Source organism: Lottia gigantea (genome assembly GCF_000327385.1).
Source record: "Lottia gigantea unplaced genomic scaffold LOTGIsca_21, whole genome shotgun sequence".
Classification (NCBI taxonomy): domain Eukaryota; kingdom Metazoa; phylum Mollusca; class Gastropoda; family Lottiidae; genus Lottia; species Lottia gigantea.
Genome location: NW_008708458.1, coordinates 3,172,037 through 3,240,658, shown reverse-complemented (window position 1 = coordinate 3,240,658; position 68,622 = coordinate 3,172,037). Strand labels below are relative to the sequence as shown.

General features: G+C 32.1%; 4 protein-coding genes across 4 annotated transcripts in view; 1 reads left to right on the top strand and 3 right to left on the bottom strand.

The window, feature by feature from the left end:
• Window positions 1–674: 674 nt before the first annotated feature.
• Window positions 675–4,878, bottom strand: LOTGIDRAFT_115350 (hypothetical protein; the record flags this gene model as incomplete). The annotated part of the gene is made up of 6 exons (XM_009054256.1): window positions 675–827; window positions 1,259–1,381; window positions 1,913–2,001; window positions 2,385–2,554; window positions 4,310–4,486; window positions 4,775–4,878. 6 exons carry the CDS (start codon window positions 4,876–4,878, stop codon window positions 675–677), a joined length of 816 nt encoding a protein of 271 aa, XP_009052504.1.
• A 3,165-nt stretch (window positions 4,879–8,043) lies between these two features.
• LOTGIDRAFT_188052 (hypothetical protein) lies at window positions 8,044–12,892 on the top strand. Its single transcript, XM_009054255.1, has 8 exons — window positions 8,044–8,173; window positions 8,952–9,095; window positions 9,542–9,610; window positions 10,012–10,158; window positions 10,976–11,075; window positions 11,709–11,759; window positions 12,178–12,231; window positions 12,520–12,892. Exons 2-8 carry the CDS (start codon window positions 8,973–8,975, stop codon window positions 12,585–12,587), a joined length of 612 nt encoding a protein of 203 aa, XP_009052503.1. The 5' UTR covers window positions 8,044–8,173; window positions 8,952–8,972; the 3' UTR covers window positions 12,588–12,892.
• A 7,569-nt stretch (window positions 12,893–20,461) lies between these two features.
• Window positions 20,462–35,942, bottom strand: LOTGIDRAFT_115246 (hypothetical protein; the record flags this gene model as incomplete). Its single annotated transcript, XM_009054254.1, has 14 exons — window positions 20,462–20,587; window positions 20,898–20,995; window positions 26,958–27,246; window positions 27,860–27,952; window positions 28,345–28,455; window positions 28,712–28,835; window positions 29,358–29,494; window positions 29,766–29,936; window positions 30,275–30,373; window positions 30,664–30,807; window positions 31,269–31,499; window positions 31,783–31,928; window positions 33,020–33,268; window positions 35,885–35,942. The coding sequence occupies 14 exons, from the start codon at window positions 35,940–35,942 to the stop codon at window positions 20,462–20,464; spliced, it is 2,076 nt and encodes a 691-aa protein (XP_009052502.1).
• Window positions 35,943–57,334: 21,392 nt separating this feature from the next.
• LOTGIDRAFT_231761 (hypothetical protein) overlaps window positions 57,335–68,622 on the bottom strand; it is a 14,064-nt gene continuing 2,776 nt past the window's right edge. The window contains exons 2-11 of the mRNA XM_009054253.1: window positions 68,107–68,294; window positions 67,579–67,752; window positions 64,563–64,737; window positions 60,769–60,819; window positions 60,172–60,372; window positions 59,480–59,591; window positions 58,977–59,089; window positions 58,613–58,756; window positions 57,731–58,102; window positions 57,335–57,616 (exon numbers count right to left, since the gene is read on the bottom strand). Of these exons, the coding sequence (XP_009052501.1) occupies window positions 57,946–58,102; window positions 58,613–58,756; window positions 58,977–59,089; window positions 59,480–59,591; window positions 60,172–60,372; window positions 60,769–60,819; window positions 64,563–64,737; window positions 67,579–67,752; window positions 68,107–68,294 (1,315 nt within the window). The 3' untranslated portion in view covers window positions 57,335–57,616; window positions 57,731–57,945. The remainder of the gene's footprint in view (window positions 57,617–57,730; window positions 58,103–58,612; window positions 58,757–58,976; window positions 59,090–59,479; window positions 59,592–60,171; window positions 60,373–60,768; window positions 60,820–64,562; window positions 64,738–67,578; window positions 67,753–68,106; window positions 68,295–68,622) is intronic.

Below are 68,622 nucleotides of genomic sequence, written 5' to 3'. Positions count from 1 at the left end.
GGTTGATCAACGAGTAAGAAGTTTCCCTGCTGACTTCGGGCCTTGTATGATTTATGCATGTCAACAATCCTTCAACAGTTGCAGCCCCTAAAGAATAGACTTGTGCTGGTCTCTTGACAAAAATTTTCTTGTAATAATAATTAGCCCAACAAATCTGGTATGACGTGCTAAAGGGATGGGATATTTGCGTGACTAGGAATAGACATCAAATGTCATCTTTAATTGGAGTTGCTCAGACCAATTTTTGCGTTGCTCCTTTTTAAGCCTTTTCACCATGTTAAAAGCCTAATTTTGCATACATTTTGTTATCTTTACAAAACTAAACCATTAATAAGTCCATCAAGACATCACTGGATATTCTATGTTCTTTTTTGCCAATATATGCATCCATATATTAAGTCAGAGAAATAAATAGGGCTAAATTTGTCGGCTAAAATTCAAAAAAGCTCAAGCTTTTTATGTCAATATGTGGGAAATATTTCAAAAATTATGTTGTATCCTTACAAAAAGATCAATCATCATTGTATAAAATTCAAGCCCATCTGCCATATTACTCATTTATCATGACCGATTGCTTCAGATTTACTGAAGGGTAAGAAAGAGTGCTAATTATATTCACAATTACACTTTATATCACAAGTCCTTTAATGCTCACTTCATAATCAAGACTACAATCATGAAGACTTTTTAGGGTTTAATATCTCTGGATGTTCTCGCCAAAATTCTTCCCGTATAATATCACAGTGTAATGTCAGTATTCGTGACGATTGAAGATGGTGGTTATTGGAAAAAGCTGATTTACTTCTGGTCTGGTTCCCACTGGAAGTCTCACTGTCTGAGGAAGGCTGGAATTACATGAAACGTATCTCATCAGCATTATAACAAACATTAAGTACAATAATACAAACTGAAACATTTTATACTTTTCTGCATGGTTTGAACTCTTCAAAAAAACACATTATAGCTACCCAAAATTGTTTTTTTTATTTCAAAAGAGAATCCCAAATATAATGCTATTCTCTAAGGTGAAGGGTACATAGTTGTGCGAAAACTAGGATGAATCAAAACAAGAACATGAGCAATTTATTTCAATTTAAGGTTGAGAAAAATGGACACAGAAACAAAACAGTGTTGTATTATGTTGTGTTCATAACTACTTCCACTATCTCAAAATAAATCTATAAAATATGCTGATTACTACAAATAATAAAGTTGCCAGTCTAAGTAAGGTTTGGAATTGTACCCTATAGAAGTATACAAGTATTAAACCTACCTTATTGCGTATTAAAACAGAACCCTTTCTATATAAATCTGATAAATTATTATAATTGATATCAAACTCAGAAAATAAAATTTCATTTTTATCACTAGATAATGTTCCCTGGAATACAGAAATATAAGGTTTTTTGAGTTCTCAAATATCATCTTTCATTAACAGTATGAATGTACCCCTTAACATCAATTGGTTCACATCATTTCTACACCAGCTGTGCTGAAGATGAATTTAAAAAAAAAAAAAACATGCTTCAGCAGCATAGAATGAGCAGTCGAGACAATTCTCTCTGAAAAAAGAATAACCAAGGTATTGAGAATTAAGCTGTCATTCCTATGGAAATTTATACCCCTATCTTAATTGATTGTGAAGTTGCACCAAGTCTAATTCACATATAAACCCACGTCATGTTTTATGGATTCATAATCTTCACCAATAAAGCTAGTTTTTGAAAAAAAAACAAATTAGACTTAAGGTATATGAACAAAATAAGCAAACTTCACAAAATCCTTGTAACAGAATAAAATATTGCCTACTAACCATAAGTTTTGGTCCAAAACACAAATATTTCATTTTTACAAATTGACATTAGTAGTAATTAACAGCAGGTTCAACCAGAGTAGATGAGAGTGTCCTTACCTTTAATCTTTGTTGAGCCTGAGCAGGAGTTAAACCTTTACCCTGAACCAGTTTCCAGAACACTGTATTATACAGATTGTTTATATGACCTGTAAAATAGTGAATAAATACCAGTACATTCCTACAGTTCTTGCCATGTATTCTTGAAAACGATCTTAGCGCTAGGATGTCCTAGAATCAATGTTGGAAGATAAGACATCCTAGCGCTAAGATCCTTTCGAGAATATGTGGCCTTAATATTAAATAAAAAACATTACATCTTAACTGTTAATGAAATATCAAATATAATCAGATGTATCTGGAAATTTCAAATAAAATTCAACGATGAATCTACATAAATATCAACGCACATAAACAAGTTTTGTATTCATACGCCATATTATCACATGAGATACTACAGTATATCAAAATATAAGTTGGGGTTACTGGTTTGTAGTGATATTAGAAATGTAATCATTGTGAATATACTTACAATCAGCTTGTCTCCAGGACAAATAATCTCGTAATATCTGGTCATTAGGATATAGAACTATCCGACTGTCAAAAGATGGAGGGTATTGAAGGTCCTGGGTACTAAAAAATCTCGGCCAAAACATGACAAAAGCTGAGGTAAATAAACTGACAACATTGCTGACTATTTTACTGAAATATAGTTCCTATTTTTTACAATAATAAATATTTTCATTTTTAAGATAGTGCCAAATACATCAATTGTAGAGCGATATAGAAATACCACTGTTAAAATAGTGCTCAATACATCAATTATAGAGCAATATAGAAATATCACTGTTAAAATAGTGCTCAATACATCAATTATAGAGCAATATAGAAATATCACTGTTAAAATAGTGCTCAATACATCAATCATAGAGCAATATAGAAATACCACTGTTAAAATAGTGCTCAATACATCAATTATAGAGGGATATAGAAATACTATTGTTAAAATAGTGCTCAATACATCAATTATAGAGCGATATAGAAATACCACTGTTAAAATAGTGCTCAATACACCAATTGTAGAGGGATGTAGAAATACCACTGTTAAAATAGTCCTCAATACATCAATCATAGAGCAATATAGAAATACCACTGTTAAAATAGTGCTCAATACACCAATTGTAGAGGGATGTAGAAATACCACTGTTAAAATAGTGCTCAATACATCAATCATAGAGCAATATAGAAATACCACTGTTAAAATAGTGTTCAATACATCAATCATAGAGCAATATAGAAATATCACTGTTAAAATAGTGCTCAATACATCAATTGTAGAGAGATATAGAAATACCACTGTTAAAATAGTGCTCAATACATCAATTGTAGAGAGATATAGAAATACCACTGTTAAAACCGTGCTCAATACACCAATTGTAGAGGGATGTAGAAATACCACTGTTAAAATATTGCTCAATACATCAATTGTAGAGCGATATAGAAATACCACTGTTAAAATAGTGTTCAATACATCAATTATAGAGGGATATAGAAATACCACTGTTAAAAAAGTGCTCAATACATCAATTATAGAGCGATATAGAAATACCACTGTTAAAATATTGCTCAATACATCAATTGTAGAGCGATATAGAAATATCACTGTTAAAATAGTCCTCAATATATCAATTGTAGAGTGATATAGAAATATTACTGTTAAAGTAGTACTCAATACATCAATTATAGAGCAATATAGAAATACTACTGTTAAAATAGTGCTCAATATATCAATTATAGAGCAATATAGAAATACCACTGTTAAAATAGTGCTCAATACATCAATTATTGTAGAGCGTAACATTTTGTTATGCAGACAACTGACCTATTTCAGCCTACATCCTTTATGAAATATAAATATATAGACACAGCTTTATGGAACAACAATCACTAATTAAAGTTTTATGTAACATTTCGACGTGTTTTCCCCATTGTCCTCCACCTAGTTTGATATTTTTTGATAATTTAATGATCCAACATAGTTCTTGATTCATATTGACTCTGGGTTCTGGGCATTGATAAATATTTTCTCAAACCGACAACAATCTTGCCAAGGTTTACGCTAGGCCTATATCAATTTTAATTGAATCTGGGCCATCTATGACATCTTCAGCCAATCAGTGCCTTTGACAGAAATAGTTGAATATTTGGTAACAGAGGGCTGTGGATGGTTGTATTCGTGAGACAGTGAGAGTAAAATCCCATCAAATGGCTTTATTTACAAAATTCGTAAAACAAGAAAGGTGGCTATTGTGGTCAAGGTATTAGACACAGTTCGTAGTAGCTAGACATTAAGAAGATATCGGACATCATACCTTAAGTATTTGCACCTTGTTAAGGTAATATATCAGATGTATAATGTATATTTTTTATTTATAATGAATAATAATAATGTGGTACCTATTTCTTCTGTTATAAACTGAGGTATCTTTTTTAAAAACAAAACTAAATTCATCACTTTGTCCATAAGCTAGTACAATATCTTTAAAATCTTCTAAAACTGTCTGAGCAGCACGACACATCAAACCCAGAGCTCGCTCATCATTCGGTTTAACAAAATGGTGGACATCAGAAAACCTGGAATATTAACTTATTTTGTTGTAGCGTGAATTAGAGTTCAATCAAATTTGAATATAAGAATAACAGTTGGTAGAAGGAGAAACTTTCTGGCTTGATCTTCATGTTTGGTCACATGTCTACATAGTAAGTATTGTGAAAATTGGTTAAAAACATGAAGCAAATTTCCTTATTCTTAAACTTGGGGACTTGTCTTTGATCCAGAGCACAAGGCCTTTATAAAGACAATTCTAAATTTAATATAAGTTGAAACTAAATCAAAAGGTCTGATGTAATGATTGTCCTCACCTGTGAAATGATTTCCCATCAATTCGAACGACAATCCAACATCCTGGTAGACATTTATCTTCTAGTTCAAAACTCTTAACGTATTCAAATTTACTCTTCGCCATTCTAGTCTGTATATAAACTGTTTTACACTGAGTTAGTCGATGAAGTCTGCTATATAGAGATTTTATAATCATTTCATTCTTCTATCTCTTCTGCTGAATTGTCCTGAAATAAAAATCATCTCGATTAATCAAATTTGGAAAATTTGAATCTGTCATCAATCACTTAGTTTTAGTGGAGTTGCAGGAACCACAGACATCTGAATGAAATTAAAAAGGTACAAAATGATGATATCAGTGTCCCCAATTATCTTTTTAAAAAAGCTTGAAAATCTCTTTTTATTTAAATGCATTGAATCAACATTTTAAATAAAATGGTACAAAAAAATTAGGAAAAAACCATGCGACAAATGCCAATTATCTTAAAATTCAATGTATTATTTCAGCTTGACTGAATCAGCTAGTATTTTATTGAATACAAATAATAATACTACTACTAAATCACTCATTACAATAGATAGTAACCTAAATATTTCTACTATTATTAGTCTATGAATAAAAGGTAAAGTAGGTTATGTTCTTTATCATTAAATTTGACTTATTGATCTACCATTCAAACATAGACTTTTTCTTTTTCTTCTCTTTTATAATTTCTCACCCTTCATTATATTTATTGCAAAACCACAAAATATTTCAAACATGACTCAAAGATAAGGACAATGAATTATATTTGAAAATAAAGCCAATTTGAAAACTATTTAAAGACAAAGATATAAAATTTCAGAATGTCAGACTTGGGAATTTGTTGTTGTTGGGGTCCAAAATAAGGTCCAGAAAAGTATGACTTAAAACACCAGTTTCACTGCAGACATACAATTCAGAAATCACAAGAAAATTTCATTAGTTTAGATGGATCAGCAAAAAAAAAGCAAATCGTGCCAATATGTCGCTTTTGAATTTTCATTGAATTTATATTTCAAATGTCTTCATGGTATTTTCTTGTAGTATTATATTTCCAAAGTAATTAATAATTTTTCACTCAGAAATTCAAATTGCCATTGTCAAATCATTTCAAAAAAGGCATACCTGGTTTCAGCAAAACAAATTTTTAAAAGACAACAAAGCAATCAAAGAATTCAAAAATTTAAAAAATTGGTTTCCATTATCAAAGAGGGAAAAATACTAGACCTACCAAGACAATCCAATTTGTAAACTAAACCTAATATTCCACTATATCACACTTGACTTGTGATATTGAATTATACTTGACGTTCAAGACAAAATTGAATAACAAGATTAGACATGATTATCAAAGAAAGGGATTAAAGAGTAGATAATGTAATTTGAATATGTAAGGATAATCAAATAACAATGGGCCAATATTGAGTTTATTGCCCACTTGACTGACTCTTAGAAGTAATATATGATATATACTGTATATGTAATATATATTTTGATTCAGGCACTTGATAGAAACTTAATAAAGAATAGATATTGACCTATAGTAGAAAATAAAATTAAATAAAACAGATATAGAGTACAACATGGAAAAGGTTGAATTTCATCCCATCTACAGAATTCAGCATAAGTTATAACTTAATGGGACAGGTTTGCCTTTTTTGGGGGTTAATTTAGGTCTGAAATATATGTAAATGGTCTTTAGAAGTACTAGAAAAGTACGAAAATCACATTATACCTTCATGAAAATATATCAAACTAGTAATTTCACTTTGTATTTCTATGTCTTGACTATCTTTGATGGAGTCTCAAGAAAGATGTGTAATTTTTTTTAACATTTTTGGATTTGAAGGATTAAATATTTAAAGTGAGCTGTGAACACCCGCTGTCAGTGCCTTATATTGAATAGTAACTTGATTGGTCAAACGAACGGCGCACCTGTCTCTTCATAATGATAACCAATATGTAGGTCTGGTGTTATCCACATTCTGAAGGAAAATCCATACACAAGCATAGACTAAAAATACAGTTGCCACTATTCTAGCCTCTGAAAGCTATTTTGCATGTTGTCAGCTGGTGTAGAGACAGAAAATCTAGGCCCTGTCTCATGTGGATTTTCTGCATCTCTGAAGGTCCTGGAGTTTTAACCCTATTTAGATACCAGAGGGCAAGGCTGGAATAGAGATGCAGATGCAGCCTCGTCGTTAGAGTGGGGTCCGTGCGGGTTGGGACGGACCCAAGCAAGTGAGAATTAAGTTCCAGCAAAACATTCTTCAGTTCTGCAGATTCATTTACATACACAAAATCAAAAAGATATAGATTTTGATACGTTTTTGGCGCCTCAAAATTCTCAGAAATGAGTTCTCTGGGCGTTTAATTCATCAAATTTTCCGAGTTCAAAATCTGAGCCCCATCACCAATTCATTTCTGGCAACAGGGCTGCGCGGATGTTTCAAACAAACACAAGCAATGTGATATATGGTATATTACTCTCTGAAATCCAACACAGATTAAAGTGTTTAAACGCTAATATTCAAAACAATAACTATTGAAATATATTAAATATAGAGTTCGATAGGGTTATAGTCAATTTGGCACTTAACCAAAATGGCCCCTAAAATTAGTCGTAATGGCCCCTAAAAATTAGTCAAAATGAACCTAGAAAGGCTCTTGCACAGCATACCCTGTCCCTGTAAAAAAAAAATATCAAGTGTTGTTGGCATATTGTTTGGCTGTTCTTAGTCTCAGTTGACCTGTTTTTATATTGAATAAATCTCATCTATATAAAATATGACTCTAAGTCTAGTTATGATTTGGCAATATGGGTCAATTTGACTATTTATTCCATTATTTTAATCCACAGGATTGTCAAATTCTAAAACCTCCAACTTACTTTAGAATAAATGAAGACTGGTGGGATAATGCAGGCTATAATATATATGCTTATCCAAGGATAATGTAATTTGGATTCTAAATTTGAAATGATTGTGATGAAAAATTACAAACGATGTGAACACATGGGCTAACCTAAAAGTGTAAAGTTACGATAAACAGAAACGCAGTATGATTATGTTTGAATTTCAGGATATATTCATTAAATCAGGAGTCCTTTCATAATTAATTTGAAGCTTCTCCATTGGTTGAAAACATTTTTCAAAGCTTACACGAAATTCCAATCCGGTTAAAGTAGTTTTGAAAGTTGAAAAGTCTTCGTTTAGGGAAAAAAAACGAAGTTAACAATTTTAAGTAGAAATTCTGGAAATACCCTAAGGCCCGTAACTCGTCTGACATCATTCTATAAATAGAAACACCCAAAATTTAGTCTTTTTCTGTGGGAGTTTTGGAGACGTTTTAGAGTTAATGAGGTTTGGACATAAAGAGCAATGCCATTTTTGTAGTAGTAGGTATATCTCTTGAATTTCCAGTATGGTGCAGTCGAGGAACGATTCTCATTCTGTGAATACTTATGACTTAGGCTTTTGTTTTGAAATTGGATACAACTTGATTAGGATAGGTTATTTAGATTAAATGGGCCTCAAATAGAGTTCAGGGTTCACTTTTTAATGTTTTTCTTTAATATCTTATCACTTGATAGCCTGATGCACTGTAGTATAATGAAAATGATGGACTTCAACACAAGAAATTGTCCCATGTCTGATGTCATGTCACGCTAATGTCCGACACTTATTTAGAGTCATTGTAAAGGTGATTTAATATTATGTTAGAAAAAACGCATCTCTGGAAAATACCTATTTAACAGGGCCTTTTTCTTCTGACTCTACTCCAACCGACAACTGTCAAAATATCCATCAGAGGCTGGAATAGAGGCAGATGTTTCGGACTACATATCTTAATGGCTATTCATATTCCTATTCAAGATATCACTGTGTTTACCCTTGGAAAGACCAAGTATTGATGTGCAAAAGTATGAAAGGATGATCGTTCAGATCTAAACCAGCAACTCAATCTTTGAATATAATGGTGAAAAAACACATTTCTCATTATTGTTTATGGTTATTAGCCACAATTGAATGAATCTTGGACCAAAGCAAGTCTCGCAAATCTAAAAACATTCAGAACAGAAACTTTAAGTCTGTCCATGACGGATTTCTGAATGAACCAATGAAAGTTGATGTTTAACCGATGAAAGTTTATAATTTGAGTTGTTAATATTTTAGAAGAACCAATGAAAGTTGATAATGAGTGGTAGTAAAGTGGATGTGAAGGTTGTTTTATTGGGGAAATCGTACGCTGGTAAAACATGTTTAGTAGAGAGGTATATACATGAACGTTATACTGGAGATACAGTCCCTTATCATAATGTAAGTTTTTAACTATCAACATTGCTGGAGCTTGGAATGACTGTGTGATAGTGAACAGAATTGAATTACAATGTACAATTTAGTCTTCAATAAATGGAGAAAAATACTGTTGTAAATTATTGAATAAGATGTTGAAACAAGAAATAAAGGACTTTGGTGGGTTCATTACTGTTTTGAATAATCCACAGATGTACACAAAATATATATTTGTTTTGCTATTCCTTTACTGGACTATGTTCTGAAATGAAGTGAATGGAGTTTTCGACAACCCTTATTGCACCTTCTGGGCTAATGAAGACGGGCAATGGGCATGAAACCAGGTGAAAATTAACAGAAATCAGAAGGTATCATCTTGACCTATGCCGAGAAAGCACCTAACTTACTTAACCACAGCGTTGATTGCATTCTTTATTATCAATTGTGTTATTTTTGTTTATCTATTTCAGACAATAGGTGCAGCTTTTGGTGCTAAGAAAGTCACAGTAAATGGAAAGTCAGTAGTGCTTGGTATTTGGGTATGTAGAATAAGTCTGAATTGAACCTTAAATGAACTATATTTGTCATAACACTTCAGCTATTAGGAGAGACGTACAGTCTCCTTTGGTTTTACATACAGTTTATTTCAGCAAGCCCTATAACAAGTTCAGGAATCCATTTAAACTTCTAAATAAAGCAGTGTTCATTATACAAGGATATAAAATAGTGTTAGTGGTACTGTGGGCTTTATCTCTAGCTAGTGCCTACCATTGAATAGTAAATTGTTGCTCAATAGTAACTTTTTACTTTCAATCATGAATCTCTTGTCTAATTGACATTAATGTGTCTGATTTTCTGTATTTTCTGTTAAATTACCGGATACTCAAGAAATTATAAGTTTTTTTATCCCTGATTCCAGTAATTTTCTGTAATATTTTAGGATACAGCTGGTAGTGAGAGGTATGAATCAATGAGTAGAATTTATTATAGAAATGCCAAGGCTGCAGTGTTATGTTTTGATCTAACAGATAAATCTAGTTTTGACAGAGTTCGATTCTGGATTGGTGAACTACAGGATCATGAAGAGGTTTGTTAAAGGGATTTTCTAAATTTTTTATGTGTATCTAATGGCATTGTTTTGAATCCTTCCATTTTTCAGTCAGATTTTTGCGGGTCTTTCAATTCCACTAGAACGAAGTGTTTATGACATTGCAAAAGTTGATTATAATATCTAAGAACCTATGTTACAGTGACAACATAGCCTCTAAATACGTTACCTTTTATTGTACGCCCACAGATAGTTTGATGGATTCTTTTGATGTTCAATTTGTGGGTCAATGTCATTATGAACATAGGTCAATTTGACGGACCATTTGAACGCTTATTGAGCAATGGGTGTGGTACTTTATAGTTAGTACTCCAATCAAAACAGTAAACAAAATAGTATGCAATAAAAGTTGAACTGCACATGTGTCTGCACACTCGTGGTATCACTACGCCAAGCCCTGAGTGCAATATTGAAAACATAGACACTTAAGTGCGGTTCAACCATTTTATCTATATAGTACAACTGAAGGCAAAAATCTCACTCTGTATGCCCACACTAATTATGGAAGCATATTGTCATTCGTTTGTCGATAAAAACTGGCCACAATGCGATACAATAAAGTTCGCTTAAAATTCTCTATAATAGACTAAACACAAACCTAATGTGTATGGACAATAAACAATGATTTGTACTTCAATCAAAGCTGCTGGTGAGCGTATATCACCTTTCTTCGCGAGGCGATCTTACCTTTGAAAATGAAATGGACTGGTTGTGTTTTTGTTTTGATCGTACCATGATGAGCAAAAAAACCTTTGCTTGTCTAAAAAAAGCATTGTACTATTATATGTAATTGTAGAATTGTAAAATATATTTATGTGGTACAAAGAAAGACATCGTTGATGATGATTCTTCCCATCGTTCTGTAAATGAAAGAGAGGCTCAAGCATTAGCAACAGGTACATACCATTTTACTCTCATTTTAAAAACTAAATTCTTTTACTTAAATTACTTTTAGGGCAGAAAATTTTACTTCCAAATTTATTCTAAGCTTAAAGATGGGTTTCCTTATTTTTTAGTGTGAAATAAAGCAAACTATTTGATTAATTGGTGTTTCTACTGAATTATCATTTATTCTTAACCATATCATTATTATCTTATTGCATATAATTAATATTTTTAACTAATCATAAATGTCCATGTATGTACTGTCTGGTTAAACAAAAAAAACTTTTTGACCTTTCTTGATCACTCATTGGAATTCTGCTGGTAATTACTAATTTAGCTAATTATTTGACATATGAGACAAACTGATATTTTTCTAAGTCATAAGAACACTTCTACTTTCTATTCATATAAGTATAATCATTTTCATTTTCATAAATGGAAACAAGGGAACCCATCTTTAAGATCAACATGTAAATTTTTCAAACTTTCAAACCTTATTTTTAATAAATAGGGTTCCGTACATTATTATGCCATTGATGAAGGCCTTGATCATATTCTTGATTAATATTCTATTAATTTTTACACAATGTCAAATTATAAATTTTGTCCTCGATTTATTTAGGATATAACGTTGTTTATTGTAGATGTAATGGCAGAATTATACGAAACATCCAGTAAAACTGGGGAAAATATACGTAAGTTATTACCAAAGATTATGATATGATTGATATTAGCTCCACCAATAAATATTTTCAAACGCTAATATGTAACTTTATGCAATGCTGCAATTGAGTTTATCTGCTCAGGAAGATTTTTCATGAAAAAAACTGATTCAAATAGTAAAATTCATCCAATACATGAATCCTACACGTAAATCAAAAATCAAAGTTAGACATAGCTGGTAAAAGGCAAGAACAAGCACTGGGTAAGCATTTATTTCCCAATAAAGATATCAAGAATTTTGTTCATTCTTTACGTCAAAGTCAGACGTAACTGGAAAAATGAGAAAAATTGAACAGTGAATTGAATTAAAACTTGAATACATTGTTTTTACTTGTTTTCTACTAACTTATTATAAAATGTCATAACATTGTACTTGTATTGTTTTTGAAGGTGAATTATTTACAAAAGTAGCTCAAGATTATTTAGAGAATTTAAAACCAGAAGGTAGGAATATATTTTACATTTCTTTCTTGGATTTTAGGGGATGAAAGTCGACACTGGCTGGTGGAGGATTTGGACCCATTGCACCTAATCGCCTAACAGACTCCCTACTGACTGAGTTATTCCACTGATAGTTTGATAGCAACCAGGGCCCTATTCAACAAATTGTCAAGAAATAGTATAACAAATGGTCTCCCCCAATTTTTATACGCCCACACTTTACACTAACTCACTATTTTTACAGGACTCTGATAAAAGGCCCCACAACAGAATTTCTTGTCTTATTTTCAGAAAAAGCAGATTCATTTAATTTAGAAGAGAAGAAAGGGAAATTCCCATGTGCTTGTAAAGAATCTTAATGTACATGTAGGCCTATTGTTTTTTTTTTTTGCTTTTTTTGGATTACAACATGGCTTTTGATTATATTATTAATCTACAGATAATTGTCATTTCTTTCTTTAATGGTTACAAATGTTTGCTTGTTATGCTGGCCATTAAGGAATTCTTTCACAAAAATACGGCTTTGTATAATGTGTATTGATTAACGATAGCTTCTTGAATATGTCCAAGTATGTGTTTATATTTTAAGGAATTGTAACAATGGCTATTAGCAAATCTGCTGATCTACCAGTTTGAAATCATGTGATATCACAAATTCTTATATAATTTGTTCGTGTTATTATCAAATATCTTAAGTGAGCATCTATTAAGTTATATTTTTCCCTGGAAAGATATTCCTCAAGAGTTTTATTGTGAACAAATAAGAAGTTTATTTATTTGTATTTTGTCATTTTCATGTTATGGACATTCTCTTATGAATATGATTTTGTGAAGTGAAATTAAGAACTCACTCAACACTCCTTACATTCAAATGTTGTGATAAGAACTTGGCTCTCAGTCTCGAAAAAATCTTTCAATAGATTGTCACAAGTTTTCCTTTTATTATATAATATGCCACGCTTAGCATAAATTTAGATTGTCAGATGAAAGAATTGTTTTTCTCTGTATACATTTTCATACTTAAAAATTCAAATTTTTATCTGAAGTGTGTATAGTTATTTATCTGTCATGGTAAGAGAAGCTTCAATTATTAATGTACCTCTTTGTATAATTTGAAATGTTATTTGTTGAAAGTTATCTGTTATAAAAGTTAGTGTTCATGTTTTATATTCATTTGGTGCAATGTATCAGATCATTTTTTGAATCGATTTCATACTTTACATACATAGATGTCAGTCAATCTGTTCAGGTTTTTCTCTAGCAGACAACAGATGGGGCTTACGTAGGCGCACAAACCAAAAGTTATGATATGTGTCTTTCCAATTGATCAGAAATTTACGGTTAATGTTTCTATTCATTTTGCCAACAGACTTACAAAATCCACCAAAAATTGGGCAACAAATAATAATGAGTTGATAGTAAATGAAGCATGGCCATTTATTTTTCCCCTCCATTTTCAAATTAAATTGACTGATAGTTTTCTAATTGATATTATATACTAATGATCTAGTCAATAGTCCTCACAAAAATTATAACAAATTTGAAATTAGTTGTTAATTCCTTCAAAATAACGGGCCTTTTTCTCGACAACTTAAATAGTATAAAATCCAGATTTTAAGAAATTCAGTTATCTGATTGGATAATAAAACTGAATTTAAAATCAATTTTAGTGATTGACCAATCAGATGATTGCAACACTAAAATCATAAGATTAAGTTTTCCAGAATAAGGCAAGGTTAAAGCTACCATGTTCTCTACTGTACAATTATCTTGGTGATTTTTTAAATGATGTTAAGGAAAAGTTTCAAATATGATAAAGCTACTTATGTTCCACAAAACCAGTCACATGGGTCAGTTTATTAAACAGCTGGGACCCCGAAATATCAAATTGACCCATATGAAGGACTTTGTGGTGTTGTCTGTCACAAATTTGCTGGGTGTTCAGCACTGTTCGGCTTTGATTCACGATTTATTTTTTTGTATGGATACTTTGGAAAATCTAGAGCTTATCTGTATTTGTGGTAATTGTTCATATTTTGTATTTTAAAACAGTGCTTCTCAACAGGGGAGGAATTCCACCCCAAGGGAAGAATTAGAAAACTGGGAAGGAGTTATTGTCAAGGTGGGAAATGGGGAGGAATCGTCGGACCAGAAATTAAATGGGAGGCAAGGTGATCTACGATGTCATTTACTCCGGACATACAGAAAATCGTTAACGAATATTAGGCAAAAGTGTCACATTGAATTATATTGATGTGTTTAATCGTTGCATACATTTTTTAAAATGACTGATTTATTTTGGGGAGGCATAAATTTGGAAGAACTCTTCATGGGAGGAATTATCTCAGTGAGGTTGAGAAGCATTGCTTTAAATTCATTTCAAAGGTATTAAGTCATCTAAATATAACTTAATAGTAAGGATTTATATGGGAAAGGGGGGTAATGTATTTGATCAAGGATTCTGAAATGGGTACCGGTAATAGAAAGAAAAAGGTTTTAAACCCCCGAAGTCTGGTATATGTATTCATTTAGGAAGATCATACATGTTAGTGACTTTTAGTTTGAAAATAGGGATGAAAAGTTCAGTGAGGAAATTTAATATGGTGAGGAAAGAGGCAAGAAAAGGATTATGACGTCTTCTGTAGATACTAAATCCTGCTCATGTAACCCCTTATTGAGCTATCATATTCAATATGTAACTCGTCCCCCTCAACATAATAACCGACTTCAGTAGGCGTCAAGAAATTACTCCTATGTAATTACAATGAGTCATGGCGACCATGACTTTTCTTGTATCACTGAAGTTTGTGTAAGCAGCAGTCTGATTGGATTGTACACTCGGGAATACAGCCAATCAGAGCTCTGAACGAAAATTCAGTAAACAATGTCTTATTTTCTTACAATCTTTCTGTCAAGGGATCCTATTGGCTGTAATGGTGTAATCACTAGCATGCAATCCAATCAAAATGTTGCATTCACAAACATCTGATGCAAGAAAGGTGGCTATTGTATTCAAAGCATTAGACACAGTTGGTAATATTTGACAATATGAAGATAATGAAAGAAAGATGTCAAGTCTGGTATAATTATAGAGTATATTTTTTAAAGGAATTAATATGTATATATGATTGTTATATATTTTCATGCTTTATATGTCTTCTGTTTAAATCCAAATAAAACCAAATTTAATTTCATGTATTTCCATCTGCCAATATTGTTATTATTCAAATACCTATTAGCCTTAATTTGGAATCTTTTTAATGTAGCAGACATATTGAGAGACAAGTGAAGGCTAAATTGGAAAAAGATTAAAAAGCCCTATTAATTAAATGTGTCAGATTATCACATCCTGGTTATTGGCAGTACAAAAAAAGATAAATTGCATAGATCATACATACTGGGTACAGTTCAACACATTACAATTCTTCCCAAAAGACATAGAAAAGTTTTCTTCACACTGTTCGGTCGTTCCATATAGTACATTGGCAGAGTCAAAGGGGGGCAGCCACCCCCCTCGCAGCACTGAAAGCAAGTTTTTCGGGCAAAAATCTCATAACTAGGTTAAAAATTCAGGCAATCTCAGATATTTTGTCTCACCCTCGGACGTAAACCTGGCTCTGCCACTTATATAGTACACAGCTGATGTGGAGATTCTGCATCAATTTTTTATTGGGTAATGGTTATGGATTGAAAAGATGTCGTGTTGTGTTGTGCCTTGACCTGTTGGAATTGGTGTATAAAGGCCTGCAGATAGGGGCATATCTGCCTGAAGGGGAGGCCAAAAAGGATAGGTGTCACTCCCAGGCGAGGGCGACTAGGGGCCGCTAGAGACTCTAAGAAGCGAATGGATTTCAGATTGTCAGCAGCACTGCGTTATCATATCCTTCCTATAATAACAATATAAAATACTTCTGATATGTTTACAACGTTTTAATGACACTGCAGGAGAAAAAGATTTTTTTTTTACTACATTAACAAGCATTCTTAAAAGCAGTTGATAAAATATTTATATGTGATAATCGTGACTAGTATATTCATAGCCTTGATCAATAGGTCATATCTCATCTTTAATTTCATCAAATCATCTAATTTTTACATATTTTATAATTTTATCCAATTTCAAAACTGTTAGAATTCTATTCTTTATCACAACCAATCCTACACGATTTCACAATAAAATTGCACTTTTCATTACTGAATCATTGATCTGATGAAATGGCACAATTAGCTGATATTTTACAAAAAAATTTGATATTTTAGTCTTTAATCATACAGACATAAAATAATCCCTTTAAATTAGGGAGTTACGTTGAAAACAAGAATTGTCTCTTTGACGTTCTAGAATAAGCATAAAGCTACGTTCAATTCAGAGAAGGATCAAAAAGAAAAATTGAAATTCTTGACGCTACAAGCTATTTTACTGTTGGTGCTTTCCTACAAGCAGAATAAATGAATTGTGATTCACAGAATAAATGCTGTTTGAATTGAATATGAATTATCATATACATACATATAGAGTTGTTAGCATGCTTGAACTATGAATATTCTTACAAAAATATTCTCTTAAACATCAAATTTTGTACCAGTCCAAGACCAAATAGTTTCAACTTTAGCTGCATCTAAACTTTCAAGCATTTGTCCGTGTTGTTGGCTTTGAATTAGGAAAATGGTTTAGACTGATTCAATGGTCAGCTTTCATGAAGTCAAGTCTAATTTCAAAATTTAATATTAAAAGAGAATATTTTTGAATAAGAATTCTGTGAAACAACCTAAATAAAAACAATGACTGTACACTGGCGACACAACCTTTCAATATAACATTCTTATCATCACTTCTAGATTCTTATTGATATAAGCTTACAAATATATCTGATAGCCTTAAAGACTTATCTTTACCATTATGGCCTTACCAAATACTGAAGGTCAATACAATACACAGGCACAGAATCCAGAATCCTGTCAGCACCCATACCAAGTGTATTCCTTTATATTTTCTACTGTATCAATAATCCTGATTTAGACACACACTGTTCGCACCTTTTGACTTCAAAATTAGATGTAAATTTGGACAGAAAAATCCTGCATATACATGTTCAAGGTTTTTCTCCAGATATATATGGACAATTACTATAAATTACACTTTATTTATTCTATCATGCAGTCAAATATTTCTCTAAATTTAAAATCTTCACAAGATGAACGATAAACGAAACATCTTTTTCAAAATCCTTGTACAATAAAAATCCAGAAGTGAAGGTCTAATATGTCGGGATTGGTTTTGAAGCTAAATGGCCTAGAGTCCTAATTAATTACGTTTACAATCAATATATAACGGCACAAATCTATATACACATCCTTTTAAAAAAGCTTATAATACATAATAGTGTAACAAAACAAAGAAAAAACAAGAAACTATGATAATAACTTGAAGTGATTACAAAAAATTAAAAACACGAAAACAGCTACCTTGAGTAAAACATTGGGTTTTAGTTTACTATCATCCCATTACAAATTATAACAAAATTCTCACTGATTCCTTCATTCTAACTCTGATAGCATCTTCACAGGGGCAGTTAGGCATCTATATAATTAGTAAATTTTACCCAAGTGAAAATAAATTTGGAGTAAAGAATCGCAAGAAATTAGTAGAAATCAAAATGAATTTTTTTCTTATATGACTTTCACAAGGGAAATTCTGTATGATTTTTCTTTCAAAAATTCAATTGTAATGAAATTTGGAAAATGCCCACATGAAAATATATTAAGAGTTGAGAATCATCAGGAATTAAATAAGTTGAGTAACAAAATGAATACGAAGATCAACTTAAAAGAGATATAGTCTGAATTGAAATGATTTGACATTCAGCCAACATGGAATCAAGAATTTCTAAAGAATTTCCAAAGTTTGAACCCCTCCTTGAGTTTTCTGTGAATTATAAATATAAGATGTAAGCTAAAGGAAAGGTTGATTAAATGATGAAATAATACTAAGTTTCATTTTATCCAACATGATAGGACCCCACTTCTAATGGCAGTGAAAATACACAGATAGAAATTATTATGGTCAATACTTGCTACAGAGAAAAATACATCTGATATTACCTTCTCACATAAACAGTTTGATGAAATATTTTCTTCCAATGACATTAACTAGCTTCCCAACCATTAGTTTAGTAATGTATACTGTTTCTAAAACTCCTCATTTGATTTTGAAAATTATCTTCAAAATAACTTTTATTCCATTGAATTTTATTAAGAAAAATATTTTCCTGCAAATCAACTTTTTCTTGTTGTTACATATATTAACATACCATATCAGGAACACTACTTCAGAATAATTAACATTAATTAATATATTGGCTAAATAATCAATACTGCTAACGAACATCACCTGTTTCTAGTTTTAATTAATAAACATATACTCAATACAATATATATATGGTAATTTATGCGCATAATTAAACACATAGGTAATAACTGTTTATTAATTATTTCTAATTGAAGAATAAATCTGGTTTGACAACAAATTCGTCTAACATTGAATGCAAAAAAAACTGAATATTCATAAGGCACAGAAATAATTCAAAAATAATTCCAAGTAATTAAGATAAAAAAGCTGTATCATTAATCAAAATATATACTGGTGAAATTGGACAAGAGAAAAGCACAGATTTGCATGAAAATGAAAATAAAACTAAACAATAAGAATACTTCATTGAGAAGTGAAATCCCAAACCCGCCACCCGATTCCCACTGTAAATAGTGTTTCACTCAATGTTAATAAAAACTCAATAAATAAAATGGAATGAAGGTCAACTAAGATTTGTGTAAGAAAATGTCGAGGAGTTAGTGCCAGAAACTGGAATAATTATTCAAGTTTTAAAACTAAATGTAAATAGGTTTATCAAAGCGACTGGACAGTGTCAGAGTTTCACAAATAGATAGCCTCATTCATTCATCGTATTAAAATCAGACAAAAGCATGGAAGCGCTGCATTATACAATATAAAACTATTACAAGCTTAAAATAAATGTACTGCTGAAAGAAAAGTCGATCATTTTGAAAAAGATGGTTTGTTTAAAAAAAGATTCATAACAGTGCATTTTGCTTCAAATATTAGTCTTCACAATGTATATCTAGTTATTATTTTGATGTTTAATTTGGTACATAGAACCTTCTTAAAACCCTTCTGTGAAATTTTGAGTGAAAAAGATCACAAAAGGGGAGTAACTTCGAATTTTGAAAATAATTTCCAACAAAAGAAAACAGAAAACCATGTCCATTGTATTTCTAAACGAAAGCTTTGAAGACTCGGAATAAGACTGTTCTTGTACCTCAGAAATTTACCCAATGGAATGAAAATTGCATTATTTAAATCAAATTTTATAAGAATTTTAATAGCGAATCAAAATAACAACTAATACCCATTATCAAATCACTATGGATGTAATTTTGTGTGCAGTTATCATGAAAAATGGCACAGAAATAAAGTTTCAGCACAATATTTAAGTGTAAGTAGCTGTAGATTAAAGAAGCTGTTCGCTTAAAGGAGAATATGGTCCACTGTAAATGAGATGGATATAATGAGGTTTAACGATGGTTTGTAGCAGTATCACACGGACAAAATAAAACTTTAAAACAACAAAATTCAACTAAGACTGAGCTAAGAGATGTCTAAAAACTGAATAATAATAATAATAATAATAATAGTATGTTGATGTAGTAAGAGAAGATGGCTGTTAAAATATATTCAATAAATGAGAGTATAAGATGAAACTTTAGTATTTTTCTGCTCAATACAGAAGTTAATCTAAACATTTTTTCAAAATGATGATCAAAAAACAAATTTCATTGTCTCAAATTAGCCTATTTTCTTTGAAATTCAAATTCATAATTGTTACATGCCTGTATTTGTATAGGTTTCAAATTTACATTAATGATTATCTTCATAGTTTTACAAATAAAAATCTTTAATTTCATTTCAATTAGAAACATAATTCCATTTCTAAAATAATTCTGAAATTGGTTCAAACAGGTGCCCTTTTAAAGCAGACTGATAACCAATAAGCCATTAGAACAAGATCGGAATAATAAAATTTACAATCATTAAAAACATGACGAGTCCAATATGATAAAACACTGGCTAAAGCAGTTGAAAAATGAAAGCAACAATAAAAAAAGTGAGTTTTATTATATTATATTCCTAGCCCGTATCGGCCATTTTTCACCTTTCTCAAATCGCACTTTCTTTCGCCTCCTTGTTTTTCTTGGTTTTGTTAAAACTCGGCATTCGAAATTTCTTCTTCTTTTTCTTTTCCTTTTCTTTTGTTGGGGAAGCTTGTTCTTTAGTTGGTGAGCCCTACAAAAACAAACATCAGGAACATTTAATTTGCTACAAGATTCAGGCTAGATATTTGAATGTTATGCAGAGAGCAACAAGGGAAATTTAGTGAGGACAGCAGCATTTCGATCTTTAATGTACATAGCCTGTAGAACACGGTGCATAGGTTTATTGTCCTATCCGAATGACTAGATGCTTCAGCCCAGTCCAATCTGCATCACTGACAAGGGGAAATCAGGTTGAAATATCTAATTGTCTAACTCATGAGCCACTGCACCTCCCTTTCATAGTAAAGGTCCCACTTATTTTATGATAACTTTTAAGCTACCTCTTTACTGGATCTATCTTCCAGTGTTTCTCCACCGCTAGCACTATCAGTTGAACGTAATGTATCAGACTTGGCTGGTGAGCTTGGTTTCTCGTCACCTGTAAATAATAAATATTATTCATTGAGAATCTTTATATATCCTAGAATGCTCATTGTATACCGTTTGTAGAGAGTTGCTAAGCGACCAGGTTCAGCATGTTCAAATCCTCAAGATAAGAATAATTCAGATTCCATTGCCAGTGGTTCAAAGAGTTGGCAGAGTGTCAGCATTCATCCTATCACTAACGAAAATAACAAGATTATGATTTTGCGTCATGATTTGCAAATATCATGGTAAAAAAATCAAATACTGTCTGCAAAAGCGATACCGCTCGTTAGTTTAATCAAAACCATCACCAATGTCCAAATGAGGTAAATTGCTCAAACAAGCAGCGTCATAAGATACAAATGTTCTTAAAAGAATATGAACACAGAAAAACCATCACCAAAATCCAAAATTCAAATATTGTTAGATTTGTCATCACCATGTGATGTAATGTATAAAACAAGACTAGATATAGAGTGCTAGTTATCTTTTTGACACCCCTCTTCTTTCTAATGAACCTTCCCACACATGCATTTTTCTCTCAATAATAAACTGTACTTGTTTGATTGAAAGAGTTCATTTGTAAATTTCAGGGTGTTTTTTGTTGACTGTCAATTTATATTCACCCTTGCATCAATATATACTCTAATATTCTACTCTCTACAGCCTGCATTGTGTACACAAGCTGACTATACCCATGCCTGTTCCAAGAAACAAACCAAAACCCAGAATAAAATAATGAAATGTGCTTAGAAAATATAGTGCAGAATTCAATAACATTCAAATGATAGCATGCAAAAATTGCTATAACACTTTACATAATGAATACATGCCCTTCTCTCAAAGATACATATACCAGTACCAACAAACTTCCAAATAATTGCCATGAATTTTTTAGATTTTTTATGTGTATCAGGGACATTAAGCATCAATTCGCACCATTCTAATTTTCAGTGAGACCTCTGTAAAAGATGTTAGTAAAACTAAGTGATTGATTTTGTCACTTATGCTTTATCACAAAAGGCCCTTCATGATTAGTGACATCATCAAATCCTTAGTTTTTGTGGATTGCTGGAACCACAGACGTCTGGATGAAAATTGGAAAGGTGCAAATTGATGCCTTCAGTGTCCCCGATACACATAGAAAATAAAGAAAACCTTTTCACAATCCCTATAAATGCAGAACTATCAATATCCTTTTTCACGTCAAATGTTTCACCTTCAAATTACATGATCCCAACGTGACCTCAGTGAAATGGGGACTTACCCTGGCCGCGCCTATCTGATTGAGATCTTCCAATTCCTTTTTGTTCCAATTCCTTTAACACTGAACATGAAGAAAGCAAAAATAACATTCATAGCTTTACATAGAGACATGCAAATTGTTATTTTCAATCTTCAACATACTTATAATCATTCTGATAAGGGATCAAGGTAGTGAAATCCAGTTCAATCAATAGGATATTTAAGAAATTTGGTGCCAAACCATAAGAATTATTGTTTGAATAAAAACCTGATCATCTTTAAGAATTAAATGTTGGTCTCACTAGCATCATTGGTGTGTAAACGCAGTTGATCACGTGAAAAACTGAATAAATGATGAAGTCATAGATTGCTTTGACAACGTCATAGTATCATGTGACAAACTATCGAAAAATAACCGCCAGTTTGCATACCTGGTTCATTGACAGGAGTGATAGTAGAAATATAAATATATTGAAGAATGAAAGTAACAATATTAGTGAAGAATATAAAATATCTATTACACAATACAACATTCAAATATATATTAGTTATTTATGATGGATGATAAGGATATTAACAATGTTTTTTTCATGGATAACAACATGTGTTCATTAAGGATGATCCTTAGCCAAACATCTTACCCACTTAAAGTTGGGTTTACTAATATTTATAAGGAAAGGTCACCAGATGATTAGAAAAAATGACCATAATATGGTCATACGTAACCGAGCAAATGATGTCAAGTTAAGTTTCTAACGTTCCAACCGACTATGCTTTAAAAACATTTTTTTTTGCATCAGTATTCTTTTTTATTCTTTGAGAGCTTTCTCTCTAATTGACCAATCATAGAGCAGATATATTTTACAAATAAACATTAAGAATCCTCCCTTTAAATTCCTGTGTATTGCTAGTATGGTTCAGTTATAGACCAAGGACAGTGATTTTATTGAATCTTTGATGTCATACATAAAAATTTTCAAAAATAGACTCACTGGTCTGCAGTAAATGAAATGAGATGAGAATTAGTATTAACAGCCCTGGGATTCATGCACGATACTTATATATACATATATATGACCTTGACCTCTATAAACAGGAAGTGACAACTTACCGGCAGGATCGCGGTGTGGTTGCCGTTCGGATTCTGAGCGTTTGACATTATTACTGGAGTCTACAGAAAAACATGCAAAATAAAGAAAATAAAAACGTGCGGAGACAACAAAACTGATACACAATGTGAATTTGCGAAAAAAGATATCTGTGCAGATGTGGGGAAGAGTCCAACTATGAACAAGATCAGTCCATTTGAATTTGAGGTAGAATAGCTAAGTGCAATTATCCAAACAGATTTTTAATGTGATCAGTGCTATTTAAACTACCTACAAATAAATTGGACTGCTTGTTATGTTTTGAATCTGCACAAATGTCTTTGCTAAACTTTAATAACATATACTAGAAAGTTATAGAGTCAGAAGTCAGAAAAAGGAAGTCAGGAAATCTTAAAAAATTAAATTTTGAAAAGAAAAATTAGAAATGCATAAATACTAAAATTTATTATTAAAAATATTATTTTATTTTAAAAGAGTCATGTTTTTATATTATCACCTTCTCAATAAGGAAACAGAATTTCATCCCCTTTTCAGAATGGAATCGTACAGTGTTTACAATCAAATCAAATTTGGCAAAATTACATCAACTGTGTGTTCATTTGTAACTTTTGTTTTGTATATTTCACTTATAAAGTAGTGTCTTATGTAACTGGAGAAAAGAACAAATAATTTTGAAAACAGTTTCATGAAAAGCGACAGCAGATCACTATGTTGTTGAGTTTGAATTGCTCAAAAAAGACGATCATTCTGAAAAGTGACACAGATCTGGTACCTGATTAATAAATTAAATTCAAATGGAATGAAATCTGATATACCATCACATGTTATTATGATGTAGAAGTTATTTTGGGTGTGTTCTGTTATATTTCCTTTCTCTCATACCACACCTCTCAATATGACACTATTGTCAGGTTACATGTTTTATTGAGATCATAATGAAATTTAATATGAATGATAATTTAATACACTGGGCAGGGCTGCTCTCTCTTATTTCAAATGCCAGGAATTATCATGCTTACATTCAGATTGATAACACCTGACCCTCCACTATGATTTTTAATAGTTCTTTATCCACAACCATATTTTCCATCACCAAAAATTTAATGTTTTAAATCTGATAGCCTTCATGTTAAATGCATGGATGAAAATTTGAAAAAGTTTTTTAAAATTGTAAAGATTAAGCATTATTAGATGGGATTATATCATAAAGGCAATAAGCAACTCCATATCCCCATTGGATCATTGTTTTATCACCTGCTATAAGAGAGGAATGGTGATTGCGAGCGTTAGAACGCCCTTGTTTTGGTGGAATTGGCGGGGCACGAAGCTCATCTAATAAATTTTCTACCTCAGCAAACACACTATCCTCCAATGGTATATCTGATTTCGTACCTGATTGGGGTAAAAGGCTATGATATATTTCTATAAGCAAGTAAGGGACAATATATTTGGGATGAAATAAATATTAGAATCCAGTGTTGATCTGTTGATGTTGAAACAGGATTTGTGCTTTAAAGGGATGGTAAAAAGGTTTTCTATAGAGAAATTGTGTGAAGGGGATACTGATAGCATCAATTTGCACCATTTAAATTTTCAATCAGATGTCTGTGGTTCTTGCAATCCACTTAAACTAAATGTATGATGATGTCAATATCGCAAAGATCCTTATATTTCAATAGCAGCTTTCGCTATAGTAACGTCTTAGTTTTAGTGGATTGCAAGAGCCACAGATATCTGACTAAAAATTGGAATGGTGCAAATTGATGATATCAGTTTCTCCTATATACATAAAAAGTTTGAAAGACCTTTTTACAATTCCTTTAATTAGGGGGTTTTATATTTTACCTTTGAATTCATGCTTATTTCACAGAACAGAGAAAGGGTGCAGTAAAGAAGCCAGAGTAATTTCCACACACAAAAGTTTATATCTAATCTACTTTAAAGGGTTATGACAGTCTTAATATTGAGATACATTGTCTGGTAAAGAAATTAATTAGATGACAATATACCTTTAGAAGGTTTGAATGTTACTACAAAATAAAATACAAACCTCAAAAAAGAGAATTGGTAAAGTTTCAAATTCAAGCTAATGCCAAAAAGCTTAGTGGGGATCAATTTCACCATTGAGTTTCAACATATATCTGTACTAGTCAAAATGCCTTGACATTGGCAAGACCTTAAACTACTTAACAGACCTTGAAACATTAATTAAAGTACTAACTGGTAGAATTAGGAGAATTTTTTTTTATTTGGAGCACGAAATACTAGGTTAGTCACATAAACGACTTCATGTGACTTTGCCATCTATATAAATGATAAGTTATTTTTCAAAATGACAAACACAGAAGAAGCTAGCCTGTGTAAGTACACATTTATTTTTCACTATTTTTCTAGAATAAAAGTGTTACCAAAGCTGGGACCACCTATGTTCAAGTTCTCTTTTACAAATCATGAAATGGCTCGCATATTCAGGATCGACATACAGCATTCATTATGCCAAAATTAATATTTTAAAAGTTCTAAAATTCCTTCCCAATTCTACCATAATAATTTGTTAAAACATCATTTAAACTATGTTTCTACTAAAATACAGGCAAAACAGACTAAATCACAATCACAGACTAATATTATTTTAAAAGACGACAAAAAATTCATTGAAAACATTGTCTTAATTCTACTATCTACTGCAGTGAGCATATCAACATACATAAGTGTAAAAACCAATCCAGGGCACTTGTAATCCTGGTTTGTACAATATCCAGGGCACTTGTAATCCTGGTTTGTACAATATCCAGGGCACTTGTAATCCTGGTTTGTACAATATCCAGGGCACTTGTAATCCTGGTTTGTACAATATCCAGGGCACTTGTAATCCTGGTTTGTACAATCATACAACACTTGGTGTCATTTGAAATCCAAGTTGTGATGGATACTAAAACAAGCAAAGATAATTTGCTTGCTCAGGTCCCATTCAAAATATAAGCATGACCAGTCTATTTTATTTTTAGGTAGAATTAATAGACATATAAACTTAACAAGCTGGATTTTTTATGTCCATTACTACTTACACTACCTAAAAATAAAGTGAACTGGTCATGTTTACGATTTGAATCTGACGCTGAGGTGTAAAACTTTCTAGATACAAACGTTCAGGAATTCCCTTTGAAGAGAGAATATTCCAATAACACTCTCTGTCAAACTGAAATCATTGTCCAAGAGGAATAATAAGCCAAAGAAGTTCTTACCATCCATTTTTTCATCCATGGATCTATTTTGTATTTGCTGTATACGTTCCTCGGATGATATCAGAATACCATCAGGTGCTGGCTTATCATCATCTACAACTGAAAATAAAATAAAATGAATTTTATACCTACTTAACGAGCAATGCCATGCACTAGGTTTTTTTTTAGGTATCTCTATGTGCACAGCATGAAGCACAAATGGCCTTTGTTTATTGTCCCATTCCAACAACTGGATGCCTCTTCCATGCCAGCTGCAACCTGCATCACTGATGGGGTTAAAACTCTCCAAAATCCAAAGGAATTGAACCCTTGACCCTCAGGTTAGGGAGCAGGCTTCTTACTAAGACACTAAATGATTTATGAAACCAAAACTTACAAATCCAAAAGGAATTGAACCCTTGACCTTCAGGTAAGGGAGTAGGCTTCTTACTCACTAAGACACTAAATGATTTAAGAAAACAAAACTTACTTGGCAGTCCCTTAGCTTTTCTATCAACTTCCTTTTCATATCGTTCTAGCTCATCAGATGTTACATTCTCGAAAGGATTGGCAGCATAACGTGATTTATAAACCACAGCATTATGTTGGTGATCTCTCTGAATAATACCCTTACTAGCAGCCCCTACTACAATAACATTATCTGCTGTTCCACTCAATGAGCCCTCCTATAATTATAACAAATATTATTAACTATGTGGACTCTGTAGAATAGATATTACTAGCAGCTCCTACTACAATAACATTATCTGCTGTTCCACTTAGTGAGCCCTCCTATAATTATAACAAATATTATTAACAATGTGGACTCTGTAGAATAGATATTACTAGCAGCCCCTACTACAATAAAATTATCTGCTGTTCCACTCAATGAGCCCTCCTATAATTATAACAAATATTATTAACAATGTGGACTCTGTAGAATAGATATTACTAGCAGCCCCTACTACAATAACATTATCTGCTGTTCCACTTAGTGAGCCCTCCTATCATAATAACAAACATAACTGGCCTCTCTAGTACAGGGACTGGATACCCTTTCGGTGCCCCTGAATGAGAGTACAAAGAATGACCCTCCATAGTACAATTTTGTTTTATTTCTATATCTATTGTTTTCACTAGGAAAATGTGTTGAAGTTATTGAAAAACAGCATTGGAGATTTTTTGCCAGTTGACTGATATTTACATAGCTTAAGTGACTCGTTGGTTATGACCTTATATCATATTTTAGTTGTCAGATTGAGAAGCCAGAAAGTCTCATAAAATATTACTGAAACTTACATTAATCTTCTGAGCCTCATCCCAAGAAACACCCTCCAATATTTTAGACTGTGGACCAGCTGATATAGCATCAGTATAGTAATCTTTACGTAGCTGAAAAATTCAATTTAGACATTTATAAAGGAGGACATGATTAATAGGTTTATAACTTAACTTTCTAAGTGTAACTAGGCTTCTATCTGCATCATATTGAAACTATAGAAACCAGATCAATAATGTGTCATAAAGGAATGGTCATGGCTGTTATCGTTATGGGAAAATAAAGGCTGGTTTATCATGGAATATAACAAATGACCCGTTAAAGAGTGTCAAGTAAGAATAGTCACGAGATAAAGTAAGGTTTATAATGATATGTTGGGTATATTGAACAAATTATTGGTCTTCTAAATATTACTACTAAAAACTACTGCTTATTTCAGTTTTAAATCCTCTTTAGATGGACACAGATGTATCTAGTAAAATAAACTAAAATTTCATCTACTTACTGCTCTCTGCTTATCTCGGAACTCTTTAGGATTTTCTCCCTGGGGAGCAAATTGATTAGGATTGTCTAATTTTATTGGTGTACTAGTACTAACTTGTCCATCAGGTACCCACTGCAATAAAAAGGTTATATTACATGATGGGGGTGGGGTATACATAAGGATTGAAATGGAGTTTTACACCCTACACATGTTGTAAGGAACCATATAGTGTATAATTAAGAATTAATTTTTCTAATTTTTTTCCTATCTTCTTATCTACACGATTAGATGATTGTCCACTGTTGGCCTCTTTAACTTGCATAGACAAATAAGAGAAGTATCCTAGCCAACCAGTGAAAATCTTCAACACAAAATATAAAGTCAATACCTTGGTTATTTTTTTAGGGTTTGTGGTACCGACTTCTTCAATCTCTTGTTTAGCATAGGTATTGGGTGAGGTCAACCAGCCTGCTTTATATGCCAACTTATTTTTCTCTCTTTTTACTGGTGACCTGAAATCAGATGGAAAAAATTCTAATAAACAATAGCTTATCTGATGATATATACTGGATGGCTTCTAATTCTGATTTATAATTATTATAATTTATCGAACACTCTTCGCATTGACTAAACTATAATCAATTTTAATACGTTAATAAGTTCATCTGTATTAAAATTTACAATAATGCTATAAAATAAAAACTTGACCTTTGTTTCAGATTTATGTATTACATAGTGCTGGGTGTTATAGAAGATACTTGATTAAATAATAAATCATATCTACATAAACTACTTAATATAATAAACTAAAGCACAAAACATATTGCCAAACAAGAGAAATATGAACAGTCCAATCTATGCCTGTTATGAAGGTGGCTTAGAAGATTTCCAAGCAACATTTGATACAATAGACCTTATTCACGCCTAGTTTTTGAGACACTGAAAGCGAGGTTCATAACACAAATATGGCTGTCACGTGAATTTTGCCGGATCAAAGAAGACAAATAATTTCTTTCATAAAAGCAGTTACTTACATAAATCTACTGTCTTCATCATTAAAGGATGTCGTAAAGGAACTGGCTGAGGGTGGTATTTCTACTTCACTGTTAGACTTATCTTTCTTATCTTGTCTTATTAATGGTTGTTTATAAACATGTCCCGTTCTAAATCCCTTTAATATACAAACAAGATGGATTGAAACAAGGGGTTAACTTCACTGTAGCACAGTCTGTTGAGTGTTGGTTATGACATCATTTGCTTGGTTACGTTTGAATAAATGGAGGTCGGGGATTCTAATCTTGGTCGGCATGTGAAAGTCTGGTGAACTTGAAGTCATGTTCACTCATAATTACAGTCGATCCAGCTGTAAATTGGTATGGAAAATCCAGGAATAAAGAGAACTCACAATTACCTCCCCTGAAGACCAGATTTATCATACTTACAGCATTATCAAGTTGTCTCATCATAGCTTCAAATTCTAATTCTCCAACTCTCCATTTTCTACCAGTAGAGCTGACACCTCCACCACCTTGGTTGCCCACTACGAAAGCTTTACGTCCAGCCTCCGAATCAGCTTGTATCAAATTCTCTAGACCAGCTGACATACAACTTATCTACAACAGAAAGACGACGTTCAATATATAAAACAAATACGGTGATTGTGTTTTTACATCCACTAAAAACTTCAACAAACCGATACACATCCGACATTCTCAAGGCTATTTGCACAACACATATTTTGAGATGACTTAGTGCTTATCAATAGCACAAATTTCAGATTTGGTATCATAATTGCAATCCAATCCAACTGTTTTTCTTATATTTTTGTCTCCATTCTAATCTAACAAGTTTATTTTCCAATGAAAAATCAGACAAAAAAAAAAAACAATGTTAAATTTGATTAAAGCTGTTACCACCATTAAATAGATGTTAAATTATTTAGATATCTTACCTGTACTGAACAGGCATACATAACATTGGTACAAAGGTGGTAGGCTTCTTCTATTGTAGCTCCACACGCTACTAATCCATGGTTTCTTAAAAACATCACCTAGAGAACCAAAATATTAAAATCAATTTCAGCTAGTCAAGATAGGTACTGAATGCTTACATAACTTTATCTGATTATTCAACGCCATTTGTCTGCATTTTGAACTTAGTATTACAGAAGAAAATAGACTAATTAATATTCCAATAAGATCAGGTGAAGTTATTGTGCCTTCTTACAAACCATTTGATTGGTTATATATTCTCACAGAGATAAACCGAATATTCAAGAACGTGTTATACAAGAAGAAGTAAAGCGCCTATAGATAAACTCAGATAAGATGATATATTCACCTTATTTGTTGGTCCTAAGTTTCTTGATAATTTGTCTCTTTCTTCTTGATCTACAAGGATCCCGTTAAAATCATGGTAGCTGACTTCACCACATATCATACCTTCCTGTGACAAGGGCAATAATCCACATTTCATTACTGATACCTGAAAATCAAAGAACAAAATTAGGGAGAAAGAAACAACAATACTTTACCATGTTCACAGATTCTTATAATCTTGTCTACCCGCCAAATCTCATAGGTTTTTCTGTATTCAACATTAGCTAATCAACTAAGATGTATAAGAATTCTTTCATAGCATATCATCAGAGAGTTAACAATCCTATGGCCCTACTAAGCCCCTTAAAAGTGATATACAGATGAGACATCATCACTATTAAGAGCAAGACATTTCATTTCTAAATGCAGTTTATCCAAATTCATTTTTTGGGTTAATAGTTTTAGAGAATTTTCACCAGACAAAGCCAAACAAGCCATCTATACAAGGCTAATCCATTAAAGGAAGTGAGAAAGGCCAGAGTTGTGGGGTTAAGACCAAGCTAGATAAGAAATATACCATCATTTTGTAGATTAGAGATAGATTTTTTGGAGGAGTCATATACTTACAGCAATAGCTTCTGGTGTATGAATATGAATGATACATTTTATATCAGGTCTTGCTTGATGGATTGCAGAGTGAAGAATGAACCCAGCTTTATTGATTCCAAAATTAGTACTGCCAGCATCGATTACCTCCCCTTGCATATCAACTTTGACAAGAGATGAAGCTGACACTTCTGAATATAATGTTCCAAATGGATTGAGTAGAAAATGTTCCTGTTCTTGACTGACTCTAGCCTGAAATGAAACAGAGGAAATACAAATATTATGGGATAGATTTCATTTTCAACGATAATTACTCATGTACAGTCAAATTTTCAAAATACAAATGATATAGTTCAATACTTATCAAATGACTACTAGACTCATAAATATATGGATTCAAGATAGGGGGCTCTGGAGGTTATGTTACCAGAATTTCAGCTGCCTACAAAAGCATGCAAACTATCTGAGCAGAAGATTTAATAATTACCAATAATATGCCGAGAAGGAAAAACTGAAATGCAATACTATAACTTACACTAATATGATTGTAAATACCGCTAGTCCATCCATGCATATCAATTAACCTATATAAACTAGCCAATTTACATCGTAACACTTTCTCAGCTTTACTATATCCCGTAGATTCTACACCACGAATGTCACTTATAGGAATGATTGGACCTGAAAACAAAAATAGCATTTATACAACATTGTTTTCATAGTTTGATTTCAAAATTAAAGGGAATGTAAACTGCAGTTATATATATTTCACTTATCAGGAAATATTAGATGTCTGGTTAACTGTTATTCCATTTTCAAGAAGCTTAACTCGATGTTCGCATCTAACTGTAAACCTAAGTTGTTCTAATTGTAAAATATAGTTGTTTCTTTCTCTCTTTCTTGCAATACAAGTGTACAGAACAGCCCCTGTTACCAAGTGTGCAATAAAAAAAAATCTTTTGCAAATTTCTCTTTTAAGAAGTCAAAAAATTCTTGAAAGAGCACCACATAACTTTTGTGATTTTAGTCTTAATTCCAATCAACAAGTCAATATCTAGAGAGGAATAGATTCAAATATTGACAATACCACAAACAAATTAGATATTCACTAGAAAGATAATATTGATAATTGGACAGCAAATAAAAATATCATTTCTCTATTTATCTACACAATATCAAATCAATATAGAATGTTTATTTTCAAATTTGTGTTCATATTGAACCTTCAAGTGATATACTCAACTTCTAAAGGTATAAAAAAGTAACATTTTTCATTCATTCACATTGATATAATGCCATTTTGATTAGTTGTACATCTCATTATTCTGCAACACGACAAATTTTATTCTGATGATGTTAGCCCTACTGACACTCTTGAACTCTCTTGAAAAGCCCTTCCTTCTTAAGGTGGGAATAGACAATGTACGGTGTCTGGTGCGGGATGATCGATATGGTAGATAATAGAACAAGTGAACACACAAGCTACGCATCTAGACACGATTCCCATTTACTATTTTCTACTGTATCGATAATCCTGCAACGTACACCGTACCTCGTCTTTTCGCACCTTAAGTCATGTCACTTTTCCTTTAGTACAACTGAAAACCTCTCCCAAATTCTAACCTAATTAAGTCTATGTATCTTTAACAATCAAATTTGTTTAGCTATTAAGTCATGTTCTTATAAATTTTCAACATTTGTCACTTCCTTTCCCTAGTAATCTAAGCAATGTTCCTTTTGGAAAACACATTTCAATACTTCACTTTACGTACCTTTAGCAAATCCTCTGCTACCTAACTTTCCTCCCGGTAATAAGAGTTCCGATATCTGTTGTAACGCAATCAAACTAGCTGGGTGGGGACCAGATAATATCTGTTCTTCTACGATCCGCTCTAACTCTTCTCGAAATGTTTCACTATTGAGTACAACCTGAACTCGACTACGCCCCTCCATTTGTTTCATGTCTTCTTTCACCTCGGCTGGTCGACGTAACTGTCTCTGATATTCAGGATCATCTGGATCTGCAAAGACAAGAAATTTCAATAAAGATAGGATAACATCTCGTGAAGAACAGGTATAATCCATATGTCTAGGTTATAGTTAATTGGTGACAAGACAAAGAAGGGAGTTCAAATTAGCACTCGCTCAGTTTACAAAAAATCTAAAATAAGCAAACTAATTCCTGAAAGAGGGCGCACTAGTGGACTATGGTCAAAACGTCATTTTAAAGATATAAAGTGGTTGTTATCAATGAAGACTTGTATTCTGATATCCCAGCATTCTAACCTTTTAAATCTCCCAACAATGATTTTATCATTAATGTAAATATTCAACACTATAGTTTTAGTTAGTATCTATCATTTAAATAACAAGTTTTCAAAAATTATTAAATAAAGAGAATCTACATAAAAATTAAAAATTATAAAACTCTATAGGACTAATTTACTTTCTTCCTTGTTCGACAGGATCATTCATACAATGCACCATTGTTATCTGTATTTATAAATTACATATTTAATTGAGAGGTAGATCTAGGTAATAACTCTGGCTATCTTTATCTCACCCTCGTTTAATCAAATTGTGTTTACTTTTAATAGTTTTGTTGTATTCTGAACATGACATAAACTCAATGGCTCACTTAAATTTGATAAAAATTTCTTACAATTGAGGATGTGAAATGCAAAAATGTCAAAAAAAGAGAAAATCTGAAATTTATGTCTGGACCCTTTGCTACTGGCCTTTTCTTTTGTGACAACATAAAAAATACTTCAATTTAAATGGTAATGAACGTTTTTAATATTAAAAACTGGTTTGTGTTATTCTATCTGAAATTTATCTCACAAAGGACAACTAATTTTGTCCAGCATGTTAAGACATTCATAAAACATAGAGTTAAGGAAAATAAAATAACAGTTTAAGAACTTAAACCCTGGCCATATTCTGGAATAATTTATGAATAATAAAGAATAAGTCATGTTTTGTTAATAATTTGTTAAATTAAGTGTAATGTTTTGGTTAGATGATTTCTATGTTAAGCTCATCTATCTCTCATCTGGGTTTTATAAAGAAAGCTTATAACATGGAAAGATTTTTATCTTAGTATTCCGAATTTTAAAATATTTATCAAAAGTGGTTTTTGTAGTAATTATTTCTTTATATTTGAAGGCTATAGGAGAATGGACTTGTCTGTCAGTTAATAAAAGATAAATTTCAGCTATCCTTTAACATTCTTTTAAGAAATTGGTCTCTAAAAAATATGGCTGTTTGAATTTCTCATATCAAAATAAGTTCAAGTAAAACTCAATTATAGTTTGATGGTATTTCAATAAAATAAGATGATTGAGCGATTCCCAACAGGCCTAACTGAACCAGAAGTAGTGAGATAATTTAATTGTTGGCTATAGTCCAAGAGTTATCTTTTACTATAAAATGGTGATAGCTACCTAATAACAACTATTATCATATTGGTTACTAAAACTAGTAGGGGGAGTGATAATAGTTTGGCTTAGTTATTTTAGAGTTAGTTCGTTGACTGCTGTAGGCTCAAATTAACTTTACAAAAACTGCAACAGGCTATTAAAATGTTTAAAGTTAGGGAATGACTACTTGTAATCGTTGCTGATTGTCCCAGACCTCCGTATATTTTACAGATTAGGAAGATTCAAATCAAGAATACTTGTTTTCTACAGAAAACTCTCCCTTCATCCCCTCAAGCTGACTGACTCCTACCAAACTAACAGTCCAAATTCTGATCCCCAACTAACTGCCCCTCAGTAAGAGGTATAGTACCGTAATCAAGTGAGTCAAGAGTACTTATTTTCTATAAACAATTAGTAGGTAAAGTGGAGACAAGTTGACACCCCCCCCCCCTCCCCCTGACAGCCCCTAACCCATTTACCCACCCCATCTAACTGCCCCTATTTTGTTGTATAGTAATCAACTAAAGGAAGTGTAGAGTCAAGAGTGCTTGTATTCTATAAACAATTAGTAGGTAAAGTGGAGACATGATGACCTTATAACACTAACAGAATGTTTAGTTTGTATAAACACTACTATATCACTTAGCTAACCAATTTGGCAGTGGTCAGCTATAATTATTACTAGTGGGCTTTAAGTTAGTTAACAATGACTGAGGTACAATCCAACCATACATTATGCCTGTTATATATCCTATATCTGAAGTTGACCAGTGCTGTTACATATAGTGATGAATTGTGTTTCTACAAATCTAGAATTCAGCTAGCATTTCTGTGTTTGCCGCAGAAATTCTGCTTATCCTTCTGTCATTTACCTGAGGTGCAGCTTTAAGTTTGTTTTGTATTTGGATATTTACAACACTAAATTCATTATAAAGTCAATAAGCTTGATTGAAGTGATGCAATCTCTCTCTTCATATTCAATTACATTTATCTCAAGTTACATAAGCCTATTATCTTTTTTTTCTAATTTCAAGTCCTATACATTATGAAAATCGCGTGTTCTTATCCAGACTAGAAATGCACTGAATCATCTAACATATCTTGTTGACTTCTGTGAGTCCATCCAGCTAATTGGGCAATTTTATACAGTTTTTTTACAGTGTACTGATAATGACTGCTTGTGTCAAAAAGGTTAAGATGTAAACAGGTATAACTTACCTATAGTATCAATAAATTTGCCAGTTGGGCTGGACGGCCCATTAACCTGACTGGACATTCCTACTGGTTACCACACCTTCCACAACCCTGAAAATATACAATACAATGTTATCATTTACTCAGATTAATAATCAACAAGCACATATAGATGTTTTAACAGTAAAAAGTGCAAAAATGGAAATAGAAATGTCATGATAATACAAATCCCTGAAAATATATAATGCACTAACAGTATATGAAGTTAACAAAAAGAGAAAATTTGAGATATTTTGATCATCTTTCTGGAGTTGATCTACAATAATCAAAATTTTACAACTACTCTGATCATCTTGGGATTGTTAAGAGGTTTTCTAAACTTATTAGTTATATTTGGGACACATATATATATATCATTGATTTCCACTATTCCAATTATCAATCAGATGTTTGTGGGTCTAGTTTTAGTGGAATTGCAGGATACACAGATGTCTGATTGAAATTGGAATGCTACAAATCAATATTATCAGTGTCCCCAAATACACATAAAATGTTTAGAAAACTTCTTTACAATATGGTAATACGGTAATGTACTTTTAGATTTTCAACAACCAAATACATTATATGATTTAAAAAGAAAAGAAAAGTAGTATTTCTGAAAACTGTTTTCTTTTTTTCAAATGTATAACAAAGTCCTTATTGATCAAATAACTACAAAAAACATTCTCTCTATACAAAGAAAGCAGTGGAGTGAATACATAATGATCTATTTCTATGTTTATTTACCATGTTGAAATTATCACAGTATTAAAAGCTGATACTGGCAATGTACTATTTGACTAATTATACTGTAGTTTATAGACAATGTTGAATTTTATCAAAGGGCTTAAGATATTACAAAGATCTAAAGTTGATCATGCACTATTTGACTGTGACAGGTCATCAGACAGGACGTATGTTGTCATTCAGTTTGTCATCTTGACCTTGAAAATAAGGTGATATACTCTACAAGGTCATTCAGTACTCCCTTTTTTGTTTTGCCTGTTTTATTTGTTTAAACTATTTGAATTTATCCTATAAATTTTTTACAAGATTAACAAAAGACCTCTATCTGCTTAACAATCTGAGGATAACTCTATTTTCAAAGACTTATATATTGACCAACTTGCACCAATTCAAACTAGACTAATGCAATATCAGTGATTTCTTATAAATCATAACCAAGTTACAGACTGTTTTTATAAGTTAATCAACCTCTTGTTTGCATTACAGGGAAAGGATTTCCCCGTTGGAGCAGTCAGTATGTGCAGGAACACGTAGGAAGAAGCTACAATAACAGACAAATTATGAAGGTATACAAAACTTACAAAATGTCCACACAATATATCACAGGAATTGTAATAAGCTAACATGTATACAAATAAAAAAATAACTGTTAAAATAGTGCTCAATACATCAATTGTAGAGCAATATAGAAATACCACTGTTAAAATAGTCCTCAATACATCAATTGTAGAGCGACATAGAAATACCACTGTTAAAATAGTGCTCAATACATCAATTATAGAGCAATATAGAAACACCACTGTTAAAATAGTGCTCAATACACCAATTGTAGAGCAATATAGAAATATCACTGTTAAAATAGTGCTCAATACACCAATTGTAGAGCAATATAGAAATACCACTGTTAAAATAGTGCTCAATACATCAATTGTAGAGCAATATAGAAACACCACTGTTAAAATAGTGCTCAATACACCAATTGTAGAGCAATATAGAAATACCACTGTTAAAATAGTGTTCAATACATCTATTATAGAGCAATATAGAAATACCACTGTTAAAATAGTGCTCAATACACCAATTGTAGAGCAATATAGAAATACCACTGTTAAAATAGTGCTCAATACATCAATTAGAGCAATATAGAAATACCACTGTTAAAATAGTGTTCAATACATCAATTGAAGGGCAATATAGAAATACCACTGTTAAAATAGTCCTCAATACATCAATTGTAGAGAGATATAGAAATACCACTGTTAAAATAGTGCTCAATACACCAATTGAAGGGCAATATAGAAATACCACTGTTAAAATAGTCCTCAATACATCAATTATAGGGCAATATAGAAATACCACTGTTAAAATAGTGTTCAATACATCAATTGTAGAGCAATATCAAAATATCAAAACAATATTAAGTTAATATTTTTAAGTTTATAATATGTAAGTATAAGTATTGTACATGTATTAAAAGCCATATCTCCACCTTTCAAGTCTCAGATAACTGTTTATACACTCTCCCCTCTCATGTTACATATTGTTACATCTACTTTTACATATTAATATGGTCTTGTCTTTTATTTCCATTATTCATAATTTAATCTGTTTAACAAATTCATACTAATATAGTTTTTTAACCTACCAGTGCGAGATTTTCTATCACTTGTCCTTTAGATGAAAAATATGTGAGTGGTTGAAAGATGACACTGGGTCGACTTTTGGCTGTGGCATATTAGAATATTTCTTAGCAAGAGGATTCAAACCCACTGTAATTAATCGTCTAACAGACAACAATCCATCTCATATTACTTAAGATAACACATTCATACTAATATGGTTACAAATATTGCAATCATTTTCTACCTCAGGTGATGTTATTTTCTATCTCAGGTGATGTTATTTTTTACCTTAGGTGATGTTATTTTTTACCTCAGGTGACGTTATTTTCTACCCCAGGTGACGTTATTTTCTACCTCAGGTGATGTTTTTTTTCTACCTCTGGTGACGATATTTTCTACCTCAGGTGATGTTATTTTCTACCCCAGGTGATGTTATTTTCTACCCCAGGTGACGTTATTTTCTACCTCAGGTGATGTTTTTTTCTACCTCTGGTGACGCTATTTTCTACCTCAGGTGATGTTATTTTCTACCTCTGGTGACGCTATTTTCTACCTTTGGTGATGAAATGTGCAATGACGGAAATTTTGCCATGAACAGAGCACGAGTCTAAACAAATTTGATTTATAACTATGGAGGGACAGCCTCTTACATGGACAGCCTCTAGCACATAGGGTTACAGTGGATTGTCCCGTCTAAATAACCTTCCAGTTTAGTTGGGGAAACTCGATTGACAAATTTTAAGGTATAATCCAGAACTATGCCAAGATAGCAAGTAACCCAGTTTCCATACTTAGTCACTTTTGCTTCCTTATTTGTGAGGTTTTGTGACTTGTGGAAAGAATTAAACTATTCTATCATCTGATTCAGATAAAGACAGAAAGATTTTGAAACTAGAGATAAACTTGCTGGAGAAATCAACAAAAAAATAAACACCTGAATGGTTTTCAGTTTCAAATCTTAACAGTTGAAATTTGTCCTATTTTAAAATGCCCTAAATTCATAAAATAACACCTTAAGCCTGGTAAAACAAAGTTAATTCATTTTACCAACTCTTCCCCATCAATTATCACAGTTGGTAATTAACCCTTTACCTCCAACTATTTCAATTATGTTGTTTTTATCACAAGTTTAAATATCAAAGTGTTGGAATGTGCAGGGTTAATAAAATGAAAGGTCAGAAAGACCAATTAATCTTGTAATTCACTCTATTTTTTTTAAGATACTTGATGTTGGACAATGCAAAGGTCAAAAATGAAATTGATTACTGTTCAGGTGATCTAGGAAAGTTGACAGTTTCTACCCAGATGTTGCTTAAGTCCATTCAATTTTCAACTTATTCCTTGACAAACTGTCAAATGAAAAAAATTGCAGTAATCTTAATATTTGATTTACCACCTCATAGAGCTCAAAGTCAAAAATCTTTGCATACAGTATTACAAATGACACTATACTCAAATTATAATACAGTTCAATTTAAAAAGATCTCTGCAGTGTGGTTCACTTCCTTAATGTGTTTCTGCAACTTCTATATATAGATGAGTTCCCCCAAAATTTAAAGAAACATCTCAAAGAGTGTCCTGCCTCTAGTCATTCTGACATAAACTATAAGCAAGGTCATTTATCAGTCATAAATATAATTTTCTCAAAACCATCTTGAGGTTTACATTGCCATTTTATTCTTGTATTCTTTGTATTCACTGTCTAAGCCTCCCTGCTGAGCATCTTTACATAAAATATTTAAAATAATCTTTTCTTTGATGGTATGAGAGTAACAATAGCACCTTTGTTTTATTCTTCTTGTCTCTTTTTTACATTAAAGTTATCTCTTATATCTTTCTTATTATTTACATTTTTAACAAGCTCAATTTGTTTTTTTGATAACTCTTTCAATGGTGTTGGATTTCAAAATTCTTAGCAATATTATCTATTTCTATTTTGTTACTGGCAGGTCAAAGTCGTTATTGATCAAATCTTTAGAAATAGAAAATCTCAAATAGATTATTCAATATGGAAATATCAATTTGGATAATACTGACTGATAGCTGTAAAAAGAATGAATAATAAACAACAATTTCATTGAATTCAGTCTACTCTCAATTAGATATTAAAGAGTAATTCCAGTTAAACATCTAATTTTTACTGTAATCAATAAGCTTATCTATTGCTCTGTGACCTCAGGCAGCCCTCTTGCGATTTATTTCAATACAAATAGAACAGTAGAAATATAAGGATGGGCAAGACAGCAATGCGATAAATACAGTCCAGTCTGACTAGATATTTTATAGTGATTGAAAGGATTATATCTGGTATAAGAGCAGTCAATATCTATGTAGCTGGGAGAGGATTAAACTGAAAGCAGGGTTAACCATGTTATTCTACAAGTTAATACACCACAATCAATATTCTTTCTATAGATATCATTCTATCTGAAGCCTGGGTCAAACTGTAAACATGGCAATATTAGTCTCTAGACAGAGCTGTAATTTGTAAATACTCCATTGGGAACATTTAATCAGTAGATAAAATTCAGTTTCTTATGCACTTAAAAATGTTTAAGAACTTCAAATATTAGCATGCTACAGAAATAACACCAGTAGTTTTCTATCTTATAATTCTTTATTTCATTGGGCAAAAGATTTTTGTGCCTTCGTGGCACTTCGCATTATCTTGCAAATACGAGCGAAAATAAAAGCACTAACATTTGATAAATTCATGCATTCATAACTGCAGGTTACAAAACTTAATTCCACACAAGGCTTTACAAAGCTAACCAGAACTTCGAAATGAATAGTCCTTGCTTCGAACCTAGGCTGTATTTGTATTCTCTTTTCACTTGAACACAAGTCTTCTTTAGATGGTGTATTGCTATAAGATAGTGCCTTCTTAGATGGTTCCATTGTTTCTTAGATGGTTCCATTGTTTCTTAGATGTTTCCATTGTTTCTTAGATGTTTCCAATGTTAATAAACACCAAAATATCAATATTAATTAGCTTGCTTATTATGTATGATTCACTTGGCTATTCTGTTTTGATCCAATATTATACTGGTATTAACAACATTACACAATCTCTATCAAACCACATGGTGTGATAAACCATCAATATTCAAATATTTGGAGCAAGGCCAATTGACACTACCTTGTTCTCATTCTTCAGTTATTCTGACTTACTAGTACTATATCATTTCTTCTTAATGGAGCCTGTGTCAGATCATAAACAAACAAATAGTTGAAATAGAGGGAGTATATATGTCATAATAATTTTGATATTTTGCATGAAGGAATGCAACAGGCCTAAAAGTTTCAATTTCGCTGGTATGATAACAGCATTTGGTCAGAAATACCTTGCAGATACCTTAGATTGAGCTCAATTTCAACAATCTATGATGATATCAATTTGTACAGAAAGTGCTGTCAATATCTTAAATTGAATTCTCTCAGCAGGTAAAAGAAATGTTCAGTGTGTTTGCATACACTGCTTATACCTCTCTAGTCCAATGGTGGAAAATTGAGACCCATTTCCATCGACTAGTTGTCCTGATGAGGATTGTTTCTCTGAAACACATATAAGCATCATAAGATGGTCTGTAGTCTTAGATTAGTTTGTGTATTCAAAGTGGCACAATTTCAATCCTTGATTAGGTCATTTAGTCTAATTATGTAACACAACACTAATTAGGACATCAAACCATATTACAAAGGTATACCATGTAATTTACTGTTAAAACACAGTAATAAATAATAAAACAGGTATATTTAACTCAGGTTTTCATTCATTCAGGTAATTAAACACCAAGGTATATATCTATCTTATATACCCTTGTTATTTTTATAATATATTGAAGGTGTCATTGAGAAACTGTTCGTATTTCACACCTCAATGACTTTCAATAGACAAACTATAACCCTGTTTACCTACAGTACAATTATTCAATATAACCAGTACACGCCTTTATCAATTGGTTGACTGTTATCAGTACTGTAAATATCTTTGTCATTTGAATTTTCGCACATTTAGCAAATCTCCATGTTGTTCTAGAGTTTGATCTAATTTTAACAAAACAGTTTGATGGGCAGACCTTTATATATATCTACTAGCAGCATGAGATGAGCTCTGGTCTTTCTTGCTGTTATAAAAGCCATCATAAACACTGATATGTCCTACAGAGGCTGATAAATACACACTATCGTAGATATACCTACTGAGATCAGTTGTTCTAGCTTTGATTTTTCACAAAACAGTTCAAAGCCATGGCCAGACCTCGATACCTGCTGTCAGTATAGGATGACCTCTGGTCAATGAAAGTCTATCTGGCTTTAAAATAAATCCATCATACCGGTCACGTAACAATAATTTCATCAATGTCAATATATCCTATTGCAGTAGATGGCGTCAACACACTACTGCTGAATGCATATGAGAACAACCTCTCCCCGTCTTTCATTGTAAAGCTGATGACAACACAATTTGCCACTGATTTGTCAATAAACAGACAAGTATTTCCCATTTCAGCAAATCAAATATATATTATACAAGCATTGAGGTAATGTATAAATAATAAATAAGATAAATATTATGTCTACTGGTATAAATTTCCTACTAACTAGTCTACAAACAGGTAAATATCAATAACATATGGGAGTATTTATAATATATATATATTACTTACTACAATATATAATATATAAGATCAATACTAATTAATATAAACAACCTGGAATATTGGCTGTTGAAAGAATATATCAGGGTCATACAGTTTGTTAGATTGCACAAGGCAGGCAGCAGGCATAAGCTTACTCAGTTTTTCATGTGTTTTAGGCAGACTTGTTTAACCAGAACAAAATTTTTCACGTTTTTTTAGGCAGTCTTGTGTAACCAGATGATATAATGAAAGTTCACATCAGTTTGGTAGATTGGACAAGGTAGACCAGACATAGCTTACTGAATTATTAATGCCATTTTGTCTGTCATATCCAGCCCAATTCCTAACATGCTTAATATGTTTCAGTCAAAATATAATCTAAAATGTAGAATATTGGACAATGGACATTATTCAAATCATGTTCAGAAAGATCCTTAAAGATGGGTTTCCTTATTTTTTAGTATCAAATTAAGCAAACTATTTGATTATTTGGTGTATTTAATGAATTATCATGTATTCTTAATCATATCATTATGTTCTTATAAAAAGTATGTGCAGTCTGGATAAACAAAAAAAGACTTTTGACCTTTCTTGATTGGTCACTCATTGAAATTCTTTTCTAATTTAGCTAATGATGAATTAATTAAGGACATGTGAGACAAACTGGTATTTCTCCAAGTCATTAGACACCTCTACTTTCTATTCATATAAGTATTAGCATTTTCATTTTCATAAATGAAACTAAGGGAACCCATCTTTAAAAAGTTTGATTGACATAATTCAAACTTTCCTGGAAAACCCTACACAGAAATAATGAATCTAACTTTATTTTAAACAGTTTGTCATACTTTAACCATATTTTGATGGGGTGTTATTTTTTGTATAAGTCTCCTGCAGACTTTAAAATGAACCAATTAAGTTTTCTTAATAACTTTTTCCTCTATGTACAACTAAAGAATAGTAAATTGAAGGAGAGGTTTTAATAAAAATAAATAATATAGTAGAGCAGTATGAAGTATCTATATTAACTACCAGATGTTGAGTAAGGTACAGAGGTAGTAGAAGAGAGGTTGGAGGTATTATAATAACTGGAATGTGAAGAATGAAGCCAGTCAATCAATATATAGACCAAGAGATATTTTATACTAAATAATAGGCTATGTATACTACAGAATATTGACTCTCATAATGCTACATCATTTTAGATTCAACAATAAATACACATAGCATTGACTCTTACAGGTATATATACCTTTTGACAGTCAAGTGAAATTTTGACAGCTTTTTATTTGATTTGAAGCCTAGAGATATTTTATACGTTACAATAGGCTCGTACACTATATAATACACAGGATATTTACTCTTATAGTCCTACACAAATACTGTCAAATTTTACAGGAAAAGTTTCAATTTGGAATTAGCTTGGTAACACTTAAATTGGTCAATGGCAATAAGTACGAGATTGAGTTCTATAAACATAAACTTACAGCCACTTTCAATCCTAGTTCCAACTTTTACCACTATGAATATCATCAGGACATTAAGTCAAATTTCTATCCAAAAAAATCAGTCCTACTAATACAAATTTCAGTTAAAATATGCCTTCTGTCAGTTTGTAATACTGACTCTTAATCCCATTAATTAATTCCAAAGAGTCCCTATATCTGGCGTCTCTTTAATGAGACTTCAAAGACTAAATCATACGAAATCCATGTCCACATTATTCATTAATAACAAAATCTGATTTTCTCTTTAAAGTCTCTATATCTGGTTTCTCTTTAGAAGTTCCGAAGACATAAATCCTGGCTAATCTGTCCAGGACTCTTTGATCGATTGCTTTAACAACCAGAACATTGACCTGGTAGAATAACAGACTAGTGGAATATTGACTTGCAGGAACCACTAGAGAATTCCAGGCCATCAGCAATGTTTAACTCTAGTCAATGAACTATTTTTAAACCACAGTCTGGTGTCAAGTTGGCCAACGTTCAATATTTTTTTCTATATTTAAGACAACCATATAACTAAATTGATTTATTTACTGAAAATATCCATACATCAGCAGATTTTCTTTTTTACTAAATATGTCTAGATAAATGGAGTTTTGAATGTAATAATTTTGAGAATAACATCATTTATACAAAGTTATGTAAAAGAATAGATGAGGTATACAGTGTCCAGTGCTGTAACAAAATTTGGATCACAATTCTCTTACTTCTAAAGAAGTAGTTAACCATCTCCATCTAGCGAAAACAATTTCACAACTTTGATAACTTGATTTATCGAAGTGAAGCACGAACCATAAATCTATTAAGCATACAGTACTCTGATTTTTTACATCTTCAATGTCAGATATATAATAAATTTACAAAAAGTAACACATGACAATCTGTTATAAAACCCAGACAAGATTTTATTGTTTAATTCAAAAAGAAAAATACTGTTTAAACTGTAACTTAATTCAATGCTAAATATGAGTTTTTTTTATCAGACACAGATTGGAAATACTATCTTGTTCTATTTCAAGCAACCTCAATAAATATTCCCCCTGGTGAAGTACATCTTACCTTTGGTGAAAATTCACTTGTGGTAAAAAATACTTATTCCATAAATCACTAGGTTCAAATAAACCACAATCCTATAAATTAACAAAGTTCATAATTTAAATGCACGTTCCAAGATATATTCATGAGCACATGTTTAATCACACATACAATTAAAATTCAATTAAAATTCTTCAGAGATGAAAAAGCACCATAAAACTTATTTAGTGTACTTAATACACTGGTGGTACAATAAATCAAAGCGATACAGCTATCTTCTTAATAGCTAATTCCTTGGCTGTCATACTAAAAAGCAAAAGATTGAGCATAGTAGAGGAAATATGTGTAAATCCCAAACATAACATGATCAGTTCACTATGTCTTTATAGATTTTACTCTACGTCTGGCTTGTATAGTATCACTAACTGTATAAACTAACCTTGTTTACGTTTTAAATGATGGAACACTAATATCCGTTTGACTATACATAAGCTTACATGTAGAAATAATGAGGGGTATGTCTTTAAAGCGAAATATCCATCTTCTATTCAATCTATTCTTTACCTGTTGTACAGAAATTTGAGTTTATACACATATCCACTGTAGGAATAATGAAGGGTTTGCCACAACAACCACCTTCTAGTCTGTACCTGATATAGACTAGATTAACACTGAATATAACCAGGTAATAAATAATATAATACATGATAACACATAAACTTGTTATACATTAATCTTTAAATCTTATCTTATACAATGGTCATAGAATAGATGGCTGGGGTTTAAATGATACAAAACTAAAAAAAATCTTTTCTTTCTAGGCCATAAGTTTATAAGCAGACAGATAAAATATTCAATTCGTTCATTCAGTCACCATTTTATCTGAAATTTCCCCTCACAGATTATCCAAATCACTGAGAGCTTATAATTTGGTTTCAATATTTTTTATTTAATCCATTTCATACAATGCATAAAATTTGTGTTTGATCTTCAGCAACATAGACCTTAGACTTAATATTATCTAATTGCTTTGAATTAACAGGCCAGATTTACCTAAAAACATACACCATATTGGTATGGTAGGTACATGTTGACATTATAACTAGTTCTCACATTAATAATTCAATTTTATCTCACTGGTCATACGTGGGCGTCAAAGTTGACAAAAACTTCATGTCTTCTATATTGAAGATGTCTTTATGCAAAGAAAATGGCCACAGTATACCACACAAAACACAAGTTATTATAAAACACCTGTTAAATATGTCTAGAGATATTAACAAATTTATTACTTTAATTCTATTAACAAATCAACAACCTTAACCTTGCTATTATAAATTATCTGAATAAACAGAATAAAAACCTTGCTATTATAATGCCCAGTTGATTTGGTTCATTCACTAATATATTCAATAAAGTATAATGCTATTAAGATTGAATATAAGTCAACAAGGAGAAGTCCTCAGAATATGCTGACTTTTACCAATTTTTATTCAAGTTTGTGCAGTCCCTGTTTATGTTATTTGTACCTTTTGAACATGTACCATAAGTCCTACCACACTCTATTGGATCATTTCATTTTTCATTCAATAAGTATAATGCTATTATTGCTTGAATATTAGTCAACAACTAGTTCTCAACATATTATTACTTTTTTATGCTGAGTATTACTATTTCTATTTAACATGAGTATACTCACTGTTTGTGTTCAGGTGAAATGAGACGAGTCTCAATGAAAGTACTGGCCTAGGTCACAGAGATTTTGTTAATGAGAAATGAGAATTAATAACTCATAGAAAGCACAGACCTAGTTCCGAAGCAAGGACTATTCATTTACAAGTGCTGTAATTTGTACCTGCAAGCAACATGCACTATTAGTCTAGTCTAAATAAATAACTGGAATACTATTCTACAATACGATCTTACTTTTTCCAGCAGAATACATGCCTTCTGTTTAATCTATTCTGTACCTGTTGTACAGAAATTTGAGTTTATACACATATCCACTGTTGGAATAATGAAGGGTTTGCCACAACAACCACCTTCTAGTCTGTACCTGATTCACTGATATAGACTAGATTAACACTGAATATAACCAGGTAATAAATAAAATACATAATAACACATAAACTTGTTATACATTAATCTTTCAAACTTATACAATGGTCATAGAATAGATGGCTGGGGTTTAAATGATACAAAAAATGAAGAAATTTGCTTTACTGCCATATCAATGAGAGTATTGAGTCAATAATTCAAATTTATGCAGTTATATCTATGGCTCATAAATTCCTCAGTTCCACTGATTTGAATCAGTACAAAAACAACTAATGAGTAGCAAAAGCAGCCTGACTAATACATAGGATCAACTGCAACAGATGATACATATATATCAAAATTAGATTCTAATTTCACAAAATTAATTGCTTTGTGGCATCATGTGTTCCTGAAGACTAAGAATGACTTGACTTTGAATTATTCCAGTAACAAATAGAAAGTAAGTGTTGCTAGTCGAAAGAAAGCATGCCAGGCAAAGAACATACTTTAACAAATATCATGTATTAACTTTCCACAACATAACCGAAATAAGATTCAAAATTCAAACTTGACCGAGATCTCATAAATATGAGCTAACAAATTTCATTAAAATTGGAAAACAATTTGTAGTCACAAACAAATTTTGATGCGTTTTTCCAAGTCAAGGGTGATAACTCAAAAACCATTAATTGAAAAATCTCCAATTGCGAACTGCTCCAAGATCTCATTGACATAAATAAAACTGTAGTCTCTATTATGTTCACAAGAAATGTTCCCATTCCGACGGCAATATACGTCTGCATTTTCATGTGGGCGTTTGAAAAAGACAAAAGTACGTAATCTGCTGTTAAACTATCAAATTTGACTAGGCCTTGAAAATAAGTTGAAAATGATAAATAATTGAATCAACCAGGTCAGGAATAATATAAGCTTATCTACATAAATAATTTGACATTTACTTGAAGATTAGGAGATATCATTGGGTCATCCTGTTCGAATCTGGTAGATTATAGATCTTTTAGTCATAATATTATTTCACAGAATAATAGTTCAAGATGAATTTTAGAGAATACATTGACCAAATTCTCACTTTATATCTAGTTACAACAAATAAGACATCAATTGAAATAAACTTCCTTACTTTTATATTTCTATGAATGAATGAATAAATGAATGTATCACTTGGCCAAGATTACATGATTACAAATATCGTGATCATACAATGAATGAATAAAATGGCCAAGAGTACATGTATGAATACAGGATGTTATTGTAGAGTGAAGGGATAATTTATTCAGCAGATCACATTAACGAATTATAAATAATTTATTCACCATTAATTATTAAATCACATGGTCATATAGCTCGGTCTCCTACATTAATAACCATACAGCTATAATGTCTCTGCTATACAATAACATCTAGATTTTATAACTAATCTCATAGCCAATAAATATCAGTGTATAAATTTTTAATCATGAAAGAAAATGGATGTCAGAGTGTCAACTATTCAAAGATGAATATCAAATAACATGACAAATAATATGTTAAAAATAACCCAACACTTCTCAAAATTCATATTACAGAAGTCAAGACACAAGTTTTATAAACTAAGGACAGCGCAAAATGAAAGAATAATCACAGTTATTTGAAGGTATTTGACAGACATGTCTAACACGAAAACCAATACTTTTCTGCACCTGATTGGATTATTGAAAATGGGAAACATGTCAAAAACATGCAGTGTGCTATTGGGAAAATTTTGCCAAAGCAGCGGCATAAACCAACTCTCTTTTGATTTCCAATCATTGAAGGATTTTTGACATGCACAGCCTTTAGATCACTGAGCCCAAGTTTATTGTCCCAACTATGTCCTCCAACTTATAGACAGAGGGAATATACAAACAAATTGTCTGTAAATATTTCAAAGCCTAATGTAGAATAGTACAGTATATTACAGATTCTATCAAATATGCAAGGCAATAAAACAAGACATGTGGAGCTGATGTTAGAATTTAAAATATTTGAAATAGTTTGAGTTGTAACAGGTGTTTGATATTGTTTGTATTGATACATTAAGACCTGACTAATCTATCTCTCTGTCATCTTTTATCATCCAGTCCTTCAATATATCATAATATTTAGATCATTATTTCATTACTTAGTGCACATTACGACAATTCTACAATGTCCCTGTACCTCACACGATACTGCTATACAGTGGGGGGTAGACTTACCTTACATAGTTGTATGCAGAAGGGAAAAGCTTACCCCGGGACTGTATTGTGGTATTGTGCTGGACACGGGGATATTGTAGAAGATCTGGTAATGTTTTGATCCGGGCTTAAAAACTAACAACCTAATATTGATCAGAGCAACTCCAATAAGAAGTGACAATTTTGTTTGGAATTAAACTCCAATCCATATATCATGTCTGAGGAATATGGTATTTTCTCCATGGTTTGGGTGTTATACATTAAATGTTTGGTAGAGCAAGGCCAGCAAGGGTAATCAAACAGGTTCAACATTGCTAGATGACTGACAATGAATACAAATCTTTCTTAAGTTCCCCTCCCCAACCATAATCATAGATCTCAGTCCACAGATGGTATTTTCCCTGAGTAAGGTATTATGGTTTAATATTTGGTAGAGTAAGGTCAGCTAGGGAGAGATAGTATTACTAGTGGACTATAATAGTTCATACTTTACAGGTCTATCTTTATATCTACTACTACATCTACTTGTCAGATTAATCCCCTATCTCACCATTACAGACTATTTACTTTCACATACCATACCATAGTTATAATGTTAATAATAGTACAATGTATGGAAACATTTTAGGGTTAAACTGGGCAAAGCTAACAAAATACACTCAGTATCAAAAAGGTTTTTCAAATTGAAGTTTCATGACAAAGCAGTGCTGATACTGCTGACTCATTTTTGTGACAATAACTTGTTAAAGCTAACCTCAACTATCTTTTCTAAAGCAATTTCCTCTGACAAAAAGAGGTTAATAGTTAATTCTTACACATTTAAATCCACTAAATCCAAAATACAACCAGCAAGAAGACATTAATTCTGTTTTAGACTACAGTAAAGTGCATTACTAAAATATTAATCAAGAAATTACAAACAAATTATCAGGGTATTGGTACTACTAGTAGATAATTTGAAAATCGTAGAAAACAAATTCCCCAGGTTTAGAGAAAATATGTATGTATACAGTATGATTTGTTGATATCAATATCTATCTAGAGGGCTAGGTATCTACCAATATGTCAGTCTACTAGTAGATATTGAGATACATACAACACCTGTCTTCTCTGCTCTATATCAAATTTTACAACACAATTCTTGGAATGTTGTTACTACTTCAAATGAAATGGAAAGAACTATATTTTCAATGGGCTATGTGCTGAGGGAAATTTTGCCATAACTGCACTATCTACAATACATCAAGCAAATTTTACAACACACTTCATGGAATGTTTCCTACAATTCTACTTTCTTTTTTACTAACCATGTGCAACAGTGCAATGAGGGAAATTTTGCCAAAACTTTTGCACTACCAACCTACTCTACACTGGACAAATTTTACAACCCCTTTTAGAATTGTTTTTAACTACAGAACCAGTGCTTAACACGGAAATAACAATATTATATTCTAATTTCTACTCCTAATTACTCTAAACCGGATGAAGTTTGCAATGAGGGAAATTTTGCCAAAACTATTGCCAAACCTACTCTACACTGGACAAATTTTACAACCCCTTTAAGAATTGATTTTAACTAAAGTAGTTATAACAAAGATAACAATATTACATCTTAATTTGCTACTCCTACTTTCTCTTAATCAGATGAAGTGTGCAATGAGGGAAATTATGCGAGGAAAGATCTGAAACATATTTAAATCAGCCCTTATCTCTTAACACTTGAATCATTTGTATGCTTACACAAACACACCATGATTATAACAATGTGATAAAGCATTTCAATGACACATGAAACCTTTAATATAAAAACAATGAATCATGAATGAAAACATTTAATATCAAAATAGGTCATTCTCTGGTTAGAGCCTTCAATAATTTATTATTTTACTAAAACCTGTCAACACCTAAATATATCAACGCCTAACCCAGGATTATCACAAACAATCATACACATTCCATGGGTCATAAAATAACATCAGGTCACTCAAATATAACAATATCAGATTTTGTTGTAGGACAGTTCAGTACTAGAAAATTAGTTTCAATGTATTATCCCAGTAAATAAAAAAAAATATCAATAGCCTTTATCATATGGAGATTTAGTATAGGTAGGGTGGAGGGTTCTTAAGAAACCCATTGGTTCTTAATCCCTCTTCATTAGCCCACATGGTGCAGAAAAGTAGGACGTAAAATTCCATTCATTTTGAGAATCATGAGGTGCTCAGTTCACCCCTGCTGTATTCTACATGAATTATCTTGTATACAGTAACAACAAGGTATCGTACCGGTATATTGTTATTTTTTCTGGGACACCTGATGCTTTGATTCCTCTGTAAAACTTGTGGACCTTGTAAGCTATACTTCTTCTAGTACCTCATAAAATTGATACTTTTTCACTCAAAATTCAAATTCTTGGACGGGATCTCTAATACAAGAATATGATATGAGCTTAGAATTTTTGTCTTATGGAAGGTACAACTTCTGTCAGTTTTCTTTCCATAAAAATGTCAGAAAATATGATGGTTTTGTTAAAGGTTAGTTCTCATAATGATGTATAATGCCAGCTCAATTTGTTATAAAAAGGTATGGCTGAATTTGGCATATAAAAATAATGTCAGTTTTGAAAGTTCAATTTAAATTACATGTGAAGTTAAAATGTTGATCAAGGAAACAATTTATGTTACCGTTTGAAACTTATATAATTCCACTTTAATATAAATAGCTTGAAGTAGATCTACTTGAATTTCAATGATGTTTTTATCAGAATTTAATTTTGAAGTCACCTTTCCTGTTGTTTTTTTTCTGTTACCGTTTCCCATTCCATTTCAATCACAGTGTTTACAAACTTCAATGAAAGAAGTGAATACTCCACTTTAACATTAGAGAAAATATCTTAAAACGAAACTGAAGCCTTTGGGTCTGGCCTTCTTTCCAAATCAGGCAAATTTTGGTCAAATACAAGGAGTAAGCTTACTGTTCCATGTACACTGTACATGTGGGTTTTGCTGTATTCTCAATAGCTCATATTATCATGTAATAAGTCTCAGTTATTTAGGCTAATTGTAATAGTTGTTAATAATTAGCCTGAGATCAAGTAGTATCGTTATGTAATAACTGTTATAATAGTAGGTTATTGATGAAGTATGATCATCAGACATTCTTAATAATGCATGGATACACCATAACTAATTAACCATAACATAATACTGACTAATATAATCAGACAAGATGTATCTAAATATTACTATTGCCCAAGACAGTAGCGCTTCTGTAATCTGCTTTTGCTTGAAGTGGACATTCATTTGATCTACCAACCAACAGTTTCTGGCCAATTACCTTCACCACTTTATATTTAAGCTTAATGTAAGTTTCACCCACTAATTTCATATTTAAAATTATGAAAGTTAATATTACTGCAATGTATTTTGTTAACATTATGACCCCATTGTAGCAAGGTGCACAGCTCTGGTAACTTTGAAGCTGTTACACATCACATAGTTTTATTTTAGCATTCAAAGAACTGATTTTAACAGTTAATTGTAACTGTTCGTTCAAGCTAAATGATGGTTTCACTCGACATGTATAATCCAATAAATAAGTGGAGGCTCTAAGATACTCTAAGTTAACAGTTTCCATTACATATTAAATACATGCATGTTTACCAAAATTATAATTGATCATGATACATAACAACCTTGACATTGGTCATAATCTGCAACATTGTTGCATACATTCATACTAAAAATATAACAAATCAACCCTGCAATATAACTCTTAAGAAAAAAGACAATAACCTTAAACGCTGGCCTGTCTATCTTGATGATAAAAATGGGTTCTGCTACATTCCAAACTCAGTGGTAGGTCAAATGGCCTGTTATCTATACACTACTCTTTTACACCTGAGCGGAAAATGGCTGACCTGTGGGAAAGTTAGCAAATCCAACATGGCGGCTTGACTTTAGAAGTCTGTCTGCAAGAACTCCTTTGATCATCACCGGTGAAACAAGGCCACAAACGAGGGTTAAATGAGGGAAAGAGTAATGATAAATGATAGCTATTGAACTGGCAGAAATGCATCAGCTGGATTAGGAAAGGCTAATCCGATTGTTTCGTGTAAAAACACTAAAAATCGGATTGAGAAAATCACATTCCAGCATTTTTTACTACCACGAATTAGAACCCGTCTGCCTTGCAAAGGCCAATTTGCCCATCAACGCAATCAGCATCAAAGCTAAGAAACAAAAATGTCTTACCTTGGTGAAAAACTAATTAGTAAAAGTTCAATTAGAGCCGGCCTTATGACCCAGATAATCAAGTTGGGGCTTCCTATAAAACGTAAATGACAGGAAGCTTCTAATTTTAGATATCGAGGCTGTTCCTTTGAACAAACACACTGGTCGGAAATCGAATGTACACTGAATTATTAGATAAATAAACATAAAACTAATTTTGCAACGAAGGCCTTGACATTCAAATTCATATACAATGAAATTAATTTTCCAACTTATCAAATTTCTCTAAAGTAAATCAAAAGTTAACGCGAATATGCCAGTAATTACACAGGGAGTGAAATTGATTGATGTAAACCGGAAATGACAGTAGATGATAGGCGCGCGCTGGGCATGTGAGGCATGGAATGATTGAATCATCGTTTCTAATCAATATTCTGACTCGTTTCTCTCTCGATATTTTATTCCTCATCATGTCATTGTCCCCATCATTTCCACTGAGTTCATTACAAATTATTCAGTATAACATGTAATCATACAACCTGTTGTTTTCTGCGCTGTAACTGGATGAGTCATTAGGCCTACAGACATTACATAAGACCAGTGGAAAATGTGCACTAAAAGTAAATTAACATGATGCCATGGCAAATATTGACAATTTCAAAATAGATTCTGTGTAAACTATACACAATGTGAGTTAACATTCAAGTTTAAAAATATCAAGAAGTATTAAAAAGATAATCAAGAGATAGCTCAGTTGATAATGTTTGATTAATACAGGACCCCGACCGCAATGTTATTTCAAGAGTTATTTCCCTTGACACATTTTCTCAAACTTGAAATAAAAATTTCTGATAGTTTGAGTCAATCAACAATGTACAATTGGGTTAAACTTATGTACAAATTAAATATATTTCTGTATGATATGCATGTATTTTGTATGACAGTTCTAATAATAAATGAAAGGCGACGGAATTATCTCCCCTGACTCAACGTTTCTTCGGCCTTAATAAGCTAATGATCACTCAGCTGTTAATGATTCTAGAGGTTTATGTCACAGTCATATTATTTTGAAATTATGGCTTCTTCACAATCTTATAATCTAGATCCTTGACTTATAAAGTCTATAACGGCGAGTACTCAAAACTCCAAAATAAGCCCTCCGCCCAAAACCAAGATCTAACTATAGGTCCACCAGTCAACAGGATTTAATCTACGTAGTCTTGGTATGGGACTTAATGTATTATGTGCAATATTGTCTTTTAAAAGGCTTCTAAAGCTGATATCGCAAACTTGTCCAAAGCATTACATTAGTCTACCGGTATCCAACGGAGTATATAGAAAGGGGGATAACCCAACATACGACTCTGAATTAAAGGCTATTGACACTGGCTATTGTAATATATGATAATATGCAGTAATACGAGGGTTTATAAACACTATTATGTATATCAGGGTCAATATTTACCGGTCATTATCAGTCAAGTGTAGGGTGTATATATTGGCCGACCAAATAAAAGTAAGAATGTAAACGCTTGATATATTTTCAACAATAAAGATCCATCTAATAGGGGGTATTAGGCTATATGGTATACCTAATCGTTTATTGAACAAGAAGATCCACGAACACGTTAAATACTGTATCTAATGAGCCCAGATTTCAATGAATGGACAATTAGGAAGAAAGAGTGGAAGATAAGCTACAAATTCTACAGGTCACCTCTGATTTAGATTATATAAAAGATATTGCTTTCATTTCAATTTCCTGGAAAATGTTTGTTAATGCAAAACTATGTACAATATTCCATGACACCCAGGCCCGTTAATGGAAACTATATTCGCCCCCGCCCCCTGCAAAAAATCCTCAATTGAAACTTATTTCAGTCTCTATCAGATATTGTCCCTCATGCAAATGCGGCCGCCCCTCGGCACATTGAGCTGGTTACGGGCCCGAGGAGTCCTCGCCAGTTCCTCATGGGTTTTAAAGTACCCCGGGTTGGGTAGCAGGGTTCTGAATCTACAATTTTTATGGCACCCAAACTTCATCATTACCGTTTTCGCAGAGACTAAAATGATCTAAATGTACAGTGAGCGTGGTAGGTCGAGTTTAAACTCTGGTTAAACATGGTTTAGTTTGGAGGTTAAACTGATACAAACATGGCAACAAAATATTGGATTAACTTAGATTAACGCTGACTTGTTGACTAGCTGTCAACATGGTAGTAGTAGTGGCCCAATAGTCCGATACTAGCTGACTGGTGACTGGTATTCTAGTTATTTTCACAGATGTCGGTCAGTTGAGTCAGAAAAGTTAGGGCGTGTGCAGAAACCGCTCCGGATTCTCGAGACTTTGGCAAACCGAGAGGCAGACTTGCTCCATGGGGGACAACTTCAAAAGGCTGAATTCAAAATGTGGCAACCCATTGAGGCGAGGCGTCTTGTTGCATAGAGCGTCTCAGTGGGTTCTCCCGTGAAAATGTTTCTAGACATTGAGTTGCTTCAGTGCATTCGGACATATATATTTGGCCAAAAATGTATAACAATGTTTTTTTCAAACGAAAACCAAACTGTCTTTTTTTCAAATATGTATTTCAATCCACCAAATCCCCGTTTGCCTCATTTGCTCCACGGCCCTATTCGATTGTAAATTCTTGCTGTTAAAACAAAATTTAAAACTTAAGCTGAGAGTCATTAAGCTTTATGACAAGATGGCTAATTTTTTGTTAGTAGTCGGATGTAGGCTATGTATTCTTGTTACAGGGATTCATTGCCTCAGGTAAAGTCTCCAACCAAGGTGACGTAGCAAAAGTCATAATGTGGAAAAAAAATGTAAATCCAGTGATACATAAGTAATGCGTCATATATTCTAAGTGGTTGATGAATATTCATGAGCATGTCATGTAATCCAGTTTATTATAGTGATTTAATGGTGTGAAACAATATGTCTAACATGACAGATAAGATCGTACCAACACTCAATTCATATACAAGCTTCGTCTACCACACTGTTCACATGATTGATAGTCAATTGACTATATGGGTTCTGGTATGAACTTTTCTTGCCCAATGCCCACTTGGAATTTCATTTTGGTATCTCAACCCCGACAGCCTAAATTTTTAGGGGGGAGGTCTGACCCCCCTCTAGCTACGGGCTTGTAACTTGCTTGTAGCCCCTTCCACCCACAACCAATATTTTTTCTGGCTGTTGTTGTTAACCTTTCACGTTTCAAACACAAGACAATAATTATGGGATAAAACTCACTTCTGTAATACATGGGTACATAACGTTTCAACAGAAGTTACAGTGTCGTCATCAGATGAAATGGTGACAATGACGACACTGTAACTTGTGTTGAAACGTTATGTACGCAGTTCATCATTCATAGGACACGAGATGGATTTTTATATAAAAATATTTATTACCACTCAGTTAACGAATTAACAAATAAAAAAATAACAAATTTAGTCTAAATATTAATATATAATAGAGCCATTCTCAAATTGGATTTCCCTGTGGTTATTTTTGGTAGCCTCTAATTGATACTTATTTTCATGGACAACCTGCTAAATTTAAGGAATATATTCAAAGAATGCAAATTTAATTCTATTAAAGTTGTGTATCTGGAAATCCTCAAGGTATAGTATATTCTTAAAAAATAACCTCTATATATAAATCAAAATTGGTCAAAATTCAGATTTTGTTGTTCATTGTGGTTACAAAACATTACAAATGAGACATAACAAAACCCAAAGAATTTTTTCCTCAAGTATTTCTATGTCTGGGTCTCCCAGGGTTAAGATGACAGCCTGGGAAATCACAGGGATTTGATGCATACATTATAAACTAAGAACAAAATTTGAAAAAAAAAAAAAACTATCTTGCAGAAACCTTTACCCCTATTCATAATATATGCATCAAACCCCACTGGAGAAACTTTAAAGAACTCTGAAAAAATTGATAACGATCCGTGCTCTCCTCATGCCAAGAGGAGGAATTGTGGAATAAGAATTAAATACATTGAAGAAGTTTAGAGTTTGGAAGAACAATGAATCCCATGTTATAAGGATTAACAGTAATTTGACCCCCCTCCTGTACAATAGGATCAAATATTGGTAATATTACATCACTCTGCATCTTCAATATTTCACCATTCAGTTTAACAGATCTAGAAAATACAAAATACAGCATTTAACATTGTACAATACATAGTTCTACAAACTACCAAAAACAAACTATCAAATGAAAAATATGAAGATAAAAAGTTATTATCAAAGAAAAAGAATTCTTTTAACCAGATTCAAATACAAACACCAAGGGATAAAGCAGTGAATTTCAACTTATGGTCACTTCATTGCCCCAGATATCAAGAAACTATGTATGGTTCTTAATAACACACACAAATATAGTTCACAACCATTTTGAATCTCTACCAAGACTTAAGTCGAATTTTCATAAAGGTTATATTTCAACTAAATCTTCAAATACCATTTAAAGGTTTAGAACTAGCTTTAATTGTGATTTGAAGGCTCATATATATTATAGCTGTTTTAAAATTTCAACTTATTAAGTCGATGTAGAGATTCAAAATGGCTGTGAAATACATTCGTGTGTGTTATTTCGATGTAAGAACTATATATAGTCTTGTATGACCAAGATATGTACAATATATACTTACTGTGAGGTAAGAGTAGAGTCACCTGGTGATAACATATAGATATGATAAGTTGAACTGGAAACACCTTTAATATCAACTGATATAGCTTCACCACCAATATTCATTAAATATACTACAACATCTCCTACTTTATACCCCATAGTACTGAAAATATAAAACAACACAAGTCATACAATCATATAGTGTTTCTAACCATATTTAAACATAGTAGAACTATACAGAATTTGTAACAGACTGTAGGTTTACACCATGGTGTTGCTTTGTTACTGGACATATTTTCGCTAACTGATTTCCATCAAGTTATGTCAGCTATCTATGTGGACACTCCAAAAAGAATGAAAAGGAGTTGACATACTCAACCTACCTATTGATATTGGCACATTGAGCGTAATAACGTAGATTGGTGTTGGTACTAGTACCTATATCTAGAACTATATTACCTACTAATCTCTTATATAATACAGTCAACCAATAATCCTGTAATAAACAATATTCATCAATAATCTTTCAAAGGCATATTAGAAGCACAGGTTATAGATAAATAAGACAATTTATGGATATCCATAAATATTCATGAAGTTATTTCTGCAGCTGATTCAGATTCTTATAGAGTGTGAGAAACTTTATTTTTTGCATACATGCAAATGTGCTTATCTATTATAAAGATGCATGTAGCCTACTCATGTGTATATTTGATTCAAATGTAGTCCAGACTAAGTGAAAATCTGTGATTACATGCAATTTAAATCTGTATCTTTTGCTACCACAGATACATTAGCATTATGAAATAATTTTTAAAATTTGGCGACTCTAAGATAAGAATCCAGCTCCAAAGTTGATATTTGTCAATCAATGTTTCTAACTTACAGGATTAGGGTCCAGGTTAGCATCTATTAATCCGTAATTTCCACCATAAAAACTCTGTCTCATGACACCTTGTAGACCCATCTTGGCTGACAAACCCAGTTTATCTAACCATCTATAATATCAACATAAATTTTAGATTTAACATAAATATTATATCTAGGGTGTCCTCGACCAGATGCACCCATTTACAAAATGCAACTTGGTAAAAGGAGAAGTTTCAATGGAATACTACTTCTTACAATGAACATGGCCAATAAGAGTATATTTTCATCAGAGGATTTACCTGGTGTCATTACTATGCAACAGAATCCCTGTATTATTCAAATTTTATGTTCATTCTGTGAGATAATATTCCTTAAAGTTTTTTATTTTTGAGGTAAAATGATTTGAAAGCTATTGATTTATTCATTGACACTGTCTGGTGAATCAAAATCATTTACGCTCTTAATCTATACCCATAGAAAGATATGGGCAAAGAGTATCATGTTAACACACAAGAAAATATTATGCAATAAAACACGCTTCTTTTCCGCATTTTGGTATGTTTTATTCCATAATATTATCTTGAGCTTGTTATAGTACTCCTCATTTCTAAATGTTGTTCTTAACAAATACCACAACGAAGTAAGATTAAAGTGCTTAGTACAATTATATTATTAATTTCAACCCAATCAATTTATATTTCTACTCACAAGAAACTAGCGACATATCTATCAGAGATACCACCAGCCCCTCCACCATATGATGAGGAAGTTTCTCCTAACCAACACTGTTTTCCTGGAGCGTAATTACGACAGGCTGCTAAGGCATCATTGAGCTGTACTATTAAACTATCTAAAACTTTTGCTTCATGGAATTCTGCCACTGTAGCTGTGGCACTGTTTAGATAATAACTGAAAAGACCAATTATTTCAAATTTATCAAAAATACTGAAAAGGGATTGTAAAGAAACTTTTATGTGTATCACACCATAGAACTATAATAATCTCTTACAGTTCTATGATCACACTGATAGCATCAATTTGCACCATTCCAAATTTCAATCAGAAGTCCGTGGTTCCTGCAATTCCACTAAAACAAAGTGACGTCACTAATTGTTCAAAGAACAAGATGTGTGAGATAATATTTTGAAAATATAAAAAATAAATTTCCATTAGATTAATCAAATCCATTAAATAAATTAAAGGCAAATAAAATTTTTTTATACTTCTTTGCCATTGACAATCAATTTTAAATTTTTTGTCAGTTAGGAATAATTGATTGATTTAATTATTGTATGATATACTTACTGATGGAATGATGCTATATCAACTATATCTCCTCCACCAGATTCTAAAAATCTACAAAATAAATAAATACAATTTAAACAGTGTATTACTAATTCATCTTGTTATAAAATAATAAAATCTTATACATCAAACTTTCTATTCAAACTAGTTTTAAATGGAAACAAAAAAAATCTTTTTTCCTTGAAAGACCAAATAATGTTTAATTATATTATTTCTTTCAATATGTTAATTAACAATTTGCAATATCTTGAAATAACATTTAAGACAAAAGAAGATTTTCACTCATGAATTTAAGATTCTATGTTCAGAAAGAGAAACTTAATATTAGCCAGGGCTGTTTCAGTATAAATGTCATTCAAGCATTTTCTAATTTACAGTGAGAAAATGGAATATATACAAGGTTTTCAAGATTACCACCAAATCTTGAACTCTTATTAAACATGACTGACATATACAGTCATATTATCACAGCCCTGATATAGTATTGAGCTTATCTATAGTATAATATATTATAAAAGATGCTAACAAGCTAGATAAGGATAGGATGCTAAGCTCTGATTAGTAATAGAGGTGACAGAGGGAGAGAGGAAGGGTGATTTTTAATTCTACTTTCAATTTATATTCATAGAATAGCTAGCATTAGACTAATTAGATATCAGATTCCTTCAGTTGTTATTAGTAAGACTCCATTTATTCTTAAAAACAACAGTCCAAAAAACACAAACATGAATTGCACCTAACTCCAGTAATTGTTGAAATAATTAAATCAAATTTGATCAGCAATGGTTAATCAAAACAGCAATAAGTTCTGATTTAAGAATGTGGTTCAAATGGGAAAAAAACTACAAAGGCAAAAATCCAACGAAAATATAGGACACTAGTCAGTCCAAAAGTTAGCTTGTTCTTAAGGAAACATGAATGACAGACAGGGCTAAATACAATATTTCTCCATATTGAGGATGTATTCAGTGATATTACAACTTTTTGGAATTTGAGTGCAACTGAATTGCTAAAGACTGTCAGAAACACACCATCTGGAAGAACTGATCAATTGATCGATTTTGTTACTTGAAAAATTACAGTTTGTGAATTGCCAACCAGAATGTTAGTCTCGCCTATTTGAATCATGTGACATACGCTTGGGGACGATCACGGTTAAGACAAACAACAACACAACAATGTGTCTTTAACCATAGTACAAGCTGTCCTATTATAAATCTTATTTATCGAATTAGTCTTTGGTCCGATTTGTCTTCTATGTGGTACTAAGTTAAATTGCATGTAAAATTGCTAACATGATGCAAAAGGGAATAAATGCCGAATGTCTCACTTGACAAGGTATTCATGAGCTGCCAGACTTTTAGTTGTATCAGGTCCAACTATCAATGGTTCACCAAGCTCTGGGAACCGATTCAATGTTTGTTTTAATAGTTTAATATACTGTGCCATGATATCTCCAGGAATTGAAATGTTAAAACTTGATTGATATAGGTCTGGTTCTGTAAGGAAAATTGATGCTATTTAAAGGGACAGGTGAACCATCTATTAGACCAATTGTATGTTAGTCTCAGACACCAGAATGTTTAAGATAAGCTTGAAAGTTGAAATGATAACTGGTCTTTTCTGTAGACATTACCATATGGAAAAGACATTTACAGAAATAGAAAGTGAAATTCCTAGTTTGAGATATTTTTCAAGGAGTTATGTCTTTGTACATTTCTAGTACTTCTGAAGACTAATTACAGATATTTAAAACACAAATCAACCATGAAAAAGAACCAGCCCAACAGAAAATTGGATTAAAATTTGAGGTATTGAAGAACACTTTGTACTGAAATGTGTAGGAGGGGTAACTTATTTTACGGACCTGGTCTCAGACCAATATGTTCAAAATTTGGCAATATTTGTTCAATTTGATGATGATTTCTGTTTTTGCCATATTTATGCTTCAATGTTTTTGATTACCCTTAGTTTGAGGTACCTTAGTTTACAATTTTATTATTTTCATTACAAACTTCTACTTGTGTTTTAACAGGAGTTTAATTTACATTGGGATCAAAGCCTGGTCAAAACTTGCGCTCAAAGCATGAAAACAGATCATAAAGACATCTTACGAAACAAGGTAGTTTAGAGAATAATTTCTAAGATTTGCAACATCTGGACCCACAATAACTAATGGTTGTAGTTCAGGGAGGGATGATAAAACTTGTTGTAAGATGGTGAAATCCCTTGCCAACATTTCTCCCGTGATGTTCAATGTTTTGATGATAGGGGAGTATTCCAGTTCTGTAAGGATTTGAGTTTCATACAAGTTAAAAAGAATTCAGATGAGGATGGACAATGCCATGCAGTGTGAAATGAGGTACATTAAGTCAGTACAGCCTACTCTCTCTCAGTTGTTGTTGAAGTCACAAATTGAATTCACCTGAACTTTTCTGATTGTCATAAATTTCTAAATAAAATGAATTTTAGAAATGCATTTTTATGTCTTAACTAAACTTTTTAAAACATACTGCTTATTTAGTATGTAATGATTACTGTATTTATTTCGATATTTGAAAAAGTTAATATTTACAATACTTCCATTGTCTAGCCATTATCATTTTTTTTTTCAACCTCATCAGAATATTAGTTGCATCTAGAGTCTTAATGATTTAAATGTTATCATTTCCAGAAAAATTTTGATACATTTTGTAAATTCTCACTGAAACCCGAAGATGATGGTGCCATATATGAATCTTTCATTCTTTCTGAAGACCTGAAACCTCTGGGTGAACATTAGTAAGTGTAAAGCTATAGTAAACAACAAATGAAAAGACTAGAAACAGTTTCTCTTTGTGGTGTACAGTGCAGATTATAGATACAGTTGTAAATAGAAATGAAATGAATAGACGGACGAACCGACTGTCAAACATGGGTGTTAGCAATATACGTCTACACTTCTACGTCGGCGTATAAAAAGGAAACAAATGGAGTTTTACGTCCTACTTTTCTGCACCATGTGGGCTAATGAAGACAGGCAATGCCATACAGGGTGCAATGAAGGAAATTTTTGACAGGACAGCCTGCTCTTTTTCGATTTCTAATTGGTGAGGGATCTTTAACGAGTTGCAAATAGAAGAAGCAAATACACATAGAAAATGTCCAGACACAATTCGCTTCTCCTATTTTCAATTCCATCAACAATCCTACACTGTACACCATCAATTCCCTTTTTCATACAATACAACACCCATAACATTAGACTATCTATGACTATACCATAAAATAACATATCTAACAGGTGCTAGACACAATAAGTGTCAGAGAAGTCCTACTATTAGTAATCAGTGCAGTATCAGATATACAAAGAGTTATTTTTTCATGCTATGTTATTAGATACAGCTTTCAATATCTCATTTTGTTACCACTGATCACAGGTTTATACTGTCTGGATCTGAATTTAACCATAATTTGACCTGATGAAGCAATTATTTATCTTTATTTTTTACTTCCATAGTTGCAATTAATACAAAAAAATATCTCAGAATATGTCACAGTGGTAACAGCTTTGAAAAAGTTTTGATTGGTTGAATAAATTCTCAACTATGAACTCATTGTTCATAAGAATGTTTGCAGATTGGATCATAAAATATATTCACAGTAATGGAAACTGTGCTTGCTATACAAATCAAAACTTAACATAAAACGTGTCAGAAATTAGTGAAATATTTACAATATTTTAACTGAACTTTTACAGAAGATGTAATAAAAATGAAACATTGAAGCTGTTTTTAAATCAGATGGGTTCTCACTTTATGAAATATTCACGGGCACTCTTGTGTCTCATTGCTGTTGTATCGGGACCAACTATGATAGGTTTTCCAAGGGCAGGGAGAGAATCAAGGGTTTGTTTTAAAATAGAGAAATATTCAGCCATTTCTGGTGCTGGGATGGAAAAGTTGAATTTGTGGAATAAGGAATTTGGTTCTGGAAAAAATAATTATGGATAAGTAGGAAGGATTTGTTAAAAATCAATTTATCAGCATGGCAGTGTGAGATATATGGTAATTAGAAATTGGGTTTTATAACTTCTGCCCACAGCCAGGAGTTACGTTAATAATAATACTGTTTCACTGGGAACAAGACAGTCACACTCACAGATACTTATAAGAATTTAAGGGCAGTATCTTAGAATCAACCCATGAACTATCAAGTTAAAGCGTGTTTGAGACGTCACCGATATACATAGATCACAAGTTTTCTTCAAAATCTTATTTTAAAACACTTTTAGTCAGTAAAAAGTCATGTCATCAAGTCTTTGTGAACAGTTTTATTAAAATCAGGTGATAGTTGTAGCTCATGTTTAAAATTTACAAGAAATGTGTCAACGATAGAAGACTCATGCAGTTAGTAAAAAGCACATATTTAAATCACAAAGACATATAGACATATATTCTCACTGTATGAAATATTCACGAGGTCTCTTTTTCCCCATATCTGTGGTATCGGGTCCAACTATGATAGGTTTTCCCAGGGCAGGGAGAGAATCAAGAGTTTGTTTTAAAATAGAGAAATATTCAGCCATTTCTGGTGCTGGGATGGAAAAGTTGAAATTGTGGAAGTAGGCATTAGGTTCTGGAAAATATAATCATGGATTAAGGAAGTGTAAAGAGGTTTTTCTTAACTTTTTCTGTGTGACACTGATAGCAATAATTGGAGCCATTTTGACTCAGACTATGTCTATTGTACTTGCAATTGTAATAACACTAAGAGTCACTATCACAAAAGTTGCTTATTACATCTAAGGACCTAAAGTCTGGTGCACACGTGAGTCAACAGTTCAGCCAGTTGTCTAAGAAATATCCCATGACAGCTTAAATGCATTATATTGGCCGTTGGAGAAAATCTTGTCTCACATTGAGCTCACACTGAGATCTATTGTCTTTGAGGACTTCAGCCATCCTGTGACATAAAACGGCGTAATAAGCAGCAAAGACTGGTTGGATTACAAGGGAGCACACTATATTGGATAGAAAAAATCATTTGGAATAAGATTTTAAATCTAAAAAATGTGACAATTACTCTGGAAAAAATGAAACGCGTCCCCCGGCCGTTTCTGGTCCATTTATGACATAGTTTGTCACACCACTATTTTTTATAACAGAGATGAAAGTCTGATAATCTTTAGCCAGTTGTTGGGGACTGACCACATTCTTTGGAAATTGACTGGGAAACAAATCAGGTTCTGTAACAAACATTAATATTCTTAAGGTGCCCTCAAACCATACATATTACCAATTGTGTCCACATTTGAAAGATAAAATGACGACTCGTCTTTTCTTAGACTCAGCCATATAAAGAGAAAGAAAGTAAAAATTCTAGTTTGAGGTATATTTGAAGGGATTATTCCATTTTTGTGCAGTACTTTTGAAGATTATTTACATATATTCAAATATACCCAAATCAACCCTGAAAAATAAGAAACCATGGCCTGTAATGAAAATCTTAAATCTAATTAGTTTTAATGCTAGCTAGCCTTTAAGCAAACAGTTTGAGATAGCAGTGTTGGTTTTGTTTTAAAAATTTAATGAAATTGTTAATAAACTTCAATAGAAGCACTGACACAGTTCACATGTTATGCCATTTTCTTCACTACTTTATAAATATTTTTGAATTAATTAAAATCTAAGGAAAAAGAAGTCTAAAAGCTTTCACTTAATAAGAAAAAAAATAGTGTTGCCTAAAACAAAAGGTTCAGCTCCACTATTCCAATATTTTTGATAAAATGAGAAATCTGAGGTAAGGAAAGCCTAGAAAATGACAAATGGATAAAAAAAAATGTGAGCAAAATTGTGCCGTGCTGTCCAGGAAAGTTTTCTCATGCTTCCAAAAAAATCTAAGGAAAGAAAAGTCTTGTAAATAACTAATGGATAAAAAGATGTGTGGAATAGTGGAATAGGTTTTAAAATTTATCAAAAAAATGTGAGAATTACTCTGGAAAATATTTAACATAACCCCCGGCCGTTTCTGGTCCATTTATGACATAGTTTGTCACACCGCTATTTTTTATAACAGAGATGAAAGTCTGATAATCTTTAGCCAGTTGTTGGGGACTGACCACATTCTTTGGAAATTGACTGGGAAACAAATCAGGTTCTGTAACAAACATTTAAGGTCAGATCTATAAACATGTGTTATTTGAGAGTCATTAACAAGTAAGTAACAATTGTGGTCTGAAATTGAACTACAAAGTAGCTTCCCTTTAACAATCTATGAATTTGTTCATCTACATTTCTTTATCTTGTAAGAGTTGAGTGGAAAGTGTCATATAACTGTTTAAATACTCTGTCTCTTGGAATATGGATATGTAATTAAATTCAAATTTACTTTGCATTCACCACCCTAGACACTGTGATCTGTTTTTAAGATTTGTAACATATTTTCACAAGAACTTCACAAACATTGCTCTATCACTAGAGGTTACGCCTACATGCCTGTGCCTGTGCTTTCGTAACATTGCTTAACCGCAATGTTACAACCTAAAATTCCTAGAGCTCTTGCAAGGCTATATGAATATCCCCTTGAATGGATTAACAACTTCCCATACTTTGATTGGTTGGAAACTGTCTTTCTGTGGCAGTGGAATAACTCAGTTGTAGCAAGTTGAATTGTTGTGCCTTGATTTGAATGCCTGTGCCAGTGCTTCCAAATGTTGGCTTTCTGCCTCTGATACCTAAAGTATGTTGTGCTCTATATCCTTATGTTCATCAGCTTAATCATTCTTAACAAAACGCATGAAAAATTTGTCTGTAATATAATTAAACTTACCATTGCCGAGCTCGTACCCTGCAGGTTTATAACCTTGCTGTATCGTATATTTCAACAATTCTATTGCATTGGTTGGATCCCACTGTCCGTTTTTACGTAAAAATACATTGAAATCAAATATCAGATCCCAGCCAGACTCCATAGCAAATATATTCAATAGATCCCAGTCATAGGCTGAAATAAATAATAATAATAAATTAGTATGTCAGGGGCGTTAAAGGGACAGGTTTGTTATTTTCAGGGGTTGACTTGGATCTTGAATGTTTATAAATAGTCTTCAGAAGTATTAGAATTAATATTACACGTTTGGGATTAAAAGAAGTTGAATCAGAGTTTGGAACACGTGTGCCAAAAAATAGTAGGTGCAGACAAAATTCAAAATGGCGGGGAAGGAAATAGTTGGGAATATTTTGAATGTGACATATTGTGCTTCCGTAGTGTTTGATTGAGGGCAGAATTGGAACACTTTTAAAAACTCTTCAATCAAGCGCCACCCAGGTTACAAACAATGGAATATGGTTGACTTACGTGTCATAGTAAAATTTGTATTGGCATCAATCCATTCCCCGTTAATTTGAATATATCTGGGTTTATGTGGTTTAAATCGTAGCGTGGTATCTTCTGTCATGTTGAATATGAGAAAATCACACAACGTGCCACCAACTCTCAGATAGGAGGGAGATAACTCTCGAGCTAACGTCTTCATTTTCTTAGACCTGAAATTAAAGTCAAAAAATATGTTTTTAGATTTTCAAACAATTTTTTTAGACCTGGAATTAGAATTCCAAAAAATGTTATAAAATTATCATGAAAATCTATGATTGATTAATGTGTAAAGGAATAAACTCATCCTAATTAGTTATAGAATATAAAGCCTTTATGAAATTCAAATTTTGAGGTATTTTTGAAGGAATTATGTGATTTTTGTACATTTCTAGTATTTCTGAAGACTAATTACATATATTCAAAACCCAAATCAACCCCTGAAAATGGAGATTCTTTCCCTTTAACCCCTATAAAAAAAATTGGAAATTTTGTATTTTT

Coding starts and splice junctions, on each gene's coding strand:
- LOTGIDRAFT_188052 (XM_009054255.1), top strand. CDS start 8,973: ATGAGTGGTAGTAAAGTGGATGTGAAGGTTGTTTTATTGGGGAAATCG. Junction 9,096..9,541: donor ATACAGTCCCTTATCATAAT/GTAAGTTTTTAA, acceptor TATCTATTTCAG/ACAATAGGTGCAGCTTTTGG. Junction 10,159..10,975: donor AACTACAGGATCATGAAGAG/GTTTGTTAAAGG, acceptor ATGTAATTGTAG/AATTGTAAAATATATTTATG.